The sequence below is a fragment of the Triticum aestivum genome, chromosome 1D (genome assembly GCF_018294505.1).
Source record: "Triticum aestivum cultivar Chinese Spring chromosome 1D, IWGSC CS RefSeq v2.1, whole genome shotgun sequence".
Lineage (NCBI taxonomy): Eukaryota > Viridiplantae > Streptophyta > Magnoliopsida > Poales > Poaceae > Triticum > Triticum aestivum.
This window is the reverse complement of record NC_057796.1, coordinates 340,736,734-340,808,822: the sequence shown is the minus strand read 5'-3', so window position 1 is coordinate 340,808,822 and position 72,089 is coordinate 340,736,734. Positions and strand designations below refer to the sequence as shown.

Sequence of the window (72,089 nt, the reverse complement as noted above, 5' to 3'; positions counted from 1 at the left end):
GTAGACACGAGCTTGTCCTTAGTCCCTCGTCGAGACGAGTATTTCCGGTATGGCATGGTGAGGCTTGATGAGTGGTGATTCATTCCACTAATGGTAATATTGTTGGAGGATACTTGGACCACCTGAGACGGTCATAAGTCGAGTCTTGGTCAGTAGCTTCCCTATTTGTTGGTACCACCACTTGTCCCTGTCGCAGATGGGGTATGGTTCAGTAAGTTGTCAACCCCTTACCAAAGCACACACCGTACAGAGAGGCCATAGTGGAAGATACCGGAGGCCTCCGGTAGGCATGCCACTTGGTCCGGGGGCATGGGTGTTTCCGGTTGGGACCGAGAGGGCGGGCACCCCTTAGAGCGCGCAAATATAAATTTGATCCCATGCTACGTCGAGGTTGTAGCCTCCCCACTTAGAGTTTTGCTTGGCAGGTGTCGTGGGTGATTCCAGACATCGGTGAGTTAAGCTGGTGTGCGCAGGTCAGGCGTGTTTTCAATTAAAAGGCCATAGGTGGAATTAGTCCCGATGGACTAAATAAATCCGCTACTCGTGGGAAAATAGTACTCCCTCTCTAGAGGATATATCCTGTTGGATAGCCATGTTCTTGAGTAAGGACCTCAGTCTGAGTTGAATCTAGTAACGGTATTCGGATGGAGACACGGCTTGACTAGATTATGGTAACGGTATTCGGATGGAGACACGGCTTGACTAGACCATAGTGACGGTATTCGGATGGAGACACGGCTTGACTCGACCATAATAGCGGTTTTCGGATGGAGTAACGGCTGAACTAAATATTGTTTATGATTGTGGTGCATATGGATTATGATCTTTATTATTGTGGACTAACCATTTACATTATGTATTTTATTGAGTATCCCTGGGATGGTTCTACCTCCTGGATATTCACTATGATTTTTCTTTTATAAGCCCTTTATGTGGTGTCGCTCAGATGCCCGACTGCGGCATGCTTGTTGTTTATTTATCTATTATAAGCCCTTTCTGTGGTGTCGCTCAGACGCCCGACTGCGGCATTATTATTCTTGCAGTTTCCTCTCGAGGTGTCATTCAGACCCTCGTTTGGCACCAGTATTATTATTCTTGCAATTTCCCCTTCGAGGAGTCATTTTAGACACTCGCTCAGTGCTTTTCTTTTACTTCCGTATTGCACGCCCTTATTTTCTCTGCACACGTGCATCACAGATTTCTGTTTACTTCATGACAGACTTACCATCATAAGTGTTTCGGAGTATGATTATCTCCTGTTATATTATACCCGTGTTCTTAATGTTTGCGAGTACATTCAAACGTACTCACTGGCTTGTCCCTGGCTATTGTCTTGGCTAGATTCCTTGCTTGGAGATAAGCATCGCGATGACGACCCCGGTACTTGTGCAGCGACGATAGCAGCCTTGCGAAGATAGGAGTTATCCTGGTCAGCTGTTCTTGTGGGAAATGGAGTCCCATAGACGCAGATGTATCCAACCGCTTCCGCCCTCAACCATTAGAAACCAAATGTTGTACTCCTAGACCAAAATGGTCTTGTACTACATATTTTTGTACCTTGCTTGGAATTCTTGTATCAAGTTGGTGCCTCATCAGCTAACAGTAATCCTGGGGCTGGTGAGCACACAGGCCGTTTTTCTGGGAAATTATATCCCGAAAATCCGGTCGTGACATTCCTTCCGCGGAGGACGACATCAAACACCAGCGGCATACATTTTCACAACTCTAACCAACCAGATGAAATTCATGCAAACACGGACTGATTTCATATAAGCATGAAGGATTTTGTATAAAAAAGCCGGATCTTCATATAAACATGATGGATTTCATTACATTTACATGAACTAAGCGGTGCCAATCCGGCTCTCTTGGTATAATTAATACTCTCTCCGTCCGGAAATACTTGTCCTAGAAATGGATGTATCTAGACTTATTTTAGTTATAGATACATACAATTTATCCATTCTTAGAACAAATATTTCCCGCCAGCTGGAGAGGGATTACATAATCTAAATGGCCGCCCGCGGATCCCTTTGTCTTCCTCATGTCCGGCAGACACTTGCGGGGTCGATGAAGGTCCTCGGAAGAGACGAAGCAGCAAAGAAACCACCTGAATGCGTAGTCATCGCCTCGGCGGTGGCCTTCATGGGACCCAAGTGGCGGCGGCCTCCCGTGTTCTACTTCTCCTCGATGATAGCGGCGGACACGGAGAAGCTGGCCACTGACTCATCGCTCTTGGTAACCCACAAGTATAGGGGATCGCAACAGTTTTCGAGGGTAGAGTATTCAACCCAAATTTATTGATTCGACACAAGGGGAGCCAAAGAATATTCTCAAGTATTAGCAGTTGAGTTGTCAATTCAACCACACCTGGATAACTTAATATCTGTAGCAAAGTATTTAGTAGCAAAGTAGTATGATAGTAGTGGTAACGGTAGCAAAAGTAACAGTGGTAGTTTTGTAGTGATTGTAACAGTAGCAACGGAAAAGTAAATAAGCGAAGAACAATATGTGAAAAGCTCATAGGCATTGGATCAGTGATGGAGAATTATGCCGGATGCGGTTCATCACGTAACAGTCATAACATAGGGTGACACGGAACTAGCTCCAATTCATCAATGTAATGTAGGCATGTATTCCGAATATAGTCATACGTGCTTATGGAAAATAACTTGCATGACATCTTTTGTCCTACCCTCCCATGGCAGCGGGGTCCTAATGGAAACTAAGGGATATTAAGACCTCCTTTTAATAGAGTACCGGACTAAAGCATTAACACATAGTGAATACATGAACTCCTCAAACTACGTTCATCACCGGGAGTGGTCTCGATTATTGTCACTTCGGGGTTGCCGGATCATAACACATAGTAGGTGACTATAGACTTGCAAGATAGGATCAAGAACTCACATATATTCATGAAAACATAATAGGTTCAGATCTGAAATCATGGCACTCGGGCCCTAGTGACAAGCATTAAGCATAGCAAAGTCATAGCAACAGCAATCTCAGAACATAGTGGATACTAGGGATCAAACCCTAACAAAACTAACTCGATTACATGATAAATCTCATCCAACCCATCACCGTCTAGCAAGCCTACGATGGAATTACTCACGCACGGCGGTGAGCATCATGAAATTGGTGATGGAGGATGGTTGATGATGACGACGGCGACGGATTCCCCACTCCGGAGCCCCGAACGGACTCCAGATCAGCCCTCCCGAGAAAGATTAGGGCTTGGCGGTGGCTCCGTATCGTAAAACGCGATGAATCCTTCTCTCTGATTTTTTCTCCCCGAACGTGAATATATAGAGTTGGAGTTGAGGTTGGTGGAGCACCAGGGGGCCCACGAGGCAGGGGGCGCGCCCAGGGGGGCAGGTGCGCCTCCCACCCTCGTAGACAGGGTGTGGGCCCCCTGGCCTTGATTCTTTCGCCAGTATTTTTTATTATTTCCAAAAATAATCTCCGTGAAGTTTCAGTTCATTCCAAGAACTTTTGTTTCTGCACAAAAATAACACCATGGCAATTCTGCTGAAAACAGCGTCAGTCCGGGTTAGTTCCATTCAAATCATGCAAGTTAGAGTCCAAAACAAGGGCAAAAGTGTTTGGAAAAGTAGATACGTTGGAGACGTATCAGCTCTCCACGCACCCGGTTTCTGTCTCTGCCTACATGGCGCTGCCGCAGGTACGGGAGGCGCGGCACCGTAGACACTGGTGGCGCGGTACGATGTGGCAGCGACGACGCCCGTACCGGTGTGCTCGCCGCCGTGCCGGCGTGGAGCAACTCGCCACTCCTCATCAAGCTGAACTGGAGCGGTGAGTTGCTGAACCACGTGCCTGCTTGGGGCGGCAACTGGCTCCGTCGGGTCAAGCGAGGTTGGTGAAGCACCGAGCGGCCTCGCCCGTAACCGGAGGGCTCGGCGGGCCACCCAGCCGGGTAATATGCCGGAGAACGGCTCCTCGGAAGCCATCGGAAGAGTGGAGAAAATGGTGAAGGAGGAGATGGGGGAGCGGCGGAGGGGTGCGATTCTTGCCCATTGTCTGTCTGGCCTCGTGTAAATAGAGGGCGGATGGTATGAGCTTAGCCGGCGTCTGGCCTGGCTTAAACTGAGGGCAGACGGGAGGAGCTCGGCCGATGTTGCATTTAATTCTGGCCCGCTCATGAACGGACGTGTGGCCGGAGTAGGTTTCTCGGTTTGCATGCGGGTTTAATGGAGGCGAGGAGGCGTGTTCAGCCGGGCGTGCAGCGGGCGGCGCAGTACTATTCGATTTGACAGCGGGCGGCACAGTTCCTAATATGGCTTTAATGCAGACGAGGGAGGGAGTATCGGTTCCCGAAATGTTGAACGGCCAATGCATCCTCCTTCAATTAATGCATGAGGGAAGTAATGGGAGGAGGACCGGGAAAAGAGGCTGCACGATGTGAATACAACGCAGTTTGCCCTCATATAAAGGCGCCCCTCCATTCCAATGCATCTACCACATCGTACGCACCTAAGCATTTGCCTAAGCACCTACACTAAGCACAAAAGAGCTCACTCCAGACCCATGGCGGCGATGCGCGCGAGCGGCCAGCGGCTGTGCCAGATGGTCCACGACATCGGCCTGCGGCATGGCGCCGAGGATCGTCTCCAGACGGTGTTGGAGACCGGCTGGTGGATGGCCGCCGTCGACGCCAACTATGACTCTCAGTTGGACCAGATGATCGTTGCCACCACCAACAAGTTCACCGTCCTCAAGAAGCTCGCGGACGACATCGCCGTACTCCTCCAGCCCGCGTGCCCGGGCTCCTCATTGCCTGCCACCCTAATCGGCCTCCATGGCCGGAACCTCTTTCAAGCACTGGTGGCCCTGCGACTGCCCACCGACGCCACGAAGAATGTCCACCTGGAGGTCGCGCTTGCCGCGAGGCGCCTCGCCCTGCAAGAATTCGTCGACCTACACATCCACATGTACGAGCAAATCATGTACATAGGTATCTACAAGGCCAGTGAGGACGCTACGACGTTGGCCTTCCTCAACCGGCTAGAAGCCTTGGATGCCTTTGCTGAGAAGCATCTCGACCTCGCCACAAAATCCGCCACTCCTTAGCCGCCGATCGGTGGCCCGGCGCACTAAGTTGAGGAGGAGGAGGTCGTACGTTGATGGATGCATCTTTCTTCTTGCCTTTTGTAACCACCACTGCGATCGCATCATCATCGTGGCCTTAATTCTTATTGTGTTGTTGCATTCTCGTCCCAGTCAATACTGACATGTGCGATCCATTTGCTTAATTATATGCATCACTATAACTAGTACTCCATCCGTCAATTTATAAGTTGTGCTTACCTTTTCCATCAACTTCGTGCAACGCACGGGAATCTTGCTAGAAACACTAGAACATGTCGGACCGCGTGTGACCAAACCGACGATCGTTGTTTCTATCTATCGATCGTGCCAAGGAGTAGAACCAAAATTTTACAATTTATACATGTTTCTCTACTCCTACTCCTATAAAAGACTTAGTTGGTGATGGTGGTGTGTCTGCCATCCGTCGTTTTTGACCATTAGATCTGCAACTAACGGCTGTGAGGTAAGTTGTGGCATTTTTGCAACAATAGCCCACTTCTCTGCTCCAATTTGCAAAAAACCCCTTATTATCTTGAAAGCAACCACATCCCTCCCTCACCTCATCAAAACAGCATGAGAAATATATTTTGAGTGAAAAGTACTCCCTTCATTCCTAAATATTTGTCTTTCTAGAGATTTCAATAAGTGACTACATACGGAGCAAAATGAGTGAATCTACACTTCAAAATATGTCTATATAATCCGTATGTGATAGTCCATTTGAAATCTCTAAAAAGACAAATATTTAGGAACGGAGGGAGTAATATATTAGGAGTATATCAAAACAAGAGTGATTTCTTTCAAGTTTGTGAACAAGTACTACTATTATACTACTTTGGATCCGTCGCAACGCACGGGCACATTGCTAGTAAAAGGAAAAGGCCTGCCGCGTTCGCATCACACTCCCTCCCCCCCTCCCCCCCATGCCCGGGAATCGGGAGTACTCCACGGCCCGTCCGACGCGACTCATAGCTTAGGGAAGGCGTGTTGCCTAGCATTTTCACTTTCATGTGGGACCGCCGTTGAGCAAACCGACTATTGGCAAACCACACCCCGCCCGCCGCCGGGTTGGAAAACAGAAACGAGGGGAAGATCTAGCTGTAGCACGGAAGCCAAGAAATTTGGTGTCAGATGGGGCTCATTAATAGAGTAGGAGCATTCCGTACTACTCTACTCCTACTAGTACCAAGTTTGTACTATACAACTAGTACTACCACTACACAACTAGTAGGTACGTGCACGACACATCATCGTAGGAACAAAAAACGGGAAGATCTTGTTTTGGGTGATTTATCTTTTTTTCAGTCAACGTAGTATGGATAATATGATGTGAGGGGGCACCCATGAAGCTTATGTGGCTTGGTTGCATGGCTATGAAAGGTTAGAGAAAAATAAATAGATAATGTGTTTAGAGTGCACTCCACTAAATAGATATACTTTGGATCCATTGCAACGGGCCGGCACATCTATATCTATACCCCCTATATAGTGTGTGAATAACTTTGAAAGTTGGTCGTTGGATGAAGCCAATCCGACGGTACAAAGATGGCAAATCCGAGCACTACTGGCCGTTGGATATCATCTACATTCCACCAGATTCTGCCACATGTAGAATCTAGAAGACTCCATGATTGAACTTCATTCATGACTAACTTTGCCACAACTAAGCTTAGGCAAAGTGTGTCTGCCACAAAATATGTGGCTAACAAAATGGCCACCACAAGTGTGGCAAGATTTGGCAAGAAGTTGAGTCTATGACATGTGGACCATGTAGCTAGAAAAGTGTGGCAAGCCACAAGTGTAGCAATGAACCAAACACATGCCTGGTGTGTTTGGTAGGGTGTATGAAGGGTGCATGATCCCAAGAGTTCCCTTCTCGACCCACTTTTGGGTGCTTGGTAGAGTGTATGGAGGGTGCATGAGTCCACACTAGCTTAGCACAAATACACTAGAAGAATGCATGAAGAGAGCATACATGAAGAGGGGTGTTGAGTTGAGCATGCATGAAGAGGGAACAACTATGCTGAGACGAGAACGCAACCAAACACACTTGTGGCACGCCTAAGCTTAGGCGTGGCAACCTTAGGCTGCAAACCAAACATCTATACCCCTATATAGTTTGTGAATAACTTTGAAAGTTGGTCGTTGGATGAAGCCAATCCAACGGTACAAAGATGGCAAATCCGAGCACTACTGGCCGTTGGATATCATCTACATTCCACCAGATTTTGCCACATGTAGAATCTAGAAGACTCCACATGTAGAAGCATAATGCACAAACCACCAGAATCTCATGCGTGCAATGCACGTGTACCTTACTAGTAGTTGGTAGTAGTAAGAAACAAATTCCGGGTTTGGCACAAGCTCGTACTGCGGGAGCACCACAAGGCCTGCCGCATGAGTTACATTTCCCTCTTGGGGCCCACGGGACCGAACTTCAGTGGCTTAGTGCCCGGCCTATGAGTCAATGACATGCATACCTTAAATGCGGCTGGCCCACATGTCATTCTCATGGTGGTGGCGTGGTTCGCGACTCACTCATTTGAGATGAACCGGCCGGTGGTGGCGTGGTCGTGGCGAGGGTGCCACAGCTGGGCGTCGGGGCGTTACGAGGCGTAGATGGCCACACCGGCGGGTACTACCTGTAGTACAGAAGTACTCCATCTGAGGATTGATGCCCGAGACGAAATGTGTCACAGCCGCTGGATGAAAATTTGATGGTGCGGGAGTACGGATCTGAGCACAGCAGCGGAGCAGGTCCAATCGGGTGTGGCTGTGGTAGAAAGTTGATGGTCACCGCAGTTCAGCTGGCCCGCATGTCATGCACACAAAGGCAGAGGAGCGGTGGGGTCGAGAGGGATGAGGCACACGTCGGGGGGATGAGGAACCCCTGACGTGAACAATCCTACCATTCTGTCACTGACATGTGGGACCCCCAAGTGTGGGTCCCACCTGTCAGCGAAGGAAAGGCAGGGTAAGGCAGTGATAGCCACGTCAGAGGATCCATGTCCACGTCGGGGGACGTCGTGCTTACAGGTAGGGTTGGAGCGGCGTTGTGGGAATCGCGTGTGGGTGTGGCAGGGGTAGAAACAAGAAACGTGATGGTCGCCGTGGTTCAACTTCCATGGACAAGCTGTCATGTCTGCTGACACATGTATATCAAAACTAGAGTGTTTATATTTCAAGCACGTGAACAAGTATTATTCTACTACTTTGGATCCATTGCAACGCACGGGCCAGCACATTGGTAGTAGTAGTGTCTATCTCTATCTCTAGAGGCCTTCCCTCGTTCATCCTTTTCTCTCACAAGATAAACTACTCATACAAATGCATCTTGATGTTCCATGGAACGCACGAGGATGTTTCCTTGGGGGTCTCTCCAGCGCAGTGTGGCCGTAGTTGCAAGTTGACGCCCCTTGAGATGCTGACGTTGAGGGGCACTCGGATTTCCTCCGATGAGCAGGTAAGATGAGTTTGATCACGTAGTAAATGCATTCTAAAGACTACTTCCGTGTCCATTTCCTAATTCTCCCCCTGCCCGTTGTTTCACAGGTTAGGCTCGGTGCAAGTGGAGATTGGCTTGCATATGTACGGGAGGGTACCAACATCAATTTGCACAACATTTACAACGGTGACACCGTTCCCTTAGAACCTTTGTCCAACATTGGGATCAGCCATGCAACCGGCCACCGCGTGAGTTGGTATGATGGAACCACGGTGAGATTGAATAAGATAGCACGAACCTTGCACATGGCGGTCAAAGGTGGACCATGCTGTCTACGGCCGATTTGTTGTCGTACGAGTACGAAGATGTTGTGCTCCTTTCTAACCGCATGTTCGCGGTGACAAACTAGGGGACTTGTTTCGTATGGGACACATCCTACGATATACTCCCTCTCTCCCAGTTTATTTGTTTTGAATCTTTTCGTTTTATAAGTTTCAAATTCAAATTTAGAGCTCCCCATCACATGTTGAGATTACAATGTCCATTAAATTGTTGCGTGCATGTATAGTAAAGAAATAAATCTCGAGTTTGGCACGAGTTCGTACAGCGGTAGCACCAGCCTGGTGCAGGAGTTACATTTCCCTCTCAGGGCCCTCGGGACTGAGCTTCAGCGCCTTACTACACCTGCCTTTGAGTCAATAACATGTGGAACCGATAGGTGGCTGGTCCACATGTAATGCTCCCGAAGGCAGAGGGGCAGTGGGGCCGAGAAGGGTGAGCTGCAGGTCGGGGGACGTGTGGTGTCATGGGTCCGTGCGGCGTTGTGGGAATCGCGTGTGGCTGTGGTAGAAACTTGATGCTCGCCGCATTTAAGGTGGCCCACATGTCATGCACACAAAGGCAGAGGGGCGGTGCGGCCGAGAGGGTTGAGGCGCACGTTGGGGGACGTGGTGCGGTGGGTTGGAGCGGCGTCGTGGGAATCGCGAGTGGCAGTGGATGAAACGTGATGGTCGCCGTAGTTGAACTTCCATGGACAAGCTGTCATGTCTACGGACACATGCATTGCATACCGATCACTGGAAGGAGTAGTAGAGAAAGCTAGGCGGATAAATAGTTCCTTATAGGCAAGCGGACCCACGCTACTACTTGTTCCAAGGACATGCACATCATCAAAATAGTCCATCTATATCAATATACACCGAGAGGGAATAATTTTTTTACAAGAGAGGAAATAGTCCATCCATCCATAATGCCCTGCTGCTGGTGCAGCCTTATCTTCTTCTTCTTCTTCTTCTTCTTCTTCTTCTTCTTCTTCTTGTTCTCATTTTCTGTGGGAGATGGCTTCGCAACAAGCTCTTTGGACCTTGCAGCTATCTCGAAACTCACACGGGCATCGAGGGCAACATATTTTATCCGCTCGTACGTCAAGGGGTAATTCTCCCATCCAGACGACCTTAATGCCACCGTCTCGTCACCCTTCTGGAGATTTGTACCAAGCATAAAATTTGCTACGTCGAATAGGGATGGTGTCTGTTTATCACAATCTTCTACAAGAATTTTGATTCTGGTTTGTAGGTTAGTGATGCTTTTCAAATCAAGGTTGTACGGCTCCAGCTTCTATTTATCCCCTTCGATGGCTGCCCCACAGAAGTATATGTCCTCCCGAGACAAGAAATCGTGAAGCTCACCTGATATGGAGGGCGCGTGCATGATGTGGTACACCAAAACATCATCTTCGAGGCACAGCTGAAGGACGGCAGCGCGTTGGATCTTCCCAGTGTCACGCTCCGTGTACTCTGCGTCGAGACCGATGACCCTCGTCTCTACCTTTTCAAGGGAGTTGGATACATTGTTGATCCACTTCCAAACAACCCTTGGGTGGACAGTGACGGTGGCAACTATGCTCAACGAGCCTTCGACAAGGACATGTTGGACGCTAAAAACCTGCATCTCGATCTCTTTCGCCATTTGGAACCGCCGGAACGGAGGGCTATGGTTTGGAGAATTAGGATTAGATGGCTAGTCTAACTGAAGTAGTAGATGATTATTTAAAGAGGTTAAAACAATGTGAACGCAGTGGGGTTTGGATGCATATGAAGACGAAGGGGAGGTGAAGAAGCCGAGGAAAATTGGTTCCCGATGGAGAAGTAAATGGGAGAAGTGGCGCGCAGGCAGTTGATTAGACGGTTAGGTAGACTAAACAAAAAGGCTATGCGGGTAGACTGAGGAGTCGTACCTGTTCGTGTACGTGCCCATCCTTCCTGATAGGCGGGACCTATGCAAAGAGATAAAAAAATGTGTCGTAGCTGGTTCAGATGGATATTGGCGCGTGCGTGGGAGACACAACATTCTCTGGTTGAGGAATACACGGTTATCCTCATCAAAAAATAAAAGGCCCATCTTCGCGCTTCCGCATGCACGAGAATTTGGTTCTGCTCGCAATATGGATGATACCTGGAGGATGAAGTGAACAGGCATGCTAGCACGGGAGACCTATTTCCGCTATACAGTACTGGAGTACTCATGTTCCTACTACTACTACTACTACTACTACTACTACTACTACTAGTAGTAGTAGTAGTAGTACAGCTGTGGTACACTTGATGGTTAAAATACTATTCATCCGGTCCTCACAGTGAAGTGACAACACCCTGCGCCTGACACTAGTCCAGGCGGCGTGTTCGGGTTACCAAAGTCAGCCTCACCCTGCGCACTGTGCAGTCTATCACCGCCGCTGTACAGCACATTAGCATGCCTCGCCTCATCTCCCTCTCCCCTCCCATAGCACCACTCCATCTCCATCTCCATCTCCGTCTCCATCTCACTGTGCCCCCGTGTACCGTCGCCTCGCTCGCCTCCCCCAGTACCACTATTCCCTCGCTAGCCGCTCCAGCACCGATAGCCTTCTCCCCCGTAAATCAAGCCCCCCAAAACCCCCACCTTCCAAACTCCACCATGGCCGAACGCGAACCGCGCAGCATCCATATGAGCCACGATTGGAGCAATCTCCCCAGTGACATCCTCGACCTCTGTTGTTCGTGTATGGATATGTTGAGCGCCCTGCGGCTGGCTGCATGCTCGAGGGACATGCACACGGCCATCGTCGAAGCGAGGCCTAAGCTTTTCAAGACACCCTGCTTGCTGCTATCTGGTCTTGCGAGATTGGCTCACCATGATACGGAGGCGTACATGATGCCCCTCGACTTCAATCCGATCTCCATTAGTCGAAACTTCTTTGCAAGTATGTAGTGGGTCGCCGTACATCATTTCCCTTGACTTCGATCCGATCACCATCGCCCGAAACTTCTTGGCAGGTATGTACTGGGTCGGCATGAACTCCCACTAGATGGTTGCCTTCAAAGAAGACGGTAAAAAGTTGGTGCTCGTGAACTTCCAGACCTCCCATGAGATTATCCTTCCTCCGTTGGATTATATAGAGTTTTACCATCGCGGTCCAAGTCATCTAGATTACCACGTCAGTTGGATGGACCTTGTTTTGCAGAAGATTGTAATCTGCCAAGTGCCCACACGACATGCAAATTATGCAGACTTCAAGCTAATTGCCTTGTTCGACCGCGGACTCGCCTATCTTTACGCTGGTGCCTTCTTTAGCTGGAGACAACTCAGCTCGCAGTGGATCATCGTCAAAGCTGATACACACTTCTGTGATGCTATTGAACACAATGGCATCATCTACGCGATCGACAAAGCAGATGGCACCACGTATTGCTGGGACGGCGCGTGTAAGTTGTTTCCGTCTCATGTTAATGATGACGCCATGACACTGTTTGAACTTTTTGTGATGATTGGCATATCCCTGTTTGAGCAGAATTTGATTAGAACTATGGCAATGTATTAGAGACGCCGTAAATCAGCTATATTTGGAATGAGTTAATTCATGTGATTGTGACCATGTCATTTTCTATCTTCATTTATATAATATTATATCAACATATATTTGAATTGTAATTTGAGAATGGTGAGCATCGGTTTGCTACCAAATTTGTCAAGACAACTTGGTAAACAACCAATTAGTAATCAACATTTGACACAATGCCAAACATGACATGCCAATTTTTGACACAAACCAATCATGCTCAGTACTCATTAGATCTGTCATGAAAAATACTTTTGACAATATAAAATTCACAAATTCTTGAAGAACTCACCACATACTGAACAATATGTACTTAGTAGTTCTAGTAACTACTGAACGCCTCAATTGGGTGCTTTTCTCTACCTCATTGCGTTCACAAGTATGCATGCATACAACTATATAGATAAATGATGATGCCACTAAATTTCTTTCTATTTAAAAAGTTTAAAATGTCTTGTCTATCAAACAAAAATCTGAATTATAATTGGTTCTTATTCCTAAATTCGTCGCAACAAGATCGTCGAAACTATACTCCACATGAGTACTTTCTGATGAATTTTTTGAGTTAAAAGTTATCATGATGCAATATGTGTGTTACCGAGAGCTATTTACAAAGCGGAAACACTATGCTTCCGACTGTCGTACGTCTAGCAGTCTTTGAACGACATTTCCCGAGCTGTGAAGTTACCATCCGATATTATATGAGTTATCATATTGTTCACACGTTGTTATCTGGTTGAAAACTTATCTCACTTTGGTGTTCTCGACAATATTTTTGGAGGTCAGAGGTTACCAAGCAGTAATGCAAGAGTTGCATAACAGTTTGATAACTTGATCAGACTACTCACAACTAGTTATCGATTCCAAACTAAGATCTCACCCTAACCACCTCTGTAACTGCATTACAACTATGGTGTTGATTGGGACTTAATCCGTTGAGCAATGGTCTTGATTTCGGTATCATGGCGGAAGAAGCCGTGCTCTCAGCCTACAAGCCCGCGCCGAGCAAGGATATTACATCCTACACCACTCTATTTTGGGAGGGGTAATGGGTGACTGAATCGTGGAGAAGTGCTGGGACCAGCAATGGGATGTCGGACACCAGCAACGACTGGAGTAGAGATCATGGGGCTTAATCAGTGAACAAACTAAAGGTTCGATCGAATCTGGACTTACGACTTTCACTAGGTTACTTAGTTCCTCTTAGAGGTAAAATTATTGTTGGGATTTGTGACAGTTATAGTTGTAAATCATTGAACCAAACTTCTTGTGATTAGCCGATTCCTGAGACCTTCTAATCATAAGAACCAAGGACGATAAATAGACTCTTACCAACAAACATAGAGATACACATTCTGAGCTATACTCGGGTAACGGTTTTGGTGGGGGCTTAAGCTTTGGGAGAGATGGGAGCAAGATACGTGACAAAGGCAAGGTGGTCACTTTTCTATTTCCTGCTTAACTTCCATACATTGGTACATTTTTATAAGCCAAGGATATAAGCGTGGTGATCAAATCTTGCTTTTTATTCTAGATTCTCTGTGGAGTTCCATAAAAAAAGATGTATGCAAGGGGGTTGCTTCCGAAAAGCTGACCAAGATTTATATTTATGAGGTTTGGAAACTTTAAATCTTTGAGCAACCACAAGGTAATGGGATTTCAGAATAATATATATATTTGAAATTTGAAAAATATAAGCCTTTTGTCGGCAGCCGAATTATATTTCGGATTTAGAATTTAGCTTGTGTAGGTACATATGCATTTCCCTTCCACAAAAGTTTCAGAGTTTTCTAATTTGTTTTGCAATTAGTAAATTATTTTGTGCGTATAGGGTGCGCTGGCTTCAATCACTGTTTATTCAAAACTCGTAATCGAGCAAATACGTAAGACAATTCAAACTTCGGATCACAAGGCACAAAAAAAATCACACTTGCACTAGTGTCATGCATATCTGATTTTATTTTCTTTGCGAATATATCTGATTTGGTTGGGTTCTGAAAAAGATAGTCTTCTTAGACTGTAGTCATTACTCCAACAGGTAAAACTTGTATACATGGAAACAAGTTATTGTAGTTAGGGGTTTAAGCAAATATTTAGAGGTTTCTACAAGAACGATTTCACTACACATTTCATGCATATCGCATGGTCATTTTCATGGGTAGAAAATAACATATACTAGTATAGACATATTTATGGGCCGATTTAATACAAGAGGCCAAGTTTACTGCATTGGATCATGAAAGTGCGTTATATCGACTAGGGGGGGGTGAATAAGCGATTTTTATGAATTCTTCATTGAGGAATTTGCGGGTGAGGAAATTTCTTAGCGAAGAACTACTTGCAGCGGAATAAGTACTCAGAAGTAAACATAACAGAATACAAGCATGGTCATCAAGATGAAATGAAGACAAGCATAGAGTACAGAAAGCGTAAACATAGGATAACACAAGATGAAGACAAACAGACTGAAGAAATTGAACTGAGGAAATTTGAGAAAGTCTTCAGTCAAAGTCTTCAAACACAGATATGACAAGCACAACACAGTAATGAGAAAATGAAAGAGTTGAGGAAATAGAACCAGTAAGCTCGGTGAAGACAATGATTTGGTAGACCAGTTCCAACTGCTGTCTCAGTTGTACATCTGGTTGGAGCGGCTACGTATTTAAACCTGTGGACACACAGTCCCGGACACCCAGTCCTGAACACACAGTCCAGGACACCTAGTCCTCACTGTATTCTCCTTGAGCTAAGGTCATACAGACCTCGCCCAATCACTCGTGGTAAGTCTTCAGGTGACTTCCGAACCTTCACAAACTCGGCCACTCGGCGATCCACAATTCCTCTTGGATGCTCTAGACCATGACGCCTAACCGTCTGGAAGAAGCACAGCCTTCAAAGGTAAAAAGCGTCGGATCCACGCAGGATCAATCTCTTCAGTGATGCTCAATCACTTTGGGTTTGTAGGTGTTTGGGTTTGGATTTTTCCTCACTTGATGATTTTCGCTCAAAGTCCTCGGAGGATGGGATGCTCTCAAATGACAAGTGTCAGTTTCTCTCGGAGCAGCCAGCCAGCTAGTGGTTGTAGGGGGCGGCTATTTATAGCCTAGGGAGCAGCCCGACATGATAAGACATAAATGCCCTTCAATGATATGACCGTTAGGTGGGTAGATATTTTGGGACAGCTTGCGCATAGCACCGCAACGATCGGAAATTTGAGTATCAAATTCCTCAGGGCTATCATGTTCCTCACTGTGTAGGCAATCTGCACTGGCGAATTCCTAACTCCTCAGTCAAAACAAATTCCTCAGAGACCAGAAGAACTTCGTCTCTGTCACTGAAGAATATGACTGAACTGTATGAGATTTCCAATGGCTTCACTCGAAGGGATTGGTAGGTGTAGGATTTTGAGTTGAGCATCACATGGAAATTTTTCCTTAGTATTTCCTCGACCCCCTTTAACAGTACGGTGTTTCCTATGACTCAAGAAAGGGAAAATGAAACTACGAAAACAAAAGTCTTCACGCTTCATGTTCCTCAAATGAATACCAAGTCTTCAAGGTCACACCAATTTCTTCACTTTCAAAGTCTTCAGAAATCCAAAGTCTTCAGTCGAAGAACTTCATTTTTAGGGGTCGACTTTCTCTGTAAATATCAAACTCCTCATAGACTTATAGACCTGTGTACACTCATAAACACATTAGTCCCTTAACCTATAAGTCTTCAATACACCAAAATCACTAAGGGGCACTAGATGCACTTACAATCTCCCCCTTTTTGGTGATTGATGACAATATAGGTTAAGTTTTCAACGGGGATAAACATATGAAGTGTAAATACTGATATTGAGGAATTTGATTGCAAGATATAGAAGAACTCCCCCTGAAGATGTGCATAGTGAGGAATTTGCTTTTGAAGCAATGCACACTTGAAGAGTAAAATCATGGAGATCTCCCCCTATATCTTGTAATTCATACACGCATTTGACATAATATATGAAGAATTTGAAATGCATGATGAAATATGGTGACTGATGTAATTCAGCATGCGTGCAATAACATTAACGAGGAATAAGCATGCAGAAGAAGCAGCAAAAGTATCAGGCCACCATAGAGTTTAAGTTTACAACTTGATCCAACAAAGTCATCAGAAGAACGAGAGTTGTAACTTAGAAAAAAAACGCCCATATAGATAGACCCGCTTGAAGACTAACTCAAATTTCTCCCCCTTTGTCATCGAATGACCAAAAGGTTCGAAAATGAGGACTAACGCCCCTGAAGAATATCAAGTTGATGAAGGAGCGCCAGCGTTGTTGGGGTCGTTTGTTGATGTAGGGCCTGCCGCAGTGTCGTCCAAGTCTTCATGCTCGTCGGTGTCACACGATGAAGAATAGGAGCTGGCCACCAAGGAAGGAACCTTGACCTTCTTGTATTTCTTCGGTGGAGGTGCAGACCAGTCAAAGTCCTCCTTGATACCCATTTTCTTCAGATCTTCTGCGCTATAAATGTGCGACAGAACAGCCCAGGTGCGGTTGAGGGTTTCATGAAGGTAGTAATGGTTTTTCTTCACTGCATTGTGGGTAGCAGTCATGTTGTGAAGAATTGAACCAAACTGACGCTTGACCCATTTGTGATTGCGATCAACCTTCTGGTGAAGACTGAGGAGAAGCTCACGGTCAGTCATCACCCTGGGAGCTGTGCCTTGAGGATTTGGCTTGGTTGCGTTGGCGGCAGAGTCATGGGTGGCGGAGTCATCATTGGTGGAGTAGGATGCAGTCTTGCGAAATTGACCATCCAATGGACGAATACCTTCATCAATAATAGCAGTAGCCTTGCCCTTTTCATCAGCTGAAGAAAATGTCCGTTTGAGGACTTCAATCGGGGGCAAGTAGCTGCAATGGTTCAGTGTATCAGCTTTGTAGTTGAGTGAAGACCTTGTTCTGATGAATCTCATAATCCACGGAGCATAAGGCTTCAACTCAAACGGTGACATTGCTACATTGGCCAGAGTCCTCATGAAGAAATCATGGAAGTTGACGGGAATGCCATGAATGATATTGAAAAGCAGATTCTTCATGATGCCAATGACTTCTTCTTCATTCGAGTCGTGGCCCTTGATAGGACTCAATGTCTTCGTTAGAATGCGATAGACAGTCCGAGGCACATATAACAATTCCTTCACAAGGAATTTAGTTCTTGGGGCCTGACCTGGCTTCAAAGGCTCATCAGCACTTGCATATAGTGATCTGTAAGCTCAGGTTCACTGTAGACGCAATGAGCAGCTTCAAGGGGAGGACTGAGAGGCAAAGCACGAAGCAATTCAGTAGCTGGTGCCTTGTAGTGAGTATTTTCAGACATCCAGTCCAGCACCCATGAATTCACATCTTCAGAGTCTCCGGTGATGTGCAGAGTTGCATAAAATTGAAGAATGAGCTCTTCATTCCAATCACATATATCAGTGCAGAAATTTAACATCCCAACGTCGTAAAGAACACTAAGGACTGGCACGAAGCATGGCAGAGATTCCATATCCACGTGAGGAATGTGCTCATGATCGAAGACTTTGTCTTTGTTGAACAGCACTGAGGAATAAAAATTTGCCTGGCTGGCAGTCCAGAAACGCCTCTTCCTAATGCGAGCAAAGTCATAGGGGCTGTAATCAGTGAAGAATACGGGCTCGCCGAAGAAATCATTAGCCTTGCATTTTTGCTTCCTTGAGAAAGGATCATTTGGCTTGGGCAGAGGAGTGTCAGTCAGTTGCATTACAACCTCAGGAATCGCAATCTCAGGTTCTTCAGGCTGAGGAATTTCTGGTTCCTCTTCAGTGGCAGCCTGGGTCTTCAATTCTTCATTTTCATTTTCTTCAGCACTAGTGGCTGGAATTTCTTCATGAGCTTCATCAGATCCCATTTGAACTGTAGTTGCTGGGGACTGAGGAATTTATTGCAATGGTGTGAAGAGTGGAGAGTTGGGGTGCTGACTTTCCCAAAAGTCATCATTCAGCACAGGTGTGGTACAACCAATGACCACATCTTCATCTTCCATTTCTTCAACGCCGGCCTCTTCAGCAGTAAACTGAGGCATAGGCGAGGAAACTGTGGGGGTTGAAGGGATTTTATCCACTTCAATTTCTTCATCCATCTGCTCTGACGAAGCAGCAGAAGGATTTTCTTCATCAGATCCGCTAGGGATCACATATTCTTCATCAAAAGGGACGATTTCCTTTGATGGCATGGAGGAAACAGGAACAGCATCAATTGGATTAGCAAATGAGCTTGTCAATTTCTTCATCTTCTTCGGTGCTGAAGAATCTGAAGGAGCTGATGCTTTCCTTTTCTTCACTGCTACACGCTCTGCAGCCTTGGTCTTCTTCACATCTGATGCAGATGGAAGAATTGGAGTTGGGGTAGGCGCAGGAGGAGCAGAGGAATGTGGTTGATTTTCTTCAGGCACAACTAATGCAGTTGCCCTGACCTCTTCATTTTCTTCAAGCGCACCACTAGTGGATGCCCTGGCAATTTCATCAGCGGCTGGAATGCAGTCATCAGCCCTGGAACTCACATTTTCTTCAGCAATCTGAATGTCATCAGCGGTGCTGGCATGTTCTTCAGTTGGCTGAGCAGATGCTTCAGCCTGAGGAATTTCTTGTTGCGATGGGGCTGCAACATTGGAGGTGAACTTCTTAGTCAGTTTAACAAACCTGACCTTGGCTCCTTTTCAATCGGCATAGTAAGCATTGAAATCATCGCTGAGGACTTTGATTTCAGACTGGATCTTCGCAAGTTCATCAGCTGTCATAGAGATAACGTTGTTCTTCAGGAATTTCTCCTTCCTGTACTGCGCTTTCTTGAGCTGCCTGGCCTTCTCAAATTTCCATTTCTCTTCTTGGATGAAGGCAGTCAGCATATGACTTTGGCCAGGAGTCAGCTTGAAGTCACGCATAGGAGTGTTTGGGTCCTTGTGCCAGAGATCAATGTAATCGAGGATCAACTTTGGATCCAAAAGCAGAGGCACATTTGTGCCCTTGGCTCTAGCGGCCCTGACTTGCCTATCTCTGATGATTTCAGCAAGTTCTTCATCATCAGCTTCGTCTTCTTCAGACGGCACTTGGAAGGCGACCTGCTTCTTGTGAGGACTTGGGCGAGAGCCTCGTCCAGCAGTGGTCTTTGTCTTCAGCAAAGAGGGTCCTGTTGAAGAATTTGGTGCAGCTGAGGAACTAGCTGAAGCTCCTGAGGCAATAGAGATGCCTGTAGTCCTTTGGCACGTGGCAAGATGCACAGGTGCTGAGGATTTGGTCGGAGCAGCTGAGGACTTTGGAGGAGCAGCGTGAGGAATTGGTCGTGGGGGCATTGACGGTGAAGCACTTGGCTTACGCGCAGGCTTCTTTGCCATGGATTTCTTCGGCTTCACAGAGACCTCAGCGGCAGCAGCAGCAGAGTCTTCATTGAATTTCCTCACTGCTTCTCTAGCTTGTTTAGCCAGCTTGGCCTGGCGCTTGGCCCATTCATCAGGATAATCTTCACCACGCTTGAGGCTAGTGAGATCAGCTTCTTGGCCAGGTGCCAACGGAGGTCTTGAGCATGGAGGATTGAGTGCGAATTTCTCCATGTATTTGGGAGTCACATACCTGTACTCCCTCCACTCTCTTGCCCATCTCCTCTCTATCTTCTGAATGTGCACCTTGCGCTGATTTTTATCTTCCTCAGGGGGTGTGCAGTACCCAGCATAGATGTCCTCAGGGATTTCAAATGCAGTGTTGATCTCAGGCCTCTTTCCTCCTTTCTGTGGCTTCTTTCCATCAACCATTTTCTTCAGATGAGGAATTTGAACAATTGAATTCTCTGAAGAAGTATGCAACCTTTCTTCGAGGAACGCTGCAAATGAGTTAAGTTGATGAGAACCTAGTGATTCAGCAGCAGACATGAGTACCTGTGAACAGAGTATAGTTGCGAGGAATTTGAAGAGGTCATATGCGTTCTCAGAAGATTTTTCAAAAAAAAACAAGTTTGAGGAATTTGACCAGATGAGTCTTGAAGAATTTCACTAAGCATTCTTTGTCTTAGGTTCCAGAGTTGTATAGATCGAAGACCCACACAATTGAGAAATCTTGAAGAAAAATTATTGCTTAGAGAAACGAATCAAGAACAAATGACATGTGAGGTGTTTAGTGTGTGAAGAATTTGAAGAATAAACACCTTTGAAGATTTTGTAGAGATCATTTGAATCAAGGAGGGCAGTAAAAGTAACTTTTAATTACTCTGAACGAAGAACACGACGAACTGTGAGGTGGAGATGAGAAGTTCGTCTGTGCAGATCTTCCACGCCCTAACTCGGCGGAGGAAGACGGCTACGGCGGCGGCGGAGTGAAGATTTCCGCGGCCGGCGTGAGTACGGCGGCGACGAGGTCGAAGCAGTGAAGCTCTTCCTCACCGGCGAAGATGAAGTAGCGGCGGCGCTAGGGTTTGAGAAGCTCGAGCTGGAGAGAGGTCGAGCGGAGTAAAGGAAGTGAGGAAGGGGAGAGGGGGTATTTATAGCCATGGTTAAAAAACTGTTCGCCCGAAGAAATTGGACGAACGTGCCCCTGACCCTTCTCATTCACTTGACATGTGTCACCCACGTACTGAGAAGTGGAGATCGTGGGTGAATAGATAAGTATTTCGTGGGATGCGGAACGGTTTGAGCGGCAACGCCGAAAATTTGGATAAGATAAGTTAAAAGTTCTGTTCGCAAATTCTTCAGCTGACAAGGACATAGTGAAGATTTTGAACGAGTTTCAAATAGAACGCACATGAAGAATTTATGAATAGATTGGGTTGAGTATAGCATAGAGGGGGAAGGGTCCGATCACATTCACTTAGCAGAAAAACCAACTTGAAGAATTAGCCATAAGTGAATGTTGTAGAGGACATAAACTCATATATATATATATATATATAGCCAATGAAGAAAAACGACGAAAACAGTGAAGACAATGCAAAGTTGAAGAACATGAACAACTGAGGAATTTCAAAAACTGAGGAAAAAACTCAAATTGAAGGTTTTCAACTTTTGTGGTGGCGTGACCCACCATATAAGAATGATGATTTCAGACACCGCGTACAATTGTCGTAGGGCTCTGAGAATCAAATTCTTCATTAATTTCTTCACACTTAGAGTGTTATTCTTCATTGATTTAAGAAAAACGTTTCTTCATGTGTTGCACATCTAAGTCATCAACTTTGCATAAGTGTTAGGATGAGTGTCCTTTCCAAAGAACATTCGAAGATTCTAGGATATTTAGCTCACACCGCAACTTGCTAAATCTCTTCTCATCCAAGGGCTTTGTGAAGATATCGGCTAGCTGTTCTTCAGTCTTCACATGCTCAATAGAAATGTCGCCCTTCAACACATGATCGCGAAGAAAATGATGACGAATCTGAATGTGCTTTGTCTTCGAGTGCTGAACTGGATTGTGAGCAATCTTGATGGCACTCTCATTGTCACAGAAGAGAGACACATTCTTCACGTTGACGCCGTAGTCTTTGAGAGTTTGCTTCATCCACAGCAATTGAGCACAGCAAGAACCAGCAGCAATGTACTCAACTTCAGCAGTAGACAATGATACGCAGTTCTATTTCTTCAAGGACCAACAGACCAAAGATCGTCCGAGGAAATGACATGTACCAGATGTTGACTTGCGGTCCACACGATCACCAGCATATTCAGAGTCAGAATATCCAATGAGATGAAAAGCCGAGCCCTTGGGGTACCATAATCCAAGTGTTGGTGTGTGAGCTAGATATCGAAGAATATGTTTCACAGCCTTATGGTGTGATTCCTTCGGTGTAGCTTGAAATCGGGCACACATGCAAACACTAAGCATAATGTCTGGCCTAGATGCACATAAATACAATAAAGAACCGAGGGCTCCAAGGCGGCGCCTTCAGGAAAGGAACGACACCGGAGCGCCGCCACCGCCCGACACGATGGTCAGGGTTTCCCCTGGAGCAACCCGACAGGCAATGAAGGCCGCGACGATGCCTTCAAGAAGGGACCGATTCGCCGCCGCCGGTCCGTCCGAAGATAGAGCAGGTTTTCACCCCGGCCAACAATCACCACCACCGAACGCCACACCCTGGCATCCATGCCGCCCACACGGCCATGATCACCAGGCAGCACCAAGCCACGAGCTCTGCCCATGAGCACCGCGCTACCACCTCCAGGGCCGCCGCCCTGGCATCCGAGACCTTGACACCACCTCACCCGAGCCGTCACACTACTCCACCCAAAGAGACGAATGGAAAGGTCCCGTCTTTCGCATCCCTGGGCGACCCTCAGTGCCGAGACCTAAGAGGCCGGCCGACACGGGCCTCCATCTCCTCGTCCTGTGGCACCGGGTGCGAGACGGGCTCAGTCCTGCAGCCGGGCGCGAGACGAGGTCGGTCCTACTGCCGGGCGCGAGACGAGCTCGGTCCTGCTGCTGGGCGCGAGACGGGATCAGTCCCGCAGCACCGGGCGCGAGACGGGAGATGGACCGCAGCTGGGAGAGGGCCAGCCCTTCGACGAAGGTAGCGTCCGAACGACGAGGAGAGGAATCGAAGGCCAAAACAGGCCGCTTCCCAACGAGCCGACGCCGGAGATGTCCGGCCGCTGCCGTGAAACGACCCAAACCACCGCCATGAGCCACCACCATGCCGTGGCAGCCCACATCCGTGCAGCGACCCGACCGGTCGCTGCCAGCACCTCGGGCCGCCCGCCGGCAAGCAGGGCCAGGTCCGGCCGAATCTGACCATGCCGCAACAAGCACCCACCAGCCACGCTCTCAAGCTCCACCTAGACAACGAGCAGAGGAGGAAGAAGGAGGGCGCCCACCTCTGTCGCGCGCCGCTACCCCGTGCCGCCCACGGCCCGCGCCGCCCACAGCTCCCAGCGCCATATCGGGGCGCAGGAGCAGCAAGCGCGCCCCTCTAGCCAGCAGCCCGACGCGCCGCGGAAGCCACCAGCCGTCGTCGTCGGGAGGGCACCCGCCGCGCCGCCCCGACCCACCAACCGCGGCGCCCTGGCCCGTGGAAGCGGCCCGCACCGGCGCCACACGCGAGGGGACGAGAAGGCCCGCCGCCGCCGGCGCCGGCCAGGCTTTGCCTGGGCGCGCCCTGTGGCGGCGGCGGGGGAGGAGGGGGCTAGGGTTCCCTCCCCGTCGCATGCGGGGGCGACACGGGAGGGGTGGGTCGGGCGTTTCTATGCTTCTAACTAGCAGAAACCAAAAAGAATCAGCTTGAAGGTGCTGCTCTGCTCTAGTGGAATCATCGAGGCAAGTCGGCTTCTAGCCTTCTAGGGACTGCACAGAGAGCAAAATGATACTCTGTCTTCTCACCATTTCAGGGAGGCTGCCAACTCCAAGAGAGCTTCCACTTGACGTATAGTCCGCAGCTTCTCTTGCTGTTTCAACATGGTCACAACAGACTCCGGGTCGTATCCAGTTTGCAGCTTACTCTTTTCTTGCTCAGCTTCAACTTCTTTCAGCAGCTCATCTACTTACCTCACAAAGTCAACTCTCAGAAGAACATCATCGTCCTGGGGAGACAGCTTGATCTGCCCATCATGTTGAAAAGAAAATTGATAAGGAAAACTAAAATTTCAGAATTGTTCTATAGCATGTAAGAACCATGATGGTATAAGGAAGTAATCTGAGTAGGAAATTCAGAATCCAATTACGGAATGATAAGTTTACAAGTATGAACAGATAACAGGACAAGTGGTTATCTCTGGAGTCAATTTACCATGAGAGATGTGATAATGTCTTTGCCCTGCAATATTTTCTGATATTTTTCCTTTACTATTTGCTTTAAGGGAAATTGCATTTTTAGGTGACAATGTCTTGTTAAATGTATAACAGGATCCTGAATTGCACAGTACAAGGCTACAAGCTTTGACACTATATATAATACTAGATTTGCCAGATGTTAAAAGATCGAACTTGAACTGCACGTAAAAGTATACAAACCATAGGATCTATAGGTAACATGACTCAGAACAGAGCTTTACATACATCACCCCGAGCAACATCAACTTGATTCCAAATGATCATGAGAACAAGTTCAGTAAGCTCTCCACTTTCAGTAGCCTTCTCAATCACCTGCATATAGATGTGCAGTGCATTAATTAAATGATTTAACTCAAATCTTTCATAAAGTGAGTTACTGAAAAGTTGTCTTCGGCACATTTACTTAATTTTATAATTTGAGGGAACATATCTTCCAACTTTTTCCCCCGTGATTTTTTTTGACTGTTCAATTTTTTGTATAAGCAAAAAGGTAAATAAAACATGGATGGAGCATGTCGCAGGATGCACATGCCAGTGCTTCACTGACAGGTGAGAGTAGCAGTAGTAAATCCTCAATATGTTCATTAGACACAGGTAAGATAACCATATTTTTATCACTTCTAACATCGAAAGAGAGATACTCTACGGTGGCGTTTGATTCATCGGCTATCCCTCAGTTGGACAGGGATAGCCAATTTTCTGAAGGATGTCACCCGTTTGGTTTAGAGGGATGAAAGGATAGGGATAGCCAAGATGCTGAGAATATTCCTCAAAAAGCTGGTTGGGAAGAGCCGGCAAAATATGGCGGAGATGAGGGCAGCCACGTTCGTGTCGCAAGCGAATCCTGAGTCGTCCGTTCAGTCAACTCTCCCGAAAGAAAAGCATCTCTCAGTTTATCCACCTCTCCTCCTCCTCCCCGGGCTTGGCGGCGGCGCCGGCGGGCGCCGGCCGGAGAAGCGCAGCGGCGGACAGGCCTTGCCCTTCCTCTACTTGTCAATCCAGCCATCTCTCGTGTGCAGTGTGCGTGCCCGGCGTGAAGGCGGCGGCGATGGCGATTTGGGCGGATCTGCGATGGCACCATCACCCTTGAGTGCTCGTGAAGGTGTAGAACCGGATCCAGCCGGAGCCTCGCACTCCTCGACGACGGCCACCACGCAATCGAGCTTTGCGTGCCTGATGGGTTAGGCTGAGGCTGGCTCGGTGGCTCTATCCTCTCAATTCCCATGCTCCAGTTCCCCTAGTATAAAATTATATTCTCTGATTTTTTGCACTACGAACTGCAGCCCGATCTGTTATTATACTCATGGATGATTGTGTGGCTGCTTATGTGTGCGCGCTGTGTATATTTTCCAAACTTGGCATGTCCTTAGCCACTTCTTATCCTTTCAACCAAACAACAAACCATGGATATTCAACTAATCCAATCCCACCCAACCAAACAACGAAAAGTGGTTATCCTTAACCACCTGGTTGAGGATATCCTTAGCCAACCTAGCCTCGCCGTTGAACCAAACGCCACCTAAGTTTGCGTCGTCCTCTCGTCACCCCAGCGTGGCAGCGGAGGGGGAACCCTAATCGGCGCCGCCCCCCAACCCCCGTTCCTCCCTCGCCACCGCCAAAGGGCGGGGATGGGCGAAGGCTGGCCGGCGGCGACGGGGCCTCTTTGTCCCTCGCGTGTGGGGATCTGCACGGGCAGGTGCTCCTGGGATAGGGCGTGGCTCGACCGCTGGGCGCCACGGCGAGGCGGTGCACTATCGCGACGACGCCTTGTTACTACAAGGCATGATGGACGGCTGGTGGCGGCGGCGGCCTAGGTGGACCACCGAGGCAATTCCGGGGGAAACCTTAGATCTCGTCGGCATGGAGCGATGGCGGTGCTTCTACGTCGTCGTCACTCTTAAGGTCATCGTTTCTGGAGCTTGCATCGCTTGGAGGGACCAGCGCCAGCGACACTGAGGTCGTGGCAACCTCGTTTCTTCATGACATCGGGCCTTTGGAGAGGGATCTACAACGACTTGCAGCGGGGAGGTGGTGTTTGTCGGCGGCAGTTGCTTCGTGGCAGCACAGTAGCCTGCGGCCGGTCTAGCAGTGGCGTTCAACAGGGAGGTGGTGGTTGTCGGTGGCTGTTGTCTTCCGAAATCTCCACTTGTGGTATCTGGCTAGTGAGGTGTTGGTAGCCGGACTAGTGTTGATGGTGGAGGTGACTTCAATGCCGAACATGCGCGCTCTGATGGAAACACTAGATCTCCGACCAGGCTATGCCGGTGCGCGCCTGCGTCGTGCCCTTGCAGACGGTGACGGATCGAAGCTTGGCTTTGGGGATGAAAATTCCGAGATCGACCTTGGGTTGGACTCATCATCATTAGCGCACATGCGTTGATTCCTTCTTGAAGGCTTAGCCTAGGAGTTGTGTATTTTTCATTTTGTTTGTCTTTTATCATAGCGTTAGTATTGGTTATCTGGTGGAGTTACTGTCGCGAGCATACGGCCTCAGGTTTTTTCCGGGTCAATGTTGTTCGGTTGCTGGATGAATAATAAAAAATATATGGTTGTGTGCATCACTCGATGTAGAGGTTAGGGGTTATCCTCCTTTTCGAAAAGAGAAAAAAAAATTTCCAACATCAAAATGATTTCAAGGTCATTGAACTTAACCAAAATTCCAGACTCAAGAGTGGGTGCTTTGTCCTTTTTGGATTAAAAAGACTCATATAAATGCATTTTCCTTCGAGACTTACTGGTTATAAAGTAGTGTCTTGCCCTGCTATAATGCAATCCCTAAATCATATTTTGCTCTGTTGGGTCACAATTTTCCAATCATTTGTTCATGTATTTTGTGTAGCAGTGCAGTTTAGATTTATAAGAATCCAAAATGAGGCATTCAGATAGCTTTTCAACATCTTCGCTGGCTCTTATGAAATTTCAAACTAAAACCCTAGCTTTACAGACTTCTTCATGTGGGTATGCTTTCGTACGCATCCCAATCTCTCGGTATTCACTTGATTTAGTATTGGGGCTACTGATATTGCTAGACTGTGGAAAGACTCCCTTAATGGTCATACACCTTTATGTGATCAATTCCCTAAACTGTTTAATATTTGCAACAAACCTCATTGCATTGTATCTCAGTTCAACCAGATTAATGTGAAAAGTTTCTTTGGCAGAAGGCTTAGTTCCGATCTCCTTACCCAATGGCATGAAGTGGGTGTCTGTGTGAATGATTTACATCTTAGCTCTGGGATCTCAATAAGAATGGCAGATACTCCACCAAATCCATGTACAAATGGCTGTAGAAACCTCTTGTTGGATGTAACTTCAAGTGGATTTGGGGGGCTAAGTTACCGAAATTTAAATATTCCTTTGGTAATTGTTTCAAGATGCAGTCTTAACTAGGCAAGTGATGAGTCATGAGACAAAGAAAATGGCCTGGGAATCCTATCTGTTCGTTTTGCAAAAATGTTGAAACTTGATAGCATCTTTTTTCCAGTGCCCTATGCCAGGATTGTATGGTGTGCTGTGGGTGTTGTTCTGGGGGCAGATCTTTGCCCATTTGAGATTTTTTTTTCTGTTTGCACTTCACTTATCTACTGGGCATGTCTTCAAAAGAAAGACGATATTGCAAAGGGCTGGAGCTGAACATCTTAGCGGTAACAGTCTGCTGATGAGAATTTTTGATGCTGCAAGTCAGGCGGTTGCAGGGGAGGAACGAAGATTTTGTCACCAGTCGTTTTGATACTGGACTACTTTGTATGTTGTGTCTTTTGAACTTCGTCCCTAAGGTGGTCTTTAGTTGTCTTCCTGATACTTTGAGCTTTTCGCCCGATCTACGTTGTGATACGTCTAGACTTGCTGGATCATGTTGACTAGGTTTCTGCCCCCATGGTGCACAGTTCGATGGCGAGTGTGTGCCATGAGTTTCAGTGGTCCTAGCAAGTGCTCGAGCTCGCTTTCCCCTTCTTTCCCGTGTCCTGCTGAATTCGGGGTTGATGTATTTCCATTATATCTTTAATGGAAAGGGGGTAAGGCCGGTTCGGAAAAGAAATGGCACCACAACAACGTGAATTGCAGGGCAGCCAAGAAAGCGGCAGCTTCAGACGTGGGCAGTCTTTTCTCTCTCAGAAGCAGAAGATGATATTGGCAGTCTCATATTCCAGATGTATCCCAAGCCTAGATAACGCCTTTGGAGCAATCACCGGCTGCCTAGATCCCTGGGATGCACTAGCTGTTTCATGAACCTTAGCTTAGCCAGTTAGCATCAACGGTGTGAGCTCTCTCTGAGTATTGGTTGCCTTTTATAACTTCCAAGGCCAAGAGATTCATGTGCATGTGCAGCAATTCAAGCATCGCACTATCAAGCCCAGCAAGCACATGGAGTACAGGCCGTGCCTAATGCGTGTACAATGTCCTAACTTATGGCTTTTAGTAGAAAACAAGCAAAACTCCAGCTACTTTTACCGAAAAAGTTATTTGCCATGTGCAGTGCCTTACTCAGGTTTTTTTTCCACGACAAAGTACTTCTCATTTTCTTTCAGTTTGAAGACTAGATTTACAAAGCACTCCCTCCGTATCAAAATGAGTGAACCTACACTTTAAAATATGTCTATATACATTCGTATGTAGTTTGTAGTGGAATCTCTAAAAAGACTTATATTTAGGAACGGAGGGAATAATATATTAGTCACCACCCACTTTAAAAGTATGAACAGATAACAGGATAACTGGTTACCTCTGGAGTCAATTTACCATGAGGCATGTGATAATATCTTTGCCCTGCAATACTTTATGTTATTTTTCATGTACTATTTGTTTTAAGGCAAATTGCATTTTTAGGTGTCAATATCTTGTTAAATCTACAACAGCCTGGCAAAGTTTTACTGTGTAGCATTGATGGGATGGCCTATACGTTAAGAGATTACAGTAATTTTTCATACGGCCGAGTGACTGACTATAGGAGATACCTACGAATGTAGGAGCCCTATAAAGAAAAGGGTACCATGTAAGTAAGAAGCTGTTTTTTTAGTTCTATTTCATAAATTCTCACACCCGAGTACCGTCAATTCAAATACTCCCAGTTTCATCAAGATAAGGGGCCTTGCATTCAACTAGCATACTTTCTCCATGTCGAACTCAAACCCAGCAGGAAAGACCATGGTGAATGGGTCCTCTCTCGGAAAAATTTCAGTCATGTGCTTTATACATGCCTTTAGTCATTTGTCATCATCATAGCCATCATGAATATTCAGAAATTCATCGAGTAATCTCATGGCAGGAGTGGCTTCACTTTTTAAAATCTCAGTCTGCATTCAGTTTCCTTTTCTGATTAGCCAGTTACAAACTAATGATACTGTTAAAAACAGGAGAAATTTAAATAATCAACACTTGTGGGCAGAAACTTTTAAATAATGATGCTTAATTAAACTCATCTAGATAAGATACAGATTAGAATAGATTTTCCACTTACCTCTACCCTTATGTACAAGAGATCAAGGCTTGTGATGGTATCCTTCTCATCCTGCAGGTAGAATAGAAGGCCAAATAAATAAATGTATACCAACTCTGCAGTTTACAATCAAGGGAATTTCTCCGAAACATTTCTGCAATGAGAAGTCCAAAAAACATAAAGATCAAACATTGGACAATCAAGATAAGGGAAGATAAAGACCATGAAGCGAAGGAAACTGTGTGTTTTACAATGTGAGATGCAAATGCAATGGTCATGCTCTAGCAATTCAAATTATTGCTGACACAATGCTGCAACACTTGTGGTAGTTGTGATCGGCAGGGTTCAGCAGGAATTTGATGTGATTGGTCATATGATCATTAAAGATTGGGTGGCGAGGAGCCGGCGGAGGCGTGAGGGTGGCCGAGGAGAAGAGAGGAGCAAACTATGATCCGGACGAGGCGGAGCTGCCGCTGAGGAGAGACGGATTAGTACGGAAGATGAAGGGTGGCGAGGAGGCCGCGAAGGTGGCAGAGGAGGTCTCGGCGGCAGGCGCCGTGGAGGAGAGCGAGACCGGGTGACGTAGCGGCGCTGGTGGCAGCGGAGGAGGAGAAAGGCTCGGCCATGGTGGTTTCCCGGTGACCGATACCAAGTTGGAGAGAATTGGAGCGGCTAGAGGACAGTCGACTGAAGACAATATTTTGGTCAGTCGACTGACCACAGTTTGTTTGAGTCGATCTGTGTACTAGCGAGGCTTCCCTTGAGTAGTTGTGGACCGGCCGGTGCATGCTTCTCCTTTCACCAATTAATAGTAAAGTTGAGTCGCTGAATTCTTTAATCTCATATATTGTTTCATAAGCAAGCGGTGCTATGATGAGTTGTCCTACGCATGTGTAAGATGAGATGAGCTGAGCCAGACTGAACAAGACATGATTAAATCCAACAGTGATTGGTGCATGTTATGAGCTCATATTATGTACGTACTCTTTTTTTTCGAGGGAAAAGAAGTTTTATTCCATATTGAGAGAGTTACAGTTGAGAGGTAAAAGATCTTCAATACATGGTGGTCCTACATGCATTCACACAGCCGTGGTACACTCTATACGACTATAATTTGTCAAACGATCGGCAACTCTGTTTTGATCCCTATTCAACTTATGAGGAATAAACTCCCTATGTCTCATCAACTCCTTAATTTCAGCCACAAGATGACCATAGGCAGAACGAAGAAGTCCGTTCCCTGATAGACATAACAACGCCTCACTTGAGTCAGATTGAACGATGACCGAAAGAGTGGAATGTTGTATAGCTAGGGTCATCCCTTGCATGATTGCATGAATCTCAGCTTTCAGAGAATCGTTACAATTGAAAATAAACCGATATGCTGCAAAAATAAGTGAACCGTCATGTCGTCTAAGAATCATTTCTGCCGCCGTTGCGTCAGATTCCACTGAGAAAGAACCACCAACTGATAGAGCAACATACTCAGTAGACGGAGGAGGCCAAGGTTTAGGACTAGGGGCAGGTCTCACTTCAGGCAAAGCCCAATCAGCAACCGGCATTTTACCTTTAATTATTTCCTCTGTACTGAACCTTTTAGCATCTCGAATAGACTTCATATAACTGTCCAAACAATCAACCGTAGTTGCGTACTTGATTGCTAGTACATGCTTCCAGGTGAGATTGTACCACAATCACCTTCTAGTACATGCGTACGTGTACCCCTAAAAAAGTACATGCATACGTGCTTGAAATTGTGTTTTTTTATAATATATAAGATTAAGTATATAACATTAAAAAAATTGCAAAAAATGTTTTCTAAGAAGTACTCCCTCTGTTCCATAATTACTGTTATGGTTTTAATTCAAATTTGAAGTAAAACCACGACAATAATTATGGAGCGGAAGGACGATGACTTATTGGCATTGATATTACCTTAAAAGAAGAAATAAAACGAAATACAAACTAAAATCAAATAAAAATAATTAATTTTGCTAAAGAAGAATGCATGAATTGGATTGGTTTATCCGTTTAGAAAAAACAAAATAAAACAAATAATGACATAATTTGCACACAATTTACACATCAATTACAATTATTTACAATATGTAAGAACAAGCATATAACAGAGGGTTTTTTGTGAAATCAAAGTTCTCTAAGATGGAATGAATTGGTGCCATTAGTATTACCCATAAAGAAGAAGAAAAATAAAATAAAACAAAATCAAAATAATGAAGTTTTCAGAAAAAAAATACATTAAAGTCGTTAGTATTACACTTTAAGAAGATAAAAATGTAAACAAATAATGACAAGATTTGCACACAATTTACATAGACAATTCATTTTTTTCATGTAGAAATAATTATATACCAGTGGAATTTTGGGAAAAAAATGTTTTCTAAGAATGAAATAGTGGCATTGGTACTACCCTTAAATATGAAAAAAATGAAATAACTAAAACAAATAATGACGAAAATTGCACACAGTTTACACCAAAATTGCGCATTTTAATAAATGCAATAATAAGCATGTAATAGTGGATTTTTTTGCAAAGATTTTTTTTAATAAAATAAATAAGTGCCGTTAGTATTACCCATTTTGGAAGGTGTCATTGGTATTGCCCTTAAAGGAAAAAGGAGATAAAATAATAATAAATGTCAACTTTTGCACACAGTTTACACAGAAATTGCACTCTTTTATAATACAGTAGAATAAGCATGTACTAGTGAAATTTTCTCTAAAAAAAAGTTTCGGAACAAGTAATGAATTACTAGCATTGGTATTACCCTTAATGAAGAAAGAAATGAAAGAAAAACTCAAACAAAATCCAAATAATAAAGTTTACTAAGTAAGAATGAATTAGTGACATTGGTATTACCTTCCAAGTAGAAATAAAACGCAAAAGAAACTCAAAAGAAATAATAACTAAATTTGCACATAATTTACACATAATTTGCATCTTTTCATAATATGCAAGAATAGGCATGTAAAAATGGAACTTTTGCAAAAAATGTTATGTAAGATGAAATGAATTAGTGTCATTAGTATTACCCTTAAAAATAAAATAAAATAAAAATAATGAAAAAGATGAAAAAATTGAAAAAATATTGCACACTATTTACACATAAATTATGCTTTTTTATAATATGAAAGAATAAGCATATAATTGGATTTTTCACAAAACTAAAGTTCTCTAGTAAGGAATGAATTAGTAGCATTAGTATTACCTTAAGGAAGAAACATAATGAAATAAAATCAAAATAATAAAGTTTTCTAAGGAAAAATGAATTAGTGGCATTGGCATTACACTTTAAGAATAAAGAAATAAATAATAAACTAAACAGAAAAATAGTTGTCTAAGAAAGAATTAATCTGTGGCATTGGTATACATCTAAGATCTCAAAATAATTTACACACTAATTAAATAATTTGCATTAAGACATTCATGTTATACTCTATGTTCATAACAGAACATCAATGCTGAAGATTAATCGTCTCTCAATATGTCAAAAATAAATTGCATTTACATCGATGGGGTCATCTCCCTCAACACGCACGCATGCGCACACACCCACACACGGACACACACCCACACAGGCACACACGCACACACAAACAAAGAAAAACTGAATGAAAAACAACAAAGAAGACACATAGAAAACACATTCGGACTTGTACGTTGACATGACAGAGGAAATTCATACAATTAACTTTTAATTCAAACTAAAACGAGCTTGTTAGATTGATCTCAATTACTCTCCACTAACTCCCCAATTAGTGCCATCGGCCGTGTGTCACCCATGTTGCACGCACTGGCTGCAGTGGCGATTCCACTAGGGAGGCTTCAATAGGCTTAAGCCTACCCTCCAAAATCCTATTTAAACTAAACATACCATTTGACAAGTATATTCTGGTGGTTTACATGCAATAATTGCAATACATTTGCTAGTTAGACTTAGGAAATTTGTGTTTTAAGCCTACCCTCCAATGTCCTACTAGATTCACCACTGACTGGCTGCATGCAAGGTAGTATACGTGTGTGTGCACAATTTGAAAAAACAAAATCGACTGACCCTAAATGTTTTTTTTCAGCCCACTGAAATATAGCTATAGCGGGAGAGAATACTCTATCTCTTGCCTTGCTAATGAAACTGTTACAGAGTACAGAGTCTTATACATGGAAAGAGCCAAAGAGGAGCACGGGATGCCTTACAAATAGGCACGCAGACCATGACGTCGTGCGATCCTAAATAAGCGGACATGTACAACAAAAGTAATGTTACAGTCAGTGAAAAAAATAGCGCTATATCATTCTGAGAAATGTCTTGCTAAATAAATTGATGTACAATGTTTTGCTAATAGCACGCTATGGCGCGATATAGCATATGCTAATAGCATATTTAAGGCCCATGCTATTTTGTCATATAGCACGCTATTTTTTCATTGGTTACAATGTACAACCAGCCGCAAAGACCATAAACCCCAAAGGCCAAACATGTGACCCGTCAATTCCTTGAAAACTCTAGGTTGACATTACATCACCCTAACAACTAGCATAATTTTCTACCATCCCATTGCTGAAGTCAATGGCAAATATTTCCTGACCAAGTGAGTAACTGAACAGTACTAATGTGATAGAGCGCTTCGCCACGCATGGCCGCCCGTGTTTCTTAATTAGACGCCATGTAGCAGTACCATAGAATTGTAACCTTTTATCCAAGTTGGAAAATCATGAGCGGGGTAGTATGGTTTCATTTTCCACATACCACCGACGCCATGCATAGTCGGAGGAAACGCTCACAGGATAGCTAAATTCCAAAGGAGAACTCTTTATTTAGACTGATTGATTTCTGGCTGCCGCAAGCCTCCCCGCGAGCCGTCCGATCGGGTTTGATCGTGCGGCGCTGGATTCTCTCACGTGCCCGCCTGGATACTCTCGTTGGCAACACGGGCTTGTTCCAATCGCGTGGTGTCTCGCGGATAGCGAAGCAGAGGACTCAGATCCGGGCGCCACCCAGGCAGCAGCTGACGCGAGAGGCGACGTGACGGCATCCGGAGCGGCGAAGCGACGGCGACGGGAAGTGGAGGCGCGCACGGCGACAACTGACAGCATCGACGACGACGCTCCGCCGCACAGGTATTCCACACCCGCCCCCAAATCACACCGAAATGATAGGTCTCAGTACAGGATAAAGGCTCCCAACGACCCCCTCCAAATTCACAGTGGTACGTGGGAGATCGAGGACCGGCGCTCTAGGGGCGGAGGGGACTTGACAGCGAGATGATTGTGGGGCGGAGGGGCTCGTTGGGAGCCTTTAGGTCAGGGACGATAAGGTCAGGGGGTGGTTGCTGGATAGATCGTGTGTGTGACGAATTTGCTTTGTTTTACATTAGCGAATCCACAGCCAGCGCAGCAAATCCACTGTGAGAGGTGATCTGATCTGCTGTTTCACAACAACAGGAATGTTCTTCAGAGTTCAGACTGGGAGTGCTGCTTCATTTGTAGCACAGAATCTAGTGTTCTTTATTTAATTTTCAGAGCACTAATTGTAAGCAGCAGCAGGAATGTTTGTTGTCCAGATTGGGATGTACCTTTTTGTTCTCTTTTTTCTAGTAGTGGGCTTGATTCTACGCAACTGGGAGTGGTGCTTCATATGTAGCATAGACTCTAGTTGTTTTGTGTTCATTTCAGAGCAGCGATTTGCAGTTTGCACACAACAGCAGGAATGTTTTGTTGTCCAGACTGGGATGTGCTTTTTGTTTTCTGTTTTCTAGTCATGGACTTGATTCTACGCAAGTGAGAGTGATGGTGTTTCAGTGCAACACAGACTCTAGTGGTTTTTTTGTTCATTTTTCTAGGACCCCCTTTGTCAAAAAATGAGGCTTGCGACTACATGCATGGTGTGCTACATGATGTGATAACGATTCATTACTAACTTTGTTTCATCAGCAGGTTTACCTCTTTGCATGTTTACTGCTAGACAGTGTGTTTTTTCTTATTTTTTGTTATCAGTGGGCAGTGGCTAATCGATGACATACATGCAGTAGGGTATTATATTCAGGGATGATGTGTTCTTTTGTTTTATCGGTAATATGCAAATGTAGAGGTGGGGGTTTATATCCAGGGGTGATGTGTTTTATTTGTTTTGTTGGTAATATGCAGATGTAGAGGTGATGGTTTTTTATCTAGCAATTTGTGTTTCAGCAAGTAGTGGCAATGTAGAGATAGTGTGTTTTCTATCTAGTTGGTCTACTACTCTTGTTGCATAGTTACTACAACGTTTTTATTTTTGTTGTGGTTTGTGTTTTCTCCTCGCAGAGCCTCAACGATGGATGATGAAGACTCTACTGATGGATTATTCTCAAAACAGTTTTCAACAAGACGCATATACGTACAATTGCTGAGAAAAGTCTGAATAAGGATATGATGGCAGTCTTAAGTGATTATTGCTAGGTAGTGGCTAGGCTGCTGCTACCCCGCATGAGCTGCTCCATGGGGCAGACAACGACCACTAGTGACGCCCTTGTGTTCCAAGTTCCAACAGCCCCAGGTGCCGACGAGCGTGCCGAATCAAGCTGCCGCAAACCCAGCATTGACGCCCTCTGCATCGCAACTCCGGCGGTCGCTGCATCGCAGCTCCGGCGGCCTCGTGGCCGCTGCACTGCAGGTCCGGCGGCGTCGACGACAGCTGCATCACAGCTCCGACGGCCGTTGCATCGTAACTCCGGCAGCGTCGTGGCCTCTGCACTGCAGGTCAGACGGCGTTGACGGCCGCTGCATCGCAGCTCGGCAGTGCAGCTCCGACGGCCGCTGCATCGCAGCTCCGGCGACGTCATGGCCGCTGCATTGCAGTTCCGACGGCGTCGACGGCTGCTGCATCGCAGCTCCGGTGCCCGCTGCATCACAGCTCCGGCGGCGTCGATGGCCGCTGCATCGCAGCTCCGGCGGCGTCGACGCTCGCTGTATCACAACTCCGACAGCCGTTGCATCGCAGCTCCGGTGGTGTCCCAGCCGCTACTGCCTAGCTGGAAGATGTGCTTGGAGCGCTACCATGGGCGATGCATGATGGTGCCTGCGCGAGAGGGAAAATGCTGACGGGAAGTGCAATCCGTGAGACACCAAGCGAACGGTTATGATGTGTATGATCGGACGATTAGCAAGGCGGCTGATAAGTTGTTGTTATCATCCGGCTTACGCCTAGCATCTGCCAATTCCAAATGCCTCCAAAGCCTGGTATCAAGCTAGAGATTATCAGCTAGAGGAACAAGCAGTGACCCAACATTTCACCACCCCATTCTGTTGGTTTTGCTGATTATTCTCACAACTCTCGTTCTTTGATCTCTTTGATCGGTGTCCTCTCTTAGTCGATGTGTCCCTTTTATAGAAGAAGTGGCCCAAAATCGTTACTATCTCTTCAAGTTGCATTATTACTTGTATCTTCTCTCTTCAAAAGCAATAAGGTCTTATACCTAATTTGTTTCATCTTTCAAGTTTCAAACATGTCATGTCATTATCACATGTGGTGTACTTACTACATCAGCACTGCGTTGTTTCTGAAAGCAAGTATGCTGCTTGGTCTGTACATTTAACACCCCCCCCCCCCCCCCCCCCCCAAAACACACACATCATTTTCTTACCATTTTATATCTTGCGTGAGAGTAAACAAGTAGGCAATCACTACGTTACAAGAAGACATCGGGTTAGGGCATCTCTATCAGATTCCCTAAAACTGAAATTCGAGGGGCAAAAGTGATATTAGGACCAAAGAGAGCAAACTAGCATATCCCCTAAACCCAAAACTTTTCTTAATTTAGTTTTTGACCCCCTAAACTTGCCTCTCCCCCTTCTCTCAAATTTAGTCCACGCCGCTCGGCAGACTAAAACTCCCATGCTCTCCCGCTCACCTCGACGCTTCCCGCCCACCACGACACCGTCGCCAGGCGTCCCCTTCCCCCGACGACAGGCCGAATGGGTACCGTCCCCACGCCGCACCCTTGGACACCGGCGCCAGAGACCACCGGCGGCCATGAATTCGGCGGTGCAATCACCGAAAAGGCGGCAGCAGGGGAGGAACCTCATCGACAACAAAGCATCAACGATGGTCGGCGACAGTCCCTTCGACGTGGCCACCATACCGATTGTGGTGAAGTAGACTAGCAAAAGGGAATATTGGGTGACGAAAAAGGCAGTGGTCAACACGGCGGCGCTGGCGAAGAAAAACAAGAATGCGGCCGCCTGTTCGCTTCCCCCTCGACCTGCCGCGGTTCCCGTGAGTGCTACCCCACCTCTTGTTGCCACACAGGCAACCCCTCCACCGCTGGTGGATGAGGACGAGATGGACTCAGACGCTGCTACATGCTCGAGTAAATGCTCGAATGGCAAAATAAAATCCTCTTTTCGTTTTATTGTTTGCATTTGATTAGTATAGTGATGCATTGTTCGATATTGATTGCTAAGTTCTTCCTTTACCTTTGTAGTGAGCAAATGAACAATGATGCCCAAGCTTTCATGAATGAATTGAGTGGCATCCATGTAACTGGATGTTTAACCGTTGATTTCATGCTCAATATGGGCTGCCACACTATTTATATAGGCTCTCATTGATTTCAATTATGTAACAAAACTCTTCTATTAAATATATAGATTTATGTATTTATGATACTGTTTGTTGGGGGGGGGGGGGGGGGGTATTTTTTTTGCAAGTTAATGCGGTATATGCGCTCTCCAATTTTCTAAGAAAGAGAACTCAGGTTTAATTTATGAGTGCGGCTCGTCTCATTGGACTCATAGTGGTGCAGTGACTGCATCTAGCCATCCTCTTCTCCGGTGAGTTTTCGTATGAGAGTTGCTATTCTAGGTCTCACAGTTGAGCGGCTCTCAATACTATTGCCCTCTACGGATCTTTGCAGTGGTGAAGCAACTTCCATGGAACAGCCATGTTGATGGCCCTAAGAGATGTAAAACTGACGTTGTTTGCACCTTGTCTGCAACATCTGAGAAGAGCAAGACTAGTAGCAGAGAAGGATACCAAAATCATGCTGATACCGCTAAGGCGCTAACAACAAAAATGCAAGTACCAGACTACCAGTGGCGAGCCTAGAGAATAATCGAGCCGACTTGGTTTCGCGCATATACGAAGATCCAGCGGCATTGCAAGTTGCAACAACGTAAATTGACAGGGCAGCCATGAGAAAGTAACAGCTTCAGAATTTGGCAGACTCGTATTCCAGATGTATCCCAAGCCTAAATAGACGATCACCGGCTGCCTAGATCTACTGTCGCTCATATCTCCCGAACCTTGGTCTAGCTAGTTAGACTCAGCGGTGGGAGCTATTGCATTCCTTCGGTAAACTCAGTATTGCTCGCCAGCAACCTCACTGTGTTGCCTTTTAACTTGCAATGCCAGGAGAATGGTGTGCATGTGAGCAACTCAAGCATTGCACGATCAGGTGCAGTAAGCACATGGAGCACAGACCATGCTTAATGGATGCACAGTGTCCTAGCTTATGAGATTTCCAAAAGGATGCAAAACTGCAATTACTTTTACAAGCTCTTGCAATGTGCAGTGCCTTACTCAGGGTTTTTCCCACGACGACTCCTCATTTTTCAGTTTGAAGATCAGATTTACAAATTATAAAGCCAATTGAGAACTTTAGAAGGCCAGCAATTTGCCCTTTTTTCTGGTCATACAGACACAGAGCTTGCTGGCTTGTACTAGCTCGCGTTACAAGCACCGGAATACCCTCCTACCTTTGCCGCCATGAGTGCGGCAGCCACCAGTGCAAATATATCCAGTTGCAAGGAACCCACTATCAATGGTGCAAATGTACATCACTACGTATCTCCAGTTCTCCACGCATATAATGTATACATTTTTCTTTTTTGCGGAAGAGGAATGGCATGTCTCTACTCTGAATAGTTAACAGTTTCTAAGCTCTAACTAGCAGAAACCACAAAGAAACAGCTAGTGGAACCATCCAGGCAAGTCGATGCCTTCTAGGGTCTACGCAGAAGAGAGTAAACGATACTGTTCAGTCCTCACCATTTCAGGGTGGCTGCCAACTCCAAGAGAGCTTCCACTTGACGTATAGTCCGCAGCTTCTCTTGCTGTTTCAACATGGTCGCAACAGACTCCGGGTCGTATCCAGTGTGCAGCTTACTCTTTTCTTGCTCAGCTTCAACTTCTTTCAGCAGCTCATCGACTTCCCTCACAAAGTCAACTCTCAGAAGCACATCATCGTCCTGGGGAGGCAGCTTGATCTGCCCATCATGCTGAAAAGAAAAACAATACGGAAAAGTAAAATTTCAGAATTTTTCTGTAGCATCTAAGAACCATGATGATATAGAGAAGTAATTTGAACCAGAAATTCAGAATCCAATTAGGGAATGGTAAGTTTAAAAGTATGAACTGATAACAGGACAACTGGTTATCTCTGGAGTCAATTTACCATGAGATATGTGATAATAATATCCTTCCCCTGCAATACTTTATGTTCTTTTTTGTAAAATTTACTTTAAGGGAACATGCATTTTTAGGTGTCAATGGTTTATTAGATGTATAACAGCTTGGCACAGTTATGCTAACTGGCATTAATAGGATGGCTCATATGTTACAAGATTCCATTATTTTTAAACACGCCTGAGTGACTGACTAGGAGGACTGTCCGAAAGAGGGTGCTATGTAAGTAAGGCGCGTTTTTCTTTATTTTCTCTTTCATAAATTCTCACACCCGAGTATTGTCAATTAAAATACTGCCAGTTTCATCAAGAAAAGGGGGACTTGTGTTCAACTAGCATACTTTTTCCATGTCGAATCCAGGAGGAAAGACCATGGTGAATGGGTCCTCTCTTGGAAAAATTTCAATCATGTGCTTTCTACATGCCTTTAGCCATTTGTCATCGTCAGAGCCATCATGAATATTCAGAAGTTCATCAAGTAATCTCATGGCGGGAGTTGCTTCACTTCTTAAAATCTCAGTCTGCATTCAGGTTTCAGTTTCTGATTAGCCAGTTGCAAATTAATGAGACCCTTAAAAACAGGAGAAATTTAAATAATCAACACTTGTGGGCAGAAACCTCTAATGATAATGCTTAATGAAACTCATCTAGATAAGATACAGAACAGATATTCCACTTACCTCTACCCTTCTGTACAAGAGATCAAGGCTTCTGATGGCATCTTTCTCATCCTGCAGGTAGAATAGAAGGTCAGATAAACAAATATATACCAACTTTGCAATTTACAATCAAGGGAACTTCTCAGATACATTTTTGCAATGAGGACAAGTCAAAATAAATAAATAAAGATCAAACGTTGAACAATCGAGAAAGGAAGATAAAGACCATGAAACGAAGGAAACCGTGTCTTACAATGAGATGCAAATGCAATGGTCATGCTCTAGCAATTCAAATCAATGCCGACATAATGCTAAACAGATTAACACAAAGAGACAAAAACAATGACAAAACTATATATGAGATACTAAGATTCTGGGAGCTCCCTCAGGTGTTTCAATTTCTTGCAAAATTCTTTAAAGAAGAATGACTGCACGCTTTAGTATTATGCAATCTCAAATCAACTTTTACTCAATCAAATGGTTCTACATGCACCTTCGATGGGTTTGTTTATGGGTAGTTCCTTTTAAGATATTTGTACTCCCTCTGATCCATATTAATTGTTGCAGCTTTAGTGCAACCTTAGTACAAAGTTGTACTAAAGCTGCGACAATTAATTTGGATCAGGAGTATATAGTTTTTTCTTTACCTGCGGCATGGAAGTAGTGAACTAACAAAGCATCAAGCAACGAATACTTTTGATAACAAAAGTTCAATTACCAACATACAATAGGACCCTGTATCACACAGTAGAAGGCTACAAGCTTGAAGTTCTATTCTAACTGATAGGACTTGAACTGTACATAAAAATAAACAATCCATAGGACCTATAGGTAACATGACTTAGAAGTTAGAACAGAGCTTTTACATACATCACGCCGAGCAACATCAAGTCGATTCCAAATGACCATGAGAACAAGCTCGGTAAGCTCTCCTCTTTCAGCAGCCTTCTCAATTACCTGCATATAGATGTACAATGCAAATTAAATCAAATATTTCATAAAATAAGTTTTCGACAGTTGGCTTCGGCACATATACTTAATTTAATAAATTTAGGAAACATAACTTTGAACTTCCTTTTCCATGATTTTGTTTTAACGGTGTTCGAATTTCCATATAAACAAATATGAAATTAAACTTGGATGGAGCATGCCGCTGGATGCATGTGCTAGAGCGTCACAGACACAGGTGTGAGTAGCAGTAGTTAATCCTCAATATGTTATTAGATACAGCTACATTACGATCACTCCTAACATCAAAATATTTTCTAGGTCACTGAACTTGACCAAAAGTCCAGACTCAAGAGTGGGTGCTTCGTCCTTTTGGATTCAAATAACTCGTGTAAATGCATTTTCCTTCCAGACTTACCAGTTATAAAGTAGTGTCTAAACCTGTAACACTTGGTTAAGATCCATAAATCATGAATTTGCTCTGTTGGATCACAATTTTCCCATCTGTTCATGTATTTTGTGTAGCTCCCTTAATTCTTGGTCCAGAAAAAAGGAAGGGAGAGAAACAAGGCATAGCAGTACGGTTTAAATTTGTAAGAGTCCAAATGAAGCATTGAGATACCTTCTCAACATCTTCACCAGCTCTTATGAAACTTGAAACTAAAACCCTAGCTTTACAAACTTCTTCCTGTGGGTATGCTTTCATACGCATCCCAATCTCTCGGTATTCACTTGATTTTGCTTCCTCCTCGGCTTCCTCTTTCTGACGATATGCATGCCATTCCTTAGTCCTCTCCCGCTGATTGGCTTGCCACTCCTGCAAGTGGAAGTACAGATGGTGCACAAGTTACAGAATTCTTTTTGCTGCTGAAGTTAAGTAAAATAGTAAAACCATGGATGTGACAGCTCAACTCACATAAGTATAATCCCCCCCACCCCCACACACAACTCATATAAGTCTAGACAATGAACTGAGATTAACAGCGATGATGGTTGAATATTTGAATCAGATGGAGATGTATGCTCATTGCAAGATGTTAGGAGAGATAATACCAATTTTCGAAGGTAGGCGAAGTAACAGAAGAAAACAAACAACATAAATTATGCTCTCACGACAGTTTTGCAGCAATGTAGCAAGGGTATTCGTGTGTTCAACTCATCAATTTGGGGTGAATAGAGATGTGTGGCTCCGATACAAATAGCATGTCACAATTCCATGTCAGCTCAGAGTAGGCTGAGTCATGTGTGGGTGAAGCCCCTCGTGATGATTCTATATAAGCTAAAGAATAGGAAAAAAAAGTATGATAAGAAAATGATACGGAAGGACCATCGACAAATCTAGTAGCCTAATGATGCCGATTCGTCATTCTAGTTGTTCCAAATGAACAGCCAGAAATTGTAGGACTTGTTAAAACTATTATTGCGCGGTACAAAGCACCGCTGCCCACTACCCAAAACACAGATGTGCTAGTCCAGGACCTTGCAAATGGGATTAATAACAGGATTGGCTAATTGCAGGACATGGAAGAAATTTTATTGTGGAATTGCAGATATAACTAATGTCCCAAGCAAAAGGTCAGTATAGCTGTGTATACATATAAAAGGACCAAATCCCATCGACCCACCCAAAGGGGCGGAGTTTATAAACACAAGTACGCGCTCCGTGTGCGATAAGAGCAGCTCACGCTTGCCCGGAACCTGCACGACGAAATGCCTCTGAGAACTACTCGCGATACCTCGTCGTAGAACTCGGAAGGCATCCCCTCCAGCTGGACCTCGTCGGCTGCCGCAGCGGCACCCTTCGTCTTCTCCACAGCTGCAGCGGGAGGTCGAGAAAAGCTGAAGCGAGTTTCGTAAAAAGAGGCGGGGCCGAGATTATTCGAGGTCTCGCACCTGAGACGGGGGAGAGGGGCACGGCGGGACGGGCAGGGTGCAGACGAGACGGAGGGGGGCGGCGTCGGTGGAGAGGCGGCGTGGAGGAGGGGAAAGGCGGGGGCGGCCGCGGCCGCGGCCGGAGGAAGGTGGGAAGCGCGGGCGCGGCGGCGGCCATCGCACGGAGGAGTCACGAGCTTCGCCGGTGAGCGAGCGTGCGGTCGGGGTTTTGGGGGGATTTTGCGGATGAAACCCGAGCCGACAGAGGATGCAGTGATGCTCGCAGTTGGCTGCCACAGTGCTTGTCACGACTCATGAGCGATTTTTGAAACCGTATATAGAGTATATGTTGTACAGTGACAATGTCTTTGACAATAATAGCTGTATAGATCGGTGGTAATAATAATAGCCAACGAACGTTTGCCGTAGCGGGTGGCAAGCAAACCATCTTTACTTGCAATTTTAATTGTAAAACGAGATCAAAGATGACAGTTTAAACGAAAATTATCTTTTCAAAGAGATGCCTGCCACTTTCAACTAAAACTGTCATGCAAATATTCACAAATGTCATCCTCTTTGACGAATGTTCGCCAATTATAAGTGTCCTAAATCTATAAATTAAAAATAAAGTGGCATTACACTTATTGTGCATCACATGCCGGGTGATGCTGAGGATGTTCACGCCAATGTGTTCGTTCCCAATGTGCTTAATGGCCAAATTCGGGATATTCACCCCAGCGTGCGTAGGGCATCAAGGGTGAAAGTGAGTGTTGCACATGTGTATCCACAAAATAGCAATGAAAAGCATATCAATCGATTGTATACATGCATAACAAACGAGTGTACGGAAAATATTGACGGAAGATCAAACATCATGTTTAGCTCTTTTTGTATGTCCGGACAAGACAGATTATCTGGATGACTTAATTGATGCTTCGTGACTGTACATTTAGCATATAATACTATTTCCTCTTTAGTGTGTCGGATATATATTTGCATTCAATATTATTTCCCCTCATATAATATCGTATATACATTTTTGGGTCTTCGCCAAGGCTTTTTATAGAACATTTTATTCTCCGGGGAAGTATAAGTCCCATCCAACCATTGATTTTCCAGGGCATTATGATATGTTTACATTCGCTTATTTCTTTCCTTTTATAAATTGAATTTTTTTTAGATGTGTTTTAGTCAAAAAATAGCGGGTCACTCTAGTTTTTGGGGCTCATTTGCTAAGACCAAAATTGCCCCACCGTTGTGATCACTGCATAGTTTTGTCGTTCTTTAGCTGCGAGTCATGTGGGCTAGTTGCGGTATCAAAGCTATCGACCCGACGGGGCGAACATAAATTTTAACAAATTCTTTAGAAAAATGAAAAACTTCGGTAAACTGAAGAACAACATCAAAGCAGTATATCAATTCTAATAAATCTAGTAGAAGAACTAGATAACGGATGGGCATGCAAAAAAATTACGAAGTAAACAACACATTGGAAAACATCTTAATCACAGTAACTAAAGAGAAATATGCTAAGGTGTTGTGAGTGAATCTAACAAGTTAACCAGGGTCAAAGTCTTCTCAGAGTGAACAGAGTACAACACTTCATTGAAAATCTAAGCAGCGAAACAGAATAAAAGGAACTCTGGAGTCTTCACTACAATCACAGAGAATGAGGAAGGGGAAATTCTTTGAAGCTCAGTAGATTATAGAAAGAAAAGTGAGGAATTAGAACCCGTTACTCAGCGAAGATATAGCGATGTATTTACCCCCAGTTCAAACCGCCGGCACAGTTCTACGTCTGGTTGGAGAAGCCGAGTCAAAGCTCAGAAGAGACACAAGTCTTCGCCTTGCTCTCCTTGAGCTAAGTTCCTTAGAACTCGGCAATCAGCTGTGGTAGATCTTGCGGAAATCTCGAGGTCGATACAAATCTATTCTTCGGCAGTTCTACACTTTGGATGCTCTAAAAGATTCCTAACCGTCTAGAGGACGCACAGTCCTAAAAAGTAACTAGTCCAAATTAGGCTTGATTAGATTCTTCCATGATGCTCCATCACTTCAGCACATCAGGCTCTCTGTTTCCCTCACTTGGACTTCTCTCAAATCTGTGGGAGGAAGGGTTGCTCAGATAACACTTTTTAAATAACATGGAGTAGCCGACTGTAGATGGTTGGGATAGGGTGGCTATTTAAAACAAACGAGCAACCCAAGGGGTGGATGTGAAGGTGGAAGGGACGCGCCCATTTTGGGACCAACACATTGCAACTGTCATAATTTCGAATCACTAGCCCATGTTGACTGGTTTGCAGAGCAAGTCATCCAACTCCTCAGCGAGGAATTTAACCCAAGTGCCCCTAAGACTAAATTTTGATACTTAAGCTAAAAAGCTCTCTTGGGAAGGAGATTTCTAGTCTTCACCCACTTAAGAATTAGGTTCGATTGAGCACACACAAAGACTCCAATATTGCTTTGACTTATACCTCATTAATAGTATCGTTTGCCCTATGACTCAAGTGGGAATAAACAATAGTAAAAATAACGTTTACACAATAGCTTCCAATTCTTCAATGGGAATTCCGAATACTTCCAATGTTCTCATAGCATTTTTAAGGGTCATAGCCCACGGCTAAACCAAATGGTCACGGACTTCCACCTATCTATACTCACAAAAACCTTACTCCCTTAACTCTATTGTCATTAATCATCCAAAACCCCCAAACGGGGGCACTAGATGCACTTACACTAGTGCTATGTTGTGTAATCTTCTTGTTGCATCAGCTAGTCTCATCTCTTTGATTCTACATCAATTGCCAATACTTATGTGAATGATTTATCTACAATTTTTTGTAGATCATGTGATGCTAGGATGTTGTTATTAGCATGCATATGTGCACATGTCTGTATGTGCAAGAAATCAATTTTTTGAACTTCAGCTTTTGTTCTTACTTCTTTTTAAGTTAAAATAGATCATGTCATACTTGAAAAAATGACATGGTGTGCCCTTTATTTGTGGGATTTGTCATCAATGTCTTTTGGTTTTGCCCCTAAAATCCATATACCACTCATGTTTGGTCATATTTACTGCTCGGTCCACATCAGTTTGAGTGTATTGTAAAAGAACTTCTACAATATAGGGTTTGAAAAGTATCTTCGCTAGCTAATTTTTATGGGAGCTACGAAGATTTTTTGTCTTATTTGATTATGTAAGAAAGATATATTTTTACAAAGAAAAATAGTTCAATCAAGTGGTGTCTTGTGTATCAGTTGGATGTGGTCGTGAGTTTTATTGCACAAGTCATAGTACAAGAGTCAACTGACCTTGGCGCCAAGAGGCTAGAATGGCTTACTAGCAAATGTATACCTTGATTCGGTAGACATGTTTGTAGGAGGCTTTTTAGTGCATAGGTTAGCGTTCAATGTTGCATTGGGTATGTGTATAGGGGTGTGTGTGTGTGTGTGTGTGGTGGGTGTTGCGTGTTGGCATGTGTATGTTTTTGTACAGATTCATGCGATTTTTAAAACATAAAAAGGTAAAATACATGGATACAATATAAATGTAATACCGAGGGTAACAAAACTTCAATTTTGTAATTGGTTGTTTGATCGGCGGGAAGAAAAAGAACACAGGTAAGAGCAAAGACAAATCTTTTACAAGTCGAAGAACACAGTCAAACCAAAGTTAAATTACACATAAAACTAGAATTATGATGTTATTATGGCATTTAAATCACATGTGTACCTCTTCATGCCTAAGAGATCCACAAAATCTCTTTCTACGTGGTACTACAACATTTTTTCATTCAAACTAGGATAAAACAAGAAAATCATTTGATTACCATATTATCTAATCCTTGATCAAATATATTAGTGTGTCCTCAGAACACTTTGCAGGTGGTTTTTAACCCATTCCAATTTAAGCTTAAATATACATCAGTTGTTTGTACAACATGAACATGATCAGCATAGCATAACATGGAGTGCAAAGTTGATTAATTAATAAAGCATTCAAGTGTCTCTACAAACAAGCTTGTATTTACTCATGTTGTTTAGTTTGTGCATTGATGAAGTAGAGTAAGAGGATTTAAGAGGATAATCAAGTTTTCATTATCTCAAAAGTTTGCCTACAAAGAAACAACTTTCTAAAGTCTTAACTCTAGCAGAGGGCATAGTTTCCTATATAGTAGCTATCCATGTGCATGTATACTTGCACCACAAAGGCTAGGTACCTGGGTGCGGTGAAAGAGTAGAAACTTTTATAAATCCAACCACTAGATTCGGTTGATTCACACAATAAAAGAGTCGTTCATGCAAAACTAGAGAGTTTCCTTCACATTGAACCTTTCGCTCATGTCAGTGAATATTTTATGAGTAGTACTATATCTTTTTTTGTAGTATGTGTATTACTATATATTATGGTATTAGTGGACTGCAAGTTATCTAATTTGTAACCTTTTACTATAGTACCATTATCACTTGATGTACACAAAATCTCACTTTCACCGTCCATCTTTATTTTGCTCGTACATTGTGGGACCTTTAGATCAGGTTGACCCGACCAAGAAAAGCTGAGCTAGGGAACTACATGCAAAGGAGGTTGGCTTCATCCCTAATGGTAAACAACTATTCTTTGGGGCTTTCCTATTGATAACTTTATCTTATTAGTTGATTGAACTAATGTTGCTGTTATTGTTGGATTCCCAATGCATCCAAGTCCTAAGAACATATCTACTAACAACGGGAGACAACAAACTCATGCCAACACAAACATAAGACACACATCATGTTCTACATATATGTTTCTACATCGAGGAAGAATCCTTGTGGTGGTTCTGGGCGTGTCTTAAGGCCCACGAGATGGGAGCACAGAAGGAAGACAAGATGGAGAGACTACTCCTTATGCTTCTTGCCTAACTTTGATGCAAGTGTACATCTGCATTTCATCATTTTAAGAGAAAGGTACATTGTGTGAGTGCATATGTTCCTATGTACACGCGCTCTTGTGTGTGCATGTGTGTGCGCACCCCCGAGCCATGTGTGTGTGTACACCAAGGACCAGAGAGAGCTTTGTCCTTTGGTCCTGTTTGATCATGCATTTAAAAGATGTTAGAAAAATGGAAGTACATGAATATGATAGAAATGTGTAAACATGTGTGTTAGAAGACATGAATTTCATAAACTGGTTGTTAGATTGGTAGGAACCAGAAGAACACAAGTAAGAGTGTAGCCAAATCTTACATTTTAGGCAAGACCACATATCGGAAGTCAAATTACGAGAAAAAGGTGAAACTACGATGTTATAGTGCCATTCAAATCACATGTTTGGTTCTTCGTGTGTAAGAGTTTTACAAAAATCTCTGTCCAAATTGTGTTCCAACATTTTCTTATAGTCCAAACTGAGATGAAATCAAAAACCTTCTATTTCCATGTGCACTGGTTCCTGATCAAATGTATTTTTTTATCATCAAAACACACTTTGGAGGTGATGATATTATTAACTAATTCTAATTTGATCTTGGGTATTGATCGGTTGTGCATGCATCAATTAACATGATCAACATTCGGTTGGCAGCACCACATGGAGCTCACATTGATCACTTGTCTCTACAAACAAGCTTGTATTTACCGATGGTGATTTATTTCTGCATCGGGTAATAAAAAAATATTACCTCAAAAGTTTGCTCCTGGTGATCCAGGGTCTAAAGTTTTAACTCTGACAGAGTGCATAGTTTTCCTAGCTAGTAGACATCTGTTAATAGATGTGAAGTTATACTTGCACTGAGAAGGGTAGGAGTGTATGTGCGGCGATGGATTAGAGCTTGTTCTAAACCCATCAATTAGACTCAGTCGATGCAAAATTCTAATGCAAGAGTAACTGGAATATGTATTTCATTTTGAACCCTTCACTCATATCAAGTGAAGATTTTATGTGTATTACTATATCTTGACAGTATTAGAGGATGATAAGTGATCTATTTGTAGCCCTTCAATGTAGTACCTTATGTTTTTTTATGTGCACAACAACTCAAGTTCACCTTCCATCTCATATTTGTATGAGCTATAGTTGGTCAGACCAAGAAAATCAGAGCGGTGGAATATATGCAACACACAGGGATCCCAAATCATATAAAACAATTATTCTTCTAGGCTTTTCTATTGACAACTTTGTGTGAAAACATGGTGGGGAGAACGAGAGGACAGGTTATTCACATATAATAGTTATATGCAAACTGAAACTAAACAGTGGTAGTTAAGACCCTTGGGGAAATCATCAGCTAACAAGGGAAAACTCACTAAACAGAGAATCGATCCACATCCACCGGCAAAGACTCTGTAGTAGCTTTCGTATCTTTAGAGCTAGTATAATTAATGTATTAACCAACCATCTTCAACCTATTCCATGGATCAAATTATTTCATGGAATGAATTTCCTTTGCTTTTATATAACTCCCTTCAATCCAGTTTTTGTTGGATTCTCGATGCATCCAAGTCCTAAGAAAATATAATATCTACTAACAACCAGAGACAACAAACTCTTGCCAACACAAACATAAGACACATACCCGGAGCTACACAATATGTTTCTACATAGAGGAAGAATCCTTGTGGTGATTTGGGATGCATCTTACGGCCCGAGAGATAGGAGTAGGACAAGAAGGAGGGGTGGACATACTAGTCTTCATTTTTCTTGCCTAACGTGGGATGCAAGTTCACATCTGCTTTTATATACAACGACCAAGGAAGAACATACCTCCCCAAGCAGTGAGCTGAAGGATGAACAAGAGAGTGATTAACCATGCACAAAGAAGGGACGGAAGAGGGGGCTAAACAGCAAAATGGAGAAAAGCACAAGGCGGAGAGGAATGTCCAAAGCAGGGGAAATCGTAAGCCAAAGCATAAGCGGAAGGTGAGGACACGACCACAATGACAAAGATCAAAGCGTGGAATGAGGAGGATGGAGATACAAACGAGGCTGGGAGGGCGGTGAGGAGCGATGAGTGAGTGGGCAAGGACTGGCAAGGCGGGTCTGTAGGAGGAAGAAAAGGGGAGAGCGCATCGACGCATAGTGAAATGAATCAAGGCAGGCAGAAGCCTCACCCCCTATCAAATGGACCGCACACAAAATGGGCCCAATGATAGGCACAGAAGGGCTTACACGACGGGTGGAGGATAAGCCAAGCACCCATCCACACGCGATGATTCAGCGAACATGCCACTGTGCACTCCTGACAAAGCCAGCTACCTAGGCGTTGTAAGTCCCAAAGAACCCACGCATTCAGCCCTCCTAAATCGACAGGCGAGACCACACCATGAAGGGCCCAAGAGCAAGGACAAAACAACAAAAGGTAAGTACCTAGATACATGGAAAGGCCACCTGCCACGGCAGTCCCTTTTACTGAACGGTCGCAACCCTGGCTTGCGAGGAGCGTCAGTTTACCCAATGGGCAAAGCTGCCAAACGACACCTCTCCACACCCAGCAGGATGCACCATGGGCCCAAACATCAACCAGGACCACCACCAAAGCAGGGTACTAGACAAAGAGAGTGGAGCAGGATGACTCCACTCCTAAGCCCAGACGAGCCAATCCCCACAGGACTGTCAACCGAGCAAATCCACATGGATGCACCCCCTCCCACGCCCATCACGATGCATCATGCGCCCAGATGGAACCGGGACCACCTTCAAAGGAGAGTATAGGCACAGGCGAGTAAAGCGATGAATTGCCACCCCCAACTCACTCTTAATGATGCAGAAACGAGCAAATTGGCACGCACACAACCATTCACCCGAGCCAATCCCCGTGAATGCATCCCCCCGTAGAACAGGAGGCAGGCAATGACCAACTAAACGCTCACCGCGCGCATGCAGAACACACCCACTGGTGCATGGCCCCACACAAGAAAGCACCCACCAGTCATACACTGTCAACTCGGATGCGCGAGTGCATCAACAATGGAGGACTGAGCAGCCGACACAAAGGTAAATCCAAACACAGTAATTCGATTAAAGAGGCAGCAGTCTCTTGCACGCGCAGATGGCTTCTATGGGCGGGTAGCCCATCAAGGTTTATAGGTAGAAATAAGTTATAACCAAGGTAATACACATTGCCTTCTACTTTAAATTACGGTTCTTCACAAACTTTAGAGTTAAATACCTGCATACATGATGGTGTTTCTTAAGGCCTTGTTCGCTAAACCTATCTTGGAGAGGATTAAACAGGCTTGGAGGGGACTGAGGGGGAAATTGATTTGTAGAGGATTTAATCCTCTCCAATCCACTCTGATCCCCCGAACAATCCCTAAAGGATGTGGGTCATTGTGGGCAAACTTACCTCACAATATTAACATAGTGAAGAGTGTGTTCCAAAATGTGCCTAGTGTTTTAACAAAAGCGCCGGAACAGTTTTTTAGTTAAATTAAGAAGAAACAAAAAAAACATTAACTTTATATACTCCCTTCTTGATCTAATGTATTGGTGTCCTCAAAATGTATTTTTGGAGGTGATAATAGTGTTTAACTCATGCTAATTTAATCTCATATTTCGATCGGTTGTTCAATACAAAATGAAAATGGTCGGTTAGCAGCACAAATCACATAGTTGGCTAATTAATTAAGCATTCAAGTTTCTCCGCAAATAAACTCGTATTTACTCATGTCGATTTGGTTGTGCATCGATGATGCAGAGAGTGGGTAAGGGCATTTCCAAATCTGACCCCTAAACCGAACATGTATCCGTCCGCTGGCCGATGAGGACCAGTCCATGGATAGTGATGCTGGATCCGGCCATTCAAAGTTGTCCCCTAAATGACCGCCCAGGTCCAATCAAATTTAAATTCAAAATGCGCTCGGTCACATAGCACCCGATCACAACCAAAAAACAGGCAAGCATGCATAGTTTTTACATGCTCGATAGCAAAAGAATAACAGTCCGGCAGTTCATGCAAAAAATAGATTTTTTCTGCCGAACTGGCAATCTGATCCTCCATGCTCACTCTGCCAGCGCCACCTTCTCGGTCGCCTCCTTCTTTGCCCTCTTCAAATGATCCTTCATGCGCTTCAACATCTTAAGATGGACGGCTCGCACGATCATCGTTGCAACGTCATCCAAAATCCTCCATCTTCAAGGTCAACATCTTCAGATCCTCCGAGAAAGGCGGCGGCGCCGCGTTGACATCGAGGTAGTAAGGCACGTGCCCGGCGACGGATGCTGGGGACTGCCTACCAAGCTGCTTGGTGGTGTAGAAGTAGAAAGCCTTGTATTGCTACGGCCAAGGAGGCGTCTGCACGAACAATGACAGCAGCGGGGCCCCGCATCCCAGGCTCCACACTGCACCACGCCCGCCACCTGCACGTCCACCGTCACGACCACCACCTCCGCCTCTGTCGGCCCTCTGCTTCTTGAGCGGCGCCGCCTTTGCCTTCACTTTGAGTGTGCGGTTTATTCATGGCGCGGAGTTGATCTTTTAGGAGAGCTCGATCGCCGGATCCTCTAGCATTGTCGTCTCCCGTAGCTTTTCATACAGGTCCCTGCGGCGATGGCAACGAAAAAGGCTGGAATTGGGGTGGAGAGCAGCCGGTTGGAAGGGGAAATGGTTGAGAAGGGGAGTTTTGCCACGAAAAATGTGTGGCCAGCTCCAAATGCGTGGCTCCGCCTTAGTTTTGGGTGGATCTGGGATATCGGAGTCCTACGTGGCTGGAGTCTTGACTCCCGCAAAGTCCCCTGCTTTGGTTTCGGTATGCGGGAAAACGGCGTTCAGACTGGTTCGTGGACCGATGGGGGATGCCGTTAGATGGCTTGCGGGGTCAGAAATGCTCGGCCTGGATGGATGCGGGAGGTTTGAGGGTCGGCGTTGGAGATGCCCTCCAATAATATGTCTATAATATTAAAAAAGGAAATCTCATAGTGTTCCAGTGGTCTGAAGTGTTCATGACAAAGGGCATAGTTTTCCTAGCTGGTAGCCATTTGTTGATCGATGTGCAATTATACTTGCACTGAGAAGGCGTGTAGGTGCGGCGACGGAGTAAAACTTGTTCTGAATCGATCTATTAGACTTTGTTGATGCCTAAATTCTCATGACAAAGAGTCTTTCATGTAAAATTAGATTATGTCCTTTATCTGGATCGTATTGGAGGATGGAAAATTGGCAAGTGATTTACTATCTAGTCCTTGTTCTAGTACTCCTTCATCCCGAATTAATTGTCTTACATTTGTCTAGATACGTGTCTAGACAAATCTAAGACAACTAATTCGGGACAGAGATAATGTTATTTCCTCTTACATAGACAAAAACTAAGTCATATACTTTCTCTCTGTTTTGCTCATCTGAGTCGTACGAGCGCTAGTTGACAAGACCAAGAAAAGAAAACCAGAGTGGTAATATAATGAACTAAACTATAGTCATGTTTGGTTCAGGACTAGCTTTGCCGCCACTAACTTTAGAAAAATTGTGACCACAGAAAGTATGGCCACTAAATGTGGCAAGATTTGGCAAAAAAGGAAAAAAAATGAACTTGTGATATGTGGATTATGTAGTTAGAAAAGTGTGGCAAGCCAGCTAAAGAGTGCGGCACATGCCAGTTAGACTATAATCTATTTTGGAATGAAGGTAAGACAGAAGTACTTAGATCTGTTAAGGATTAGGGTAACTTGTTCTAAACATGGCCACTATGGCATCTTCAAGGCGGGTTCACAAACCGTCCGGCCACGCTGTTCAGACCGTGGGAGTTATCCAATGCAGTCCTGTATCGGTCTGCGGGGCTGTCCGGACACGATTTCTCCCGCAAATCGGAGACAAAAGTAGGAGAGGTTTGCAGGAGTGCGGACACGTGAAACGTATGAATCCGACACCCTGGCCCATCCAAAACCCTTCCCGAACCCCGCAACTCCATCCTCCTCATTTTCTCTCCTTCCTTATTTCTCTCTTGTATTCGCCGCCGCTCCATCACCCCGGCCACCACGCCACACCCCCTGCCAAAACTCTACGTCTCTGTCACCTCCAGCGCTCCAGCAGGGCTCCCCGCCGCTTCTCCTCCGTCTCCGTTCAACCCTTCTCCTCTGATTGTCCCGCCAGATACCATCCTCTACTACTATTCTCATCATGCTCGGCAACTGTTCGATGAATCGCCGGGGTTGAAAATAGTTGTCCCTTCTTCTTTCTAGCAATGGATTCCGATTTGGAGTACATATACAAGCAATATGTTGAGTCGTCCGACAACTCGTCAAACGAGGAGGAGTACTCCAATGAGATAGCGATGATGCAGGCAATCCTTGAAGACGCGGATCATGCGAAGGAGCATGCTATCAATTTCAAGGGCTCAATCAAGGGTCATCGAGTGCTCAACCGCAACAGGGCGCACAGGCATTCACTACAAAAAAATACACTTCCGTGATGATACATGTTTGTCACAGTAGGTCGCGTTTTTTGTCATGCATGTACATCCATGAAAAATTTATGACAGAATCAAGATAGTCATACCTGTGCTGTCGTAGAAGTGTTCCATGACATTACCAAAATTATCATCACGGAAGTGTCCACTTCCATGACGATAAATCGTGCGTCACAGAAGTGCTTTCGTCAAGGGTGACCGACACATGGCATCCACCGTAACGGAACGCCGTTAAGCTATCGGGTCGGGTTTTGGATCCGATAACCCGTTAACAGCCCCGACCAATGGGGATTTTCCACGTGTAAAATCATCATTGGCTGGAGGAAACACGTGTCGGCTCACCGTTGGGACAGATGTCATCCGCTCATTGGACCGAAGGCGCCTATGATACGGCGACACGTGGCACGGCCCAACAGAGGCCCATTCCTGTGAAAAGGCCGGCCCGTTTGACTTGGTCAAAAGGTGGCGGGCCGGCCCACGGAAAGCCTGTTAACGGCCTGTTCGCATATAGCCCATTTACAGCCCGCTAACCTAGGGCCCGTTATGCCCTATCCGAATTAGGCCCAGTAGCGTCATCTGGGCCGTCCAATATGATTCAGCCCGTTTTAACTTCTGGCCCATGTGTGGCCCATGACTTCTTTCGGCCCATATGAGGACCTTTGTAACTCTTGGCCCATTAACGGCCCGTGGTGAAACTGGCCCGTAATGAACAGTGTATCACTTTATACCCATTAACGGCGCGTTATTCCATTGGGCCGTTTCCAACCCAAGTTATCTTTCGGCCTTCTCAGGGCCCATTGATTCTTGGGCTCATTTGCAGCATTCGGTTACATACGGCACGTTACTGTCATTTTCTGCTTGTGGGCCAAATTCAGCCTGTCGTTACAGTCGGCCCGTTTGCGGACCGTTAATACGTTGGGCCGTTTTCATGTAAAAAACCCGTTGGGCTGTTTTCATAGAGTTATCAAATACGGCCTATTAACGGCCCGTTATGGTCCATGAATAGTACGACCCATGATTGGCAAAATGATGATACGCCCCGTAGAAGGCCCATGGATCCTATGGCCCGCATGAGGCCCATGGATAGTACGGCCTGTAGAAGGCCCATGGATCGTACGGCCCGTAGAAGGCCCATGGACCCTACGGCCCGTAGAAGGCCCATGGACCCTAAGGCCCGTATAGAAGGCCCATGGATCCTACGGCCGGACGAAGGCCCATGGATCATATGTCCTGCAGGAGGCCCATGGTTACAACAGTCCGTGTGTTGCCATGATTATTTTGGCCTAGTTACCAAAAATAGGCTATTGTGGCCACTAGAAAAAAACAGAAAAAGAACTGTAGTGACTACAAGCAAACAACTAAGCAAGACAATAAGGAAATAAATAAGCAAGCAATTAACGCTAGCCTATTACCGCTATTACACATATTACATCCACTGGGCATCAAAGTTCGCCACCAGTGCAAATATAGGGAACAAAGCAGGACATTACATACACTGGCCGTCAAAATTGGCCACCAGTGCAAATAAACGCGGTAGCAAAACAAGAGCATAACTGAAACAACTTTAGAAGAGCTCAAGAAACGTTATCCTGGGTATCCACCATGCTGGCAATAAGCTTAGCAAGCTGATTAGCTTTGTCCTGTTTGGCGCTAAAATCCTCCAACGCTTGCTGTTGCACCAAAAAGTATGCATCTGAATGCTCCAGGGACTTCCGCAGTCCTTCCGCTTCTTGTCGCAGCACAGCTGATCGATGTCTTTCAGCTTGTAGTTGAGACTCAAGAAACCGAACTGATTCAGACAGTGAGTTTGAATAGCTTGTGCAAGCGGTAGTGGCCAGTAACTCGAACACTAAACCAAGACAGGACTTTGGGGTTGTCTCGCTGTCTTCAAGATAGTCTTCCTTAGCTGTTTTATCAGCTTTGTTGGAGACCAACAAGGATGTGTCACTATCCTGAACCTTATCTGCATTACTTCCTTTACCATTGCTTAATAAGGCACTCTTCCCCAATATTCTGTCAGCATTCTAAAAGAAGAAACAAGCAGACACATAACAAGTTTAGCATGTACTAGTATATGAAACTCATTTCGGTGAACCAGTTCATTAGTAAGGTGGACATGATTAAACTACCAAGTCTTCTACTGCCAAGTACTAGTACATAATAAAAGCATCAAACAAACATATATCTATGTCCTATGGTCACTGCATTGTCTTGCCAAATCAAAATAGAGACACGGTTCAAATCATATCAGTTCAAGACAAAGCAGCAGTGAAAGAATACAAAGCGTGGGAAACTACACGGCACAACAAGATTTCAGATGGGTACCACGGGTCTACATGTACAACAACACTATTGGCTCTGTTGTGATGCTAGTAATGTGCATGCTATGAAAGTCAACTGTATACACAATTGAAATTGAAATCAACAGAGCTATTGATAAGAGCAAACCTGTTAAAGAAACATGCGTGAACATACCTGCTGTGCCATTGGAGTTTCGATTGGATCCTTCAATTTAAAAATAAGTTTGTATGAGTAAATACAGTGATACAAGAGCAAAGCAATCATAGTTAAAAAAGGCGCGCCTAAGCAAGCGCTTAAGCGCGCCTAGGCTCTAGGCGTTGGCAAAACGCATTGTGCATAACTACGCATAATCTGTGCATAACTGTGCATAAGCATGCGCTTTCGTTAGTAAAGCGCAAGGCGGTGGCAAAACGCACAATTAACGCCTAGCGCTTTTTTGAACTATGATAGCAATGGAATCTTAAATTAGAACAGTTGTTCTTCAGGTTTTGGCACTTGTTCTACATGAACAGAGTACAGTAAGACGCAAGAATATAATACTTAAAAATAGAAAATGAGCTCATAGACCTTACCACATTCTTGGTTCGGGACCAGTACAGAACAAGGCGTTCCCAGTCATCGTCCAGTAAATGTGTCTCAGGAGAACGTAAGGGAATTTGATGAGTTTCTTTGCCGGTGAAGTACGTTTTCTTCAGGTAATTCCGATACTGCCACCAAGCATTCTTGAAGATAGCAGAGGTATTAGCACAGGTTACCTCATCCCGAGTTTCCAAATCGGTCCTTCTCTATAGAGAAAAATGGGAAAATTTGCTGTATTATAACCATCATGGAGGTAGGATGTATGGGACGAAGCAAAGTAATTGCCATGAATAACATTACTTACACATAACTCCTGGACAAACACCTGCAACTGGCATTTTCCTTCATCTTCAGTATAATATTTCCAAGATGGGAAGATACGCACATATGATTTAACAACATCAAATGCGATAGATGCTAAACTACGACTAGCTGGTTGTGCTTCCTCCACAGGAATATGCGTACTAACTGATGGAGTTGGGGTTCGCCGTGATAGTACTGGCCCTTTGGGCACTGGAGTTGCCTTACTAACTGCTCTTGTTTGGGAGCTCTGTGGTGGAGATGGTGCTGTGTCAATAGGAGCTGGGTTACTATCGGCTGGGGTTGGGGTTAGATTGGGTGAAGCTGGTTCTCTGTCCATCGCAGTAGGGGTACAATCTGCAAGAGTTTGGGTTATGTGTGGTTGGGCTGGTTCTTGTGCATGTACAACCGGGGTGCTATCTCCACCAAGAGGTAGCACTGTTTTATTTGAAGACCGTGTTTTTAGTCCGCTAGATACTGGCATCACCCGCTCCAATTCAAATGGCTGATAAACAGGAAACATAGTTGAATGTACAGACATTGTATGAGAGACAGATGCAATAGATAGTGTGGAAAAAAGAGGGCATGAAATAGTTGACATGTATATTGTTTAACTAAAATGGATAGCATGACATAATTTCACATATATGATGTCTATCTAAACTGGATAGCATAGCATAACATAATTCAAAGATATGATGAATAACTAAACATGATCGCATGACATAATTCACCTCCATGTTATCTAAGTAATTAGGATCGCATCATTTAATTCACATATGTGATTTATATGCTAAACAAAGGGCATTCGATATGATGTCTGAACTAAGAACATGGTGTTGAATATTGTGTATATGATGTCTAAACTATGCAATGCAAGACACCGTATGCATGATATGAGCAGTATAACCGTGCCAAGTTAGAGCATACACCTCAGTGGGGGAATAGGACTGGTCATCTGTCTCTGAATCCATCTCTGAGGAGCTATCGGGACCCAACAAGAGATCTGCTTCGACAGGGAGCACTGTCTGCTCTGAAGGCCTTGTTTTCACTCCAGATTTTTCCATCTCCCACCCAAATGGCTGATTCACAGGAAGAGTAGTTTAATGTACAAACATTGTCGACAAATGGAAATGTAATGAAGAAAAGGATGGGCAAGATATCATTCAAATATATGATGCCTGGTTAAACAGGATGGCATTGCACATTTCACATATATTATGGCTGGCTAAAAGACATGAGACTGCATAATTCCCATATATGATATAGAAACTAAACAGGTGGCATTACAGAACATGTCTAAACTAAGCAGATGACATATATGATGTCAAAAGTAGGCACTGCAAGGCAACATATGCATGATATGACTAACATCATCATGCCAAGGTAGAGCAAACACCTTGGGGGTAAATAGGAGTGGTCAGCGGCGTCTGAATCCACCTCAGAACAGATATCTTCCTCTGGATTACAATCTGGAGATGGGTGGGGAGGGTTTGCCATTGAACCCACCATGGAGCGATGTCTGCATGACATTGTATTGCCGCGCAAAACTCTTATCTTTTTCTCTACATGTTCAGCATGACTGTGTACAATATCTGACATGCATACGAAAAAAATATGGTGAGATTATGTAAGGAGAGCATGCAAAAATTTAGAGTGATGGCAACAACCAGTGGATCGACGTTTTTCCGTTGAACCAAAATAGCCCTAATGGATCGATGTGAATGTATAGTAATAAGTGCTGCAACAAGTGTACAACCTCTTTGCCGTAGCCGTGTCGACCTCAGCATCATTGGGTTGGTCGCTGAAGCAGTTGAGGCAGAGGTGGCTGTCGGAGGTGTGGAGGAAGATCTGAGGAATCTGTAGACGGCGTCCAGGGCACTGCTCTGTTGTGATGGATCGTTCTGTCGTTGGAGCAGCTCCGGTGAGCCGTAAGACGTTAAGGTTGAAGCAGCATAAGATAGACATCGTCAATCCCAAGTGGGATTCTAATAGCATCTCCAATAGATGATGTAAAATGGATGTAAAATTAACATCACCAAAAACCACCTGACTACAACAGATGAGGTAAAAACTGTTGACTCTGAACTTAACTGTCGAAACTGAAATTTACTGTGGAATCTGAATGCTACTGTCGAAACTGAACGCAATGGTCGCAGAGAGGCACTTGACATGTAGTTTAGGGAGGGCCTGCAGTTCATCTTCAACCTGCACCCCCCTGAGCCGCCAGCCACCACCGGCCGAACCGCCGGCCCCAGCGCCGCCTCGCCGCCCCGAAACAACTCGCCACCGCCGCCCCGACCAGCCCTCTAGGCCCCCCGCCCCCACCCTGAACCCTAAGATAGATAGTGGGGTACCTCTCCGGTGAGCCCCCATCCCCGCTGCGGGTGGTTCTTCCTTAACTCCGGCGAGCCCCCCAACCCCTGAAAATCGACTGACCAAAAGTCGATTCAGTCGACTGAAGTGTGGCTTAATCGGAGCAGAGCAGCAGCACGAGCGAGGGGGAGGGCAGCAGCAGCAGCTGGGCGAGCGAGCGATCGAGCGAGAGCCGGAGCAGTAGCAGCAGCGCGAGCGAGCGAGAGCCGGAGCAGCAGCAGCAGATCTGGCTGGTATGGACGCCACCGCCGAAGGGGCCTCACACTGGGGGATAGCCGCCGTGGAGATGTCGCCCGCGGCGCCGGCTTCAAGGTAGCCGCTCCATGGGGGTGCGGGATGGAGCACCGTCGGCGCCGGGAGGTCGAGTTAAGGAAAAGGTGCGATGCGATGAGTGTACAACCTCTTTGGTGGCGCCGAGTAGGCCTCGGCTTCGTCCGAGGAGTCGGTGAGGATGTTGCGGTTCCGGTGGAGCAGGTTAAGGCGGCGCTGTGGGGATGGAGCAGCCGTGATAGACGAGGCGATCGTCAGAGCAGCTCCTTGGAGGTGGAGGACGGGGCGGCTGAACCGGCGGGACGGCGAGATGGACGACGGATCCTCATCTGGGGAGGTGGACGAGGGACGTCGAGCAGTTGCGGTGGACGACGTTGTCGGGGAAGAGGCTCCGGCTGGGCAGCAGTGACGTGGCGGACGGTGGAGGGTGGGGTTTCGCGGCTGGAGCGGAGAGGTTATGGCGGCCTGGGATTTCGAATGGCGAAAAGGGGGCGATGGGAGGGGGTGAAGCATGACTTAGGGACGCGCTTGTCCAAAATGTAGGGTGTGTTACAAAAGTACCCCCCACCGATTTGAACTAGCGGCCCTTTCGGCTCAGGGTTAGAAGGGGGATTTCGCGTGTCCAGATTTGGCAGCTGGAGGGAGTTTTCGCACGCGTTGTAATTTCGGGATAGCAAGGCGCGGGTTGTGAAGGCGCCAATTTTGGGAGCACGATATCTGAATTTTTGGGATATAACAAGACGCGGGTTGAATTTTAGGGACAAGCCTAACGTGTAGTAATATTGTACTTGTATGTACCAAATCAATTCACACTTCCCTCAACCAAAAAGAAAACGAAAAAAATAAAACTATTCACACCACACAAAGAGAGAGTCTTGCCCCGTTTTACTATACAAATGCTATTCAAAGCTACTCCCTCCTTCCATCTATATAGGGCCTAATGCGTTTTTCGATGCTAACTTTGACCAAATATTAGAGCAATGATATATGACATGCAACTTACACAAAGCACACTGTTAAATTCGTCTGTGAAAGGTTCTTTCAATGATATAATTTTCACATTGTGCATGTCATGTACTATTAATCTTGTCAATAGTCAAAGGCGGTCTTAAAAATCTCATTACGCCCTATATAGATGGAAGGAGGGAGTATGAGTCCATGTTATGTCCGATTAAATTTTTTCGCTTGCTGTATAATGCATGTAACCTACTCATACCAACATTTTAGTGCATTCCAAATGTCTATACTACCGCTGCAATTCGAACTAAATTTGAATTCGTTTCTCTATTTCAATAAGAATCTACAATCATGATTGTTGCCAACTTCAACCATCATAGTTTCCTTGCTATCCGCCAGATATAAATCGGACGGCCTATAATGCAGGATGGCAGGCACACCATCATCAACAACTCCGTTTTTTATAAGAGTAGAGATAAAATATATTAAATGTAGTATAACATGTTCATAACCACACCATGTGTATCACTGTTATATATATTCACACATGCGTCGGTTTGAAACACTAATAAATTCTTCAAATATCCAAATTCGCTTTTTATAATGAAGTATATATGATCTCTATTCGTCTTTTACACCCACACAACCCTCTTATCTTTGTAGCTAGCGCTAACTTTCTCTTGTGCAAGCACACGCCCGCATCCCTCTCACCCTCCCTCAGCATTCTCTAGCTCCATCGCGCAAATTCGTCTTTTCACTTTAGGTCATTCACCCACGGTGTGTGTAGCCCCCCCAGCTCCTTCTTTACGGCACACATCGATCGATATGCCTCTCTAGCTAGGTGTGCCTAGCACAAACACAAGCTTCCCCTCTTCTCTTGTCACCGTCCATGCCTCACTCCCACCACTCTTTTCATCGTTCTCGTACTCGCACACTCCTCCCCCCTCGATATAGTATGCCTCTCGTACCACCTCCTACATGCATCCCTCTCTCTCTATCCTTCTCCTCGTGCCTCATTTGCTTCTAACACACACATGCATGTATACCGATCAATCTCCCAACATATACCTAGATCGACTTTAACTACCCCCCCATCGATCGACGTACCTCACAAGTTATGTCTCTCCTTTCTCTAACAAAGGGCGATTGACCTTCCTATGTAGTTACGTCTGCTTACCATAGCCACATCGTCCCCCCTCATCATTCGTGCATGCCTCCTGACCCGTCTCTCACACGCACGTGCACAGACAACAAGCAGCCATCTCCTCTCTTATTGATATTGCGGGCGTGCCCTCCGTTTGTCTAGCAAGCCTATCCCACCATTTGTTAGAAGCAACTCCACTACCACCCCCTCCAACACTCTAGCTCTGTCTCTCTCCCAACCTTATTCCTCTCCTGCACATATACATGGATGCCGATCGATCTCCCTTAATACATGAGGCAGATCGATCTCCTTAATACATGAGGTAGGCCTATCTCCTCCTCCACACATATACCAGCCATTGTACCTCTATAGTTAATTGGGCCTCCCTCTTCCCCCACCACACACCGATAGTCGAGCGCTGCAGGTAGGTATCCATGCCACAGAGACAAACTGCACATGTCCCATCTCACGTTCCAGTAGGCCAGCCACTCTATATCTTTGACGTGGGCACACACAAATTCGATGGCACTCTTTATCGATCGCGCGCGCACACACACACACACATCATCCCTCTCTTCGATTCTATGGACACCTCAAGCCGATGATACCTCCACTCTCTTCTCGTGGATCGCCCCCTCTATATATATGTTATATCCAGGACTCTATTTCACACACATTGCATATGTTACATTTTTTGATTGACCCCCCCACCCCAAAAAACTCTCAAGAACCCACACACTATATCTCTCTAGGTTTGTATCTCTCTCACACAACCCCACATAGGTGGTGTACATATACAAGAAGAGAATAGGTGCACCGTGCACGTACTCACGCTTCGTGCCCAGCCACACCCGCGCGGGTACACGGTGGAGCTCATTTCTTTACGAAATGGCAGCCCACGTGCTAATTTGAACGCCTGTAGCGGTTGTTTACCTAGGGAGGTCGTGTACCACGCGTGCACGAAACAAAGTTCGACTTGACGCGTTGCCGCGTTATTTTTAAATAAAGTTATAGCGCTCAATGGCACGTACACAGAATATAAAACGATTTTTATGGAGAAAAAGGTAGTCCGCTCACTATATACAATGGAGCCTGCCTGCCTGGTTTGTCGCTCTTCACAGTATCTCACACAAGGCTGCGGTGGCCTCTCTCTCTCTCACCGTTGGTTACTGATCCGGCCGCATCCCGTCCGCCGGGGGAAAGGGAGTGCGGTGGCCTCTCTCTCTCTCACCGTTGGTCACTGATCCGGCCGCATCCCGTCCGCCGGGGGAAAGGGAGTGCGGTGGCCTCTCTCTCTCTCACCGTTGGTCACTGATCCGGACGCATCCCGTCCGCCGGGGGAAAGGGAGGAAGTGCATCGTTTCTCCGTTTGACGGCGCCGAGGCAGCACGTCCCGATCTGCGGTACACGCCGTTCTCTCTGATCAAGCTCCAGCGCGGCAGGTCCTACGCCACCTGCTCGCAGATTCCGCCCGCCGCCGCTCACCTAGTTACATCCCGACGACCTCCAGGTATCCCCTCCGGCCTTGCTCCACTGCCTGTCTTCCCACGTCGCTGCATGTGGATCTTCCATAGTTCTTTGCCCAAAACGTAGCTCGTCCGGCGTACTTTCCATATTGCATTCTCGTCCTCACACCGTTTTAGACAAACACAACCATGTTGTTATCTTCCCTTAGGACAAGGAATATGCTTCTTTTTTGTCGTCGCATGTGTCATCAACTGTTATTGGCCAGTAATTGTTTCCTTTCTACTCGTTGCTATTGCGACCTTTTGGTGAACTGCACAAATCACTTTTTTCTTAAGAGTGTTTTGTGCAGTTGTACTAAAATGTCACACGGGCAACGTCTCTACATTTCAGTGTGACTGCACAAAGGGAGATTGGTTTTGCTCTATCCTCCTCATCCAACTCCGAGCCTAATCTTCTCCAACTAGTTAGTCTTAAGAGAGACTGCAAAGGTGACCGGCTTCTACTTGTGTGTTTATTGTTTCATCAGCAGTCCTCTATTATCGTAATCACACTTAATATCTTTGGAACAGGGACGCTCAGCTCTATTTTAGTGGAACTGCACAAAATGATCGGAATGTTGCATGCTCCAGACAGCTACTTTTTTTCCCAACATGCCTTGTTGATTTAGACAGAGCTGGGGGGACGTTGCTGCCAATGAAAGCATGGATCAATTTTAATTTAACACCTTCTCACAACTCTGTCTTAAGTTGTGATGTAATTATTAGCTCTGATCTGCTAATAATTGACATGCATTAGCAAGGAAGTTAGTTTTTTATTGTTTCCGAAAGAGCATCAATGGCAAGACACGCGAAACAAAAGCTGAAAGCTCACACCATTGTACAATTTCATGTCGCTGGAAAATTATTTGTATAGTACGTCAATTATGTAAACAAATGATGGAAGCTTGATAGCATTGCAAGAAGCCTCTTCATCATCCGGGTCCATGTGCCATGCACAAAAATATACCCCTTCGTTCCTAAATATTTGTCTTTTTACAAATTTCAAACGGGCATATTTTAGAGTGTAGATTCACTCATTTTGCTTCGTATGTGTACTCCCTCCGTTCCTAAATATTCTATTCGTCTTTCTAGAGATTTCAACAAGTGACTACATACTGAGCAAAATGAGTGAATCTACACTCTAAAATATGTCTATATGTTCCAGTCATTTGAAATCTCTAAAAAGACAAATATTTGAGTAGTCACTCGTTGAAATCTCTAGAAAGACAAATACTCCGGAGTATATTTAAGAACCGAGGGGGAAGTGCACAACCGCATGGGAGACTCAGCCCGGTCGTTGCGCCGCATTAATAGTGAGTAATGAGCAGTCAAATCATAAGCCCCACCTTTCCCACTGTAAGTTGCTCTGAAGAAGCAACCATCAATACGCTCTTCTTTGAATCCGCTCATACTACTCCATCCGTCACTGTTTATACAGCGCGCTTCAGAAAAAAGAAAAAAAATCTGTGGGACCAAGGCGACTAGCGATCGGCCTGAAAAATAATATTGGTAGTTATAGCACGGCGTCTATTACTAGAGGGAATAATGCGTACACACATGCATGCAGTGCTTCCACCCCGGGTACACACATGCATGCACTTACTCCACTCCGTAGTAGTACAGTACATGGAGAGAAAATTGTGGACTTGATTGCGGTTACCACGCCCTAATTAATTGAGCATTAAACCAAACGCGTCTAAAGTCTCTTTGGTGATGGAAATGCATTGAGAGAAATGCATCATAATGAAGCGCGCCCTGTAAACTGTGACGGAGGGAGGAGTAGTATGAAGGTGCAAAACCAAGTACGCGTATGGCCAGTCGGTCAACGCACCTCCTCTTGGCATATCACTGACATGTGGGACAGGAGTGTGAGCAAACCGATCTCAATTGACGGCAAAGAGCCAACCCGCCGTTCCTTGAGAGAGACGAGGAGCGAGAACACACAGACGGGCTCGCACGGAGGCCAAGATATATTCGAGCATGGTTGGTTGATCGATATCATTCATTACATGTTGGGCTGCCGTTTTCCGCCCTTCTCCGGAATAAACGTGTACTTTATCAGAGATAAAAAAATAAGAGTACAGACGCTTCACCATGCGGTTCTAGTAGTAGTACTACTCGTACTACTGCGCTTGGCTCTTCGCCTCTTCGTGAAGTCAAACAATGATGGTACTCCGCATGTTGGGTACTACAGTGTATGCCTCTGACAATCTGACACCGAATGGACTGATGCATGTCCACCGAGGGTAGGTTGCATTAGTCAAAAGGCGTAAGCGAGCTTCACCTTGTCCTGCAAGCTTCTCCTTGTTTTGCGAGTTGACGGGACACACCAAAAAGTAGTGCTAGTCCATACTCCCTCCTTTCCGGTTAATATGGCTTAATCTTTTTTGCGGGTAAATGAGAGAGCTTTATTCATATATAAGCATTCTTAGGACGATCAACCAAGACACTGGTCACTAGGAAGCGAGGTACCCCGCAAAAAAAGAAGTAGGAAGCGAGGTGTTTCATCAAGCCAGCTCTCGGCCACATTCAAAGTGCAGCAAGCACAGTTCGCACGAAGATGCGCCGCAAGGTTTGCTGACCTGTTTACATGCTGAATAACAAAAAAAGAGGAAATATTACCGAGCGCTACTATTTGTAACAGGATATGAGCCAGAATTAAGCGAGAATTGTGGCGAGTGTTCCATGCAATCAACTTCCATTATCACATGCGAGAACCCTCTAAGAGAACCAAATGTGTTGAAGATTGCTTTATCACATTTTAAAATTATAATAAGAGTGCAGACGCTCCTCCATCCGGTTCCTAGTACTAGTATAGTACGTACCTTTATAGACTATAGTAGTAGTACTAGTAAACTTTGCGCTTGGCTGTTCGCCTATTCGGGAAGTCGAACAATAATGGCACTAGTAGTATAGTGTATGCTTCTGGCAATCTGACACCGAATTAACTGTTGCATGTCCACCGCCTGAGCGAGGGAGAGCTTGCATTAGTCAAAAGTTTCTCCTTGTCCTGCGAGCCACCGCGCGCAAGCTTCTCCTCGTTCGGCAAGTTGACGGGACACAACAAAGTAATGCTAGTCCATACTGCCTCCTCTCCGGTTAATATGGCTTAATTTCAAACGAGATAAATACACTGTCTGTCACTGTATATTTGTAAAAATACAGTCAGTGGACTTCATAATACGCTCATTGCGCTCAATATATATATTTTCCGGTGCTTATACGGTCACTAGCTCACCATGACTGAGTATGTGTGTGCATGCACGTATAGGTTGAGCACTTGAGCGTGACCGTGTGTGTTCCGTCGTGTGCTCGGACATGCATGCATTAGGGCGTCGCGCACGTTTTTGTGTCCATGTGTACGTGTGACTGTTGCATACACGTAGGGGGAGTACGTGTAGGGGCCACTAAGGAGCAGTCAAATCACACAGTAAGTTAGTCGGAAGAAGCAACCATCATTTCACTCTTGAATGACACGTACGCAATATAAAATGGTTGATATGGAGAGAAAAAGAAAACCACTATATATACACTAGCAGGATCCTAAGCTACAAGCCTGCTTTCTTAGGTTGCTCTCTTCACAAGCATAGAATGACAGGCCTGATCCCGCAGCTGGGGAAAGGGAACAATGTTCTGCGTAGACGCGGTCGACATCGGCGAGGGAGAAAACCCACAGTCGGTGCGTCCCAATCGGGGGTCACCGCGGTATGGGCCGATGCCGCGTCCCAACCGCCCTTCTAGCTACAGCCCGACGTCCCAGGTAGTCCATCTTCCTTTTGGAGCCGGCTTGCTCCACTGCCGTAGCTCCATCTCCATGTCGATCTTTCTCTACTTCTACCGGCTTCTACTTGTGATGAGTTTATGTCTCATTAACTAGTGCCAGTACTATTATTCTAATCACACTTCTTCAATATCTTTGCCATCAGGGATGCTCAGGTCGATTTTAGTGGAACTGCACAAAAGCATCGTATGATCCGAGGGTGCCAGCCGTCTTTCCTTCGATAGGTTCTACCTGGCCAGGAAATTAAATCATGTTTAGGGTTTAGGGTTTAAGTCGTAGTGACCCCATCAGTAGTTTTTCTTTCGTACACGCTCTCACAACTTTTTTATTTAGTTGTGAAGTAAATATTGGCTATGATCTGTGAATCATTGAGATGCATCAGCATGCGTGTTAGTTTTCCTTTGTATTTGATGGAATGTTGTAACGGGGCAACCTTGGAATAGGAATGAAAATGGAGTGGAAAGTTTCCGTTTTTCCGGAGAAAAAATGGAAACGGAGAGAAACCAACATTTCGTTTCGTTGGATCGCGCCATCGAGCAAAACCAACGTTTAAATCACGTCTGTCGTGTTCATGTCTCACCCTCCTCCACGGCTCGACCCCACACGGTCGCTCGGCATGCCACTCACCGCAAACCGAGTATATGATAACTTTCCCGCCTGCTTGTCGATGGATCGCGCCATGGAGTACTAGCACTACTGGAAGAGATTGACGAGTTGGGGAAGGACAGCTAGCTGTAGCACGGACTCCCAAGAACTTTTTACATGCATGTTGTAGCCGGCTATTGCGACCTTTGAATGCGGAGCAGCCGCGTGCACCCGAAAGCGGCGCGGGCGACGCTCTCTCGGCCGGCGCGCCGCTTCAATGCCGGCGCCAGTGAGAGGTTGCGTCCGCTCTGGCCGGGCATGAATGTGGCACTGACCGTTTAGGGCGGGAAGCACACGCGGGTGATGAAGAGGGTTCGGGTTGGTCAGGACCGGCCGTGGCAGCGGTCCGGACCGTCGCAAACAAGAGATGCTGTACGTTAATATTGCTGCGTATATAATTAACAACGTAAATAATGTGCCAGTTGGACAAATATGATTGGAGATTGAGATGGAAATGGAATTTTACGTAAACACGGATATGCATGTCTATGTCTATGTGTGTGTGCGCGACGACTCTCGCGACCTGGAAGCGGGGGCGTGTTTTTGATCGAGTTTTCTTTCTTGGTACGTTAGAAAAATTGTCCGCCAGTTTTCGTTTCTTTTTTCCGGGAACGCGCGTATTCTATTTAAAACCACTGCTATGGAGAGATTTTTTTACTCCATTATAGCCTCTTGTTTGATAGAGTTTCTCGCGTCTCGCTCTCTCACCCTCTCCATATCAAAACAAGATGACAGTGTCCACTCTATCTCTCTCCTCACCGGTGGTCACAGATCCGGCCGAATCCCGTCCGCTGCGGGAGGTGAGGAGGTGCAGCATTGACGTTGTCGCCGTCGGCGACGGAGGAAGCCGATGCGCACCGTCCTCTCGGAGCCGGCGCTGGCACGGACGAAGATCCTCCGCGCCCTTGTTCGCTGCCGTCGTGTGGGCAGATCCCGCCCGCCCGCCTAAACGACATCTCGCCCACCTGAGGTATAACTTCTTGTACTGGTCCAGCTCCCCAGGTCGCTGCGTGCGGGTTTTCTTCTATGCGACTACTCCCCAGCTCCCCATGCATAGTAGCTAGGGTTCGTCGGCTGGTCCAACATCACCTACTAGTACTATTATAGAGGAAATGCCACTCGAAAAGTTGTCCTGATTTATGCCTCGGTGGAGGTATACATGTTGTTTCGACAAAAAGTACATGGTGGTTGTGCGGTCATTGTCCATATGGTGGTAGTACTATCACTGGTTAAATGAAGAAATGCTTTTTTTCTCGGGTATCCTGGTTTAGTTCCCATCAAGATAATTATGATGCTTTTGTTTGTTGGTGTACTTTTCATTAATTCTTATTGACAATTGAGATGTCGTTGCTAACCCTTTTTATATTTTTGGAAACAGCGATGCGTGTCTCCATACGCGGGCATGTCTTCCTCAATTTTAGTGGAACTGCACAAAATTGGATGGCCATTGTTGTTCCGCCTCACTGTCCTCTGCCACGTGGTTGTCGGAGTAAATGGCCACGGGTAGCCTAACCGACTACCCCTGGCTCTTCAGAAAATTTATCAGGCCTTTGGGCCTTCAAGCACTCCAAGCATTTGGGCCGCCTTCCCCGGCCGGCCACCACTAAAGCCGACTCCCGGAAGGCGACCCAGCCTCACCGACTCCAAGAAGTCGGCCAAGAAGGACGCCGACTCCTAGAAGCCGGCCAAGACCACAACCACTCCTACATAACGGCGACATGACGGGGTGTGGCCACCGTGCGGCCCACGACCCCCGAAGCCCGATGCGGGCATGGCTACAGGAGGCCGTACGGGAGGGACGTCTCCCGTGCGGCTCGGCACTGTAGCCATGCTAGCCTCGACGTCATCCACGACCCACTCCTGTACGGCCCAAGGGTTGCGGGCCCCTTCAGCCAGAGAGAGGCGTGAAGGCGGCCCGGCCTTTCCTAGTCGGCCAGGAGTATAGCCGGCCTCCAGAAGCCGGCCACTCCCTTCCTCGAAGCAGGAGCCCCATTAAGGAGACAAGACGAGGTGAGGCTACAGTGATGGCCCCCGAGGCGGCCCACTGTAGCCACGCTCACCTCGACAAAGCCCTCATCATCAGAGGCGCGGCTACAGTAAGCAGCCGCCGACAAGACCCTAGGCGGTGGGACCGGCCTGTCGACCAAGTAGCCGGCAGCCGGCGGGACCCAGCAGCCGGCGGAGAAGCCGGCGAGCGTAGACACTGACGGCTGGGACCCGTTCCCAGTCGGATTACCATTGTACCCCCGGGGGTAGGCCTATATAAACCCCCCGGAGCACCCATGCAAAGGGTTCGCATCCAAGCATAGTTCGCTTCTGGATTGGCCTTGGAGCATAGATGGCTTCTAGGTTAACACCCACGCATAAACACACACACCATAGATAGAGAGAAGCAAGAGCTAGCCTTGTTCTTCTTCTCCCTTGATCCCAACAGCTCTAGGAGCGATTGTAGCTACCCCTTATCGATCTAGTGATCATGCGGAGACCCCGCAGAGCAGGACTAGGGGTGTTATCTCCTCGGAGAGCCCCGAACCTGGGTAAGATTCGCCGGCGTGCATGTCTTCGCCTCATCCCGTTTCCAGGCACCGGCGACGTTTTATTGGCTCCCACAATGATAAGCCATCCCTTGGCATATGTCGCACCAACCACCCGACATTTGGCCCCCACCGTGGGGCCAGGTGCACCGTCGGAGACCTGTTCTGGACGGGAACCCTCTTCCTTCCCCGCGAGCGCAGCCAGCCTGCTGCGCCCGATGGCGTTCGCCCTGACGCGCTGCAAGGCGTCGACGACGCCTGCGCAGCGAGCCGCCTCGCCGATCTGCTCGGCGAGACTCGCATCTCCGACGAGCCTGCGTCCGACGCAGGCACCGACTACCACGAGAGCCGCCTCATCAGCCTCCTCGACCAACTTCACGTCTCCAGCGAGCCTGCTGCGGACATGGAGTCGGTCGGCTCCACCGACCCGATGCTCATCGACTCCGACACCGCGTCGCTCGACGCCTACCCCTCCGACGTGGTGGTCTTCGACGACCCCCTCCCTCGAGCTGACAGCGGCAGCAGCGCTGTCACCGAAGTGCTGGTCGTCAGCCACGTCTCCAACTCGGGCGAGAATGCCCGCGACGCTCAGCAAGCGGCGATGCACGGCCTCTCCGTCCCCATCCCGGCCGACGCCGACGCCGAGACCCTGGAGGCACGCCGCCTTGCCCTCATCGCGGAGGGCAAGAAGATAGCCTCGATGAGAC

At 45.7% G+C, this 72,089-nt stretch overlaps 1 protein-coding gene, 1 long non-coding RNA gene and 1 pseudogene across 2 annotated transcripts; 1 reads left to right on the top strand and 2 right to left on the bottom strand.

Moving 5' to 3' along the window:
* Positions 1-23,779: 23,779 nt before the first annotated feature.
* On the bottom strand, positions 23,780-30,296 carry LOC123159205 (protein PALE CRESS, chloroplastic-like; annotated as a pseudogene).
* A 4,260-nt stretch (positions 30,297-34,556) lies between these two features.
* Positions 34,557-37,144, top strand: LOC123181907 (uncharacterized). Its single transcript, XR_006491943.1, has 2 exons — positions 34,557-34,807; positions 35,990-37,144. It is a non-coding gene; the product is annotated as an uncharacterized lncRNA (long non-coding RNA).
* Positions 37,145-39,459: 2,315 nt separating this feature from the next.
* LOC123181906 (protein PALE CRESS, chloroplastic) lies at positions 39,460-43,910 on the bottom strand. Its single transcript, XM_044594314.1, has 7 exons — positions 43,630-43,910; positions 43,473-43,552; positions 42,359-42,553; positions 41,659-41,745; positions 40,810-40,860; positions 40,471-40,650; positions 39,460-39,943 (listed from the first exon to the last, which is right to left on the bottom strand). Exons 1-7 carry the CDS (start codon positions 43,784-43,786, stop codon positions 39,710-39,712), a joined length of 984 nt encoding a protein of 327 aa, XP_044450249.1. The 5' UTR covers positions 43,787-43,910; the 3' UTR covers positions 39,460-39,709.
* Between the last annotated feature and the right edge of the window lie 28,179 nt (positions 43,911-72,089).

What these genes read in the sequence shown, in the direction of transcription:
- LOC123181906 (XM_044594314.1), bottom strand. Translation starts at nt 43,786, where the DNA reads ATGGCCGCCGCCGCGCCCGCGCTTCCCACCTTCCTCCGGCCGCGGCCG. An exon ending in TCTTGTACAGAAGGGTAGAG is followed by an intron (nt 40,651 to 40,809) that starts GTAAGTGGAATA and finishes ACCTGAATGCAG; the next exon opens with ACTGAGATTTTAAGAAGTGA. An exon ending in CTGGATTCGACATGGAAAAA is followed by an intron (nt 39,944 to 40,470) that starts GTATGCTAGTTG and finishes TTTTCTTTTCAG; the next exon opens with CATGATGGGCAGATCAAGCT.